Source organism: Lissotriton vulgaris, chromosome 8 (genome assembly GCF_964263255.1).
Source record: "Lissotriton vulgaris chromosome 8, aLisVul1.2, whole genome shotgun sequence".
Classification (NCBI taxonomy): Eukaryota; Metazoa; Chordata; class Amphibia; order Caudata; family Salamandridae; genus Lissotriton; species Lissotriton vulgaris.
The window spans coordinates 150,427,234-150,499,322 of NC_141696.1; positions in this window are offsets into that span (position 1 = coordinate 150,427,234).

Consider the following 72,089-nt stretch of genomic DNA (forward strand, 5'->3'; position numbering starts at 1 on the left):
AAGGTGGAACAATATCGAAGGCTGGAACAGCAGTGCAGAAATGATGAAATAAAAGGGGAAAAGATCATCAGGTTGTGCCCAAAAATCTCCAGAGACGCGCTCCAGGATCACAGGAACCTCAAGATCGTCGCCAAAATTGTTGTGATGGAAGGTAAGTAGTTTACTCAAGGCACAACCTGGCATCTGACCACCCCGACGAGACAGCAGCAACTTCAAGTCGTCGAGTGCCGTCAGCTTCACATTCTAGAAGGGAGAACCAACAGGACTTGGAAGCTCCACACAAGGTAAGAACTCAATGAAATATATATAAGCATTACATCAGCTTCCTTTGCAGGAACAGGGAATTTCCTCAAGCAGAGGATACAGTGATGAGAGCACCCGGATTATTCAGGGCTCCACAAGCAACAAAAGAGATGGGAGTACCTCTATGTTTGTTAGGTGGTCTTTGGTACCCATGGTCACAGAGGTAACGAAGGCAATGGTAAGAACAGGAAGCCTGAAATAACAATGTTTGTATTTATTTTTTGCAAGCATTGCATAAGCCATTAAAAGAATAAAAACAACAAAACTAATAATGCTGCCCTCTAAAAGTGGAATGCACAAGTATGAAGAACAAAAAGGTACAAATAAATGACCCATTGCAAAAATAAATGTCAAAACCCATTACATTGAAGCAGAAATAAAAACACTGATATGGATTACTTTTTAGACATAGGTGAAATGGAGCAGAAGGAAAAACGCCTCCCTCACAGGGAAAATAGCGAATTGTTGAATTGGGCTGTGCCGCTGGCCCATGTTTTATGCTGTGACTGGCAGAAGCAAAATGTGGATAACACTCGAACAAAGCCCATAACGAAGAGGGTTGACCTAAAGCCCCTGTGCACCTTTCTTTGCATTTTTATTACATATAGACAGGGCTGGCTTTAGCGCTGTGGCGCCCCGTCCACCAATCAGTTTCGGTTGCCCCTCCCCTCCATGACCTCCTCCTCCTGACTACCAATGGGCAAACGTGTCCTTCGTCTCTCCATAGCCCCTCTCTCACAACTCTGCAAATCAGCAGGGATACGCCAGAACAGATGCGACACGCGATTCCCTACCTACACCACCACGAATGCATCACATTCACAATGCGGTGAACCGTGGCGCATGGATAGGGCGATGCGTGTCGCATTCTGTGGCGTAAGGGCGGCGCATTGCTGGAGTCGTGTCACAAGCGCGACGTGGCTCCATCAATGCTAAGGGGCGCCCAATGCCTAACATGCTGCGTCACTTCTTACGCCTGCTTCAAGCAGGCACAGGATATTGACACAGCATGGACGTAAATGTGACACAGTGAAATCTTGTAGATTTCACTGCGTCACTTTTACGAGGCGTTCCTGCAACGGAACGCCCACCCTGCACCGGAACACCAACATGAAACGTAACGCAGGTTTCATGTGGCGCAGGGCTTTACAACATTACGCATCTCCCTAGATACGTCACGTTGTAAATAAGGTGCACCGTGGTGCATTGTTTACACTGCCGCTGGGTCACAGAAGTGACGCAATGGCAGTGTAAATGTGGCGCATGGGGCTTGTAAATCTGCCTCCTTGCCTTTCCCTTAGGTCCTTGGCAGCAACAAAAGACTGCAAAGAGTCTTATAACACCACATCAGTGATAATAGTGAGGTTACAACTAAAACGAATTTTACTTCACGAGGCTTTGCTGCCATCTGCTGGAAGTTATACTGAATATGTTGGATCTGCATTTCAGCAGCAATGTGTATGTAGCACAACTGTTTTGTCAATTGCGTGCTTTAATAAAGTAAAGAGATGGGAAGCCCGCTCAGTTCCTATTGGAGCTGCAAACATTAACCCCCTAAGTAAATGGAACATAGCAGATAAATATTTGCCTTTTTTTAATTTTTATACATTGAATGTGAATTACCGTGTATACTGTTCACAGTATAGCCTACACAACACGAGCATCATTACAGCAGAAGCAACAACGGAAATGCCAAATGCCACCTTGATTTTGAAAATAATTGCAAAATCAAACTTTATTATTTACACTATTTTGGTTAAGTTTAAGCACAAAATACATTCAAAGATATATATAAAAATATGAATGTCCTTTACCAGCAACCTCTGAAGCAAGAATATTGAAATGAAAATAAGGGGCTGAATATATTTCTATAAAAAAAAAGCAAATGTGTGTCTTTTGTATCTATGAAGGAATTAGAAATAATGGGGCATATTTACAAGCCCCTTGTGCCTTACCACATTTTATATGGGAAAAAGTGACGCACCGGCGGCGCAAGGGGCTTGTAAATAAGCCCCTGTATGTTTATGCTTTCGTAATTGAGCATCCCCCAGTGAGTTTAGAAATGTAGCAGCAAAGTATTGTGTAAAATTAACAAGGAACTCATGCTGCAGAATGTTATTACCATTGAGAGATACAGGGGAATGAAATTAAGGAAATCATACAACTTTGCTAAATTTAGAGTTGGGTGGTAAATGGATGATCCTTTAATTTCTGGAAGAAGTTCCAAATCCGGAGGGGAATCTACCGATAGAATTATCCCACTATATAGACAGAATAGTGGATGAAATCCCACCAGTGGATGTTATGTCTTCACCAAGACACCACAATGTTATTGTAATGGAAAAAAATCCCAACAGTGGACTCTCATCTACACTTGTCACTTCGTCTAGAAATCGTGCAATTTTCATTTGTCACTTAGGCTCTAAGGGGCATATCAACAAGGCACGGCGGTAGAATTATCGTTGCTTAAGCGTCTGTTTTCGGACAAAAAGCGGCGATAATTATATCCCCCTATCAGCATGGACACGCTAACGTGTGAATCCATGCCTTTGTGCCCATTTTGTTTGCACCTCGTATCGCTAATGAGATGCAAGGTAGGCGTTCCAGACTGAAATTCAGAGGGAATAATCGCTAACACAGCTTCTCCCTATTAACTAGGAAATCGCTAACCCATCTAGCGACATTAAAAGTAGCACTAACCGGGTATATATCGCCGGTTCCTTCCGCTTGCTAATTTCCCGACTTAGCTGGTGTTGCATGGGAGGTGGATCATAATGCTAAGTCCACTTCTCCCTATTTATAATGTTTTCCCTAACACTTTGTCATATCGCTGGTAATCCTGCGATATTTCCTACTTATCGCCGATATTGCCGGGATTTCTATCGCCTCAGCGATGCGCGTTGTAAATATTGCGCTGACCGGGCGATAGAATCCGGCGATAGGCGGTGGTAGAATTTTGCACGGTAAACGCGGCAAGCGATAATTATCGCTGACGCTTGCTGATATGCCCCTAAGTAACTGAGAAAACATATGCCATTGGTCCCATTTAGGGGCAACTATCAGGATTTCAACAACAGGGAGGGAAAGAGACAAAAGTGCAATGCTGTTTGATTCTGTCTGAGAAATACAAGCAATACAGGGAAGGACAAGAGGCTTTGCAGCAGCAAGTCAGCTGGTTCAGACAGACACAGAGGATCAAGCACAGACTGTTCCAGTTAAGGGCCAGTAGAGGGAGTTCTGCACCTCCAGGTTACTATAAAAAGGCTGCAAACTAGAAAGATAGCACCTGGCAACTTTCTGCTTATTATGTCTCGTGCTTTCACTCAGTTTGTCACTGGATTGTGTCCCTTCCACTTTTGTTGTTTTGTTCCCTTCCCCGATTTGTGTTTCCACTGGTCTTGTGGTCCTACCTTCTTTCCTCTCTTAGAATTCTGAACTCCATTATACTTGGCCGAATTTGTTCAGGTGTTATAGCTGCCTTGCCTGTCTGTCAGCGTCAAAATCCATGGTTGTTACATGGGAAAACCCACCTCAACACCCATGGAACTCCTCCCTGGCGAAGAGTAAGGCAAGGCAGCAACTTGCGCTGCTTTCTCTTACTCCATATCTGTGAGGCCATGCAAGGATGTACGTTGTTCCATCGCATGTTGTAACAACGCATACCTTTACCACGCAAGTCTTACAACGCAAGTCATTACAACGACTTGCTTTGTAGGGCATGTATTTAGGAATCTTATAATTTTATATTCCAACACCAGTCCCCGTAACAGTTGGGAAGATGTTGGAATATAAAATTGCAAGATTCCTTATCCCACAGCGCCATCCAGCGCAAGTCGTAGTAACGACATGCGTTGTAATAGCTGCGGGGTAAAGGCACTGCGGTGTAAAAACTGCGTCGTAAACGATGTTCCCCCATGCAAAGCAGTGCAGAGTGCCTTTCTGAGGATTCCTATATATATGAATCAGAGGCTTGCACCCCTGGAGCAATAAAAAAAAGTGACGCAGCCAGTGGCGCAAGCCTCTCATAAATAAGCCCCACATTGAATTCTATCTGTAGTTTAAATTAAGGGACTTTGGTTCAGCCTCCTTCAGCCATTGGCTTTTCTGCCTCAGGACCTTCACCTTTTGGTTTGAGACATTGTCAGTCACGTCTTGGGTGAGCCCACAGGATTATTTTAGTCTTATCTTCTTTGTATGATATACTTAGCCATGCCAGCAGGCGGTGTTGGATGTCTTGGTGCAGTAACACATCCCAATTTGAAGTGGTCATGTTGAGTGACAGGAATCATTACGTCAAAAAGCAATGCCTCCTCTCGAGAATTTTGATGGCTTGACTCTTGCATTATAATGGTTTACAGCAAGCAAGATGGAGGCTAGGTATGGCAGTGCTCTTGATATGCACTTCTGTACTTACAACTAAAAGCTGATACTCTGTGCAGGAGTCATGATGGCATAATATGGTAGAGAGAAATTGATTCCCAATAGTAGGCCATTAGAGTACAACACCTAGGTCCTGTTGGCTTTCATGAAGGTGTGATGATCATTAACATTATGGCAGGTGCTTGGAAGACTGTTCCACAGGTTGTTGTCATGTTTGTATAACGTGAGGTCACAACAACAAAAAAGTATCCATCCAAAATCTAAGGTAGCCTATGAATGTCTCACAAAATCTAATTGAAGCTAGAAGATTTGAAGAGTTCATCCTTTTAAAAGGATGAAAGGTGAGGTCACAATGTGTGCAGCATTGGAGAAGTCCATCTGTCTGCATTACAGCCCAGACACGTGGGTTTCCCAAATTGCCAATGACTGTTTATAGTATGCTATTTTTCAGCCTATTTCTATTTCCTTGTTAATTGTGTGAGATTGCCTGACTCCCTCACAATTATTATTCACTATACCATGTCCTTTAACTTCCTGCTCAATGACTTCTCTCCTCAAACCCTTCGTCAAGGTATATAAGACTCAGCAGTTAAGTAATTGCGTTCACAGAGCCCTTCAAGGTACTGGTGAGGACGTGGGTAGCGCATCCATAGTACTAGATAGGCTTTACCTCCATTTTTCAATGCATCGGCTGAATGGAAGGGGCTCAACTGTTTTTTTGAATACTTCTTCCCCCATACAAGAATTTCTTGTAATTGTTGCAAGGGTCAGGGCCTCCTTCTTTGGTGTCACCAAGGACAGTTTATGCACTGTCACTTACAAGGGGTTTAGAGCCCACCCATTGTTTATCATTGGTTGTCTTCATTGTCACTTTATTTCCGGCATGCGCTTTGGTCAACCCATGCCAGTTTCTCTTCCTCTTTGTCTGTTTGTCCTTTCCCCGGGAGCATTATTCATTTATTTATTTATGATTTGTAATGCGTATGGCTGCCTCAGCAACGAGGCACCCCAGAGCAACCAGAGACTCAAAAGAAAAGGCGAGGGTGTCCAGCCTAAATAACTGAACATCGGAGAGTGAGAACAGCCAGGTTTTTATAGTTTTATGAAATACTAAAAGATTAGGAATAGCTCTGATGTGCACTGGGAGCGAGTTCCAGAGTTTTGCAGCTAAAAAGCGGAAGGAACGGCCCCCTGCCCTCGCTCTCCAGACTCGAGGAGCACAGACAAGCGCAGGGTCGGCAGATCTCAATGCTCGCCCAGGCACATAAGGTGTCAACAAGCAAGAAAGCCCACCCGGGGCTTGATGCGTCAAGATCTTATGTGAGATACACAGCACCTTAAATTGAATGCGTTTCTCTATGGGTAGCCAATGAAGCTTAGGGAGCACATGTGCCACCAAGCAGGATCTAGGTAAGGCCACCAAAAGGTGTGCCGCCCCATTCTGGACCCTCTGCAAATGTTTGATACTGGCCCTATTAGCGCCTAAATACAGAGAGTTACCGTAGTCAAGCCTACAGAGAATGGATGCCTGAAGAATGGTTTGATGAACTCTAGGTGGAAAAAAAACAAGCAAGGGTCTCAACCCTCGCAAGAGCCCGAAACAGACAGCGGCCACAGCTTTAGTCTGTTTCTCAAATGTTAATCCGTTGTCAAACCACATGCCCAGGTTCTTCACAGCATCCCTAGGTGACGGGGCGGGTTTGAGACGGCCCGGCCACCACTGCTCAGACCAGAGCTCCCGGTCCTTGCCAAATAGCAAGATCTCAGATTTACTGGCATTTAACTGTAAACAGTTTGCCATCATCCAATCTGAGACAGCCAGCAGATCCTCCTTAAATTTCTCTAAGTTAACACAGAAATTTTTGGAGAAGGCAATTACCAACTGGGTGTTGTCGGCGTACGACACCAAGAACAGTTCCCTGCCTTTTTCCACCTCTGCCAGGGGTCTGATATATAGGTTAAAGTGGGCTTAAAATAGAGCCCTGTGGTACCCCCTGGCGCAGGGCACATTCCTGGGAGTGGAAAGGTGGCACTGAGACCTGGAACGTCCGATCCTCCAAAAAAGAGCGGATCCAGTCCAAGGCCCCATCCCTAATTCCAACTTCCCAGAAGCGTTCAAGGAGAGCTGCATGGGACACCGTATCAAAAGCAGCGCTTAGGTCCAACAGGACCAAGGCTGCTGAATCTCCCACATCCAACCTACTCCGAATGGATTCGGATACTACCAATAGCACTGATTCAGTACCATGCCGAGGTTGGAACCCATGCTGTGATGTATCGAAGATACTGTGCTGTTCAATAAATTTGGATAGCATAGAGTTCACATGCGCTTCTACCAACTTCGCCAAAAAAGGCAGCTGGGATATGGGGCGATAGTTGCCCGGATCTTCCGGATCAAGAGTGGATTTTTTTATTAAAGGAATAAGGCTCACGAGAGCAATCGATGAGTGGAGCTGACGGAAATAGGTTGATGGCAATGGTTAGCTGGAGAACCTGACTTGTTTTTATAGCATAGAACCTAGAATTCCAAAGGCGTCAACAGTGGGAATGATGATAAACAATTACCCTCCACAGTGTCCACCGCTCCATGCGCCACTACTTTCTCAACAGGATGGGACGCCTTAGGAAAACCACAATAAATCTGCTCAACTTTATTCAAGAAGTGCTGCGCCAATGCCTCACACTGGCGATTGGAGGCTATAGAAGAGGCTCTAGGAGCACCTGCACTCTTCATATTATCCTGCAGGGAGAAGATTGTCTTTGTGGGGATTGAGCTTGCCAGAATCTTATCAGCTACATACTCTGCCCGTGCTCTCCGGATGAGCTTATAATATTTCTTAATTGCCGCTCAATATTCTACTTTTGCAGCTGCCTCATAGGAGCTGCGCCAAACCCGTTCTAGCTGCTTACAGCCCTTCTTTGCCCGAGCTGGAATATAATTATCCAAGCCGGCCGTCAGCCATTCTTGGAAACACAGATCCGCCCCCACTATATCCAGGGGTAATTGAGGTCTGTGCTCAGCAAGTCAGGCAGATAGCGATTCACAGTCCAATTTATGCCAAGGCCTTTTAGGCGCTCGGGCAGGACGGGACGCAACCACTCTCCCCTGCAACTGCAGAGAAAATGTAATCAACGAGTGATTAGTCAAGACCTGTGGAATCGGTGGAACCATTTTTAAAAAACAAATGTTTGAAAAAATGGGATCTAGCAAATGTCCAGCGACATGTGTACCCTCATGGACATGTTGTGAAAGTTGAAAGGCCTCCAAGTCTGCTAAAAAACTGGCAATCTCAGCTTTCCCCCCATTCTCAAGATGAAGATTAAGATCCCCCAATATGGTGAAATTTGGTGAAATTTGACGCCTTACTGGCCAAATGCCCAACTTTACTTTAGATCTTCTCTAAACAGGCCAGAAGGCCCGGAGGGGCCTATAAACTAAAAGACCAGACATGGTAAAGTTACAACTAAGACCATTTTTTAAAGAGAACTTTCACAGCCCGCTATCTTCTCCTTGTTCAGACTAATAGAATAAACTTCCTTGGCCACCACTGTGATGCCGTCTCCTCTCCCTCCCTCTCTGATAATACTTTTTAACACATAGCCTTGCAAGTATTGCTTCCTTGTCCAGTGTCCTTCCACTGCTAGTGCTTTTAAAGCTAATTTTTTCTTTCGGTTGCAGCACTCTATAAGAGTGCATGTGTTTGCAGGCCATCTCCCAGTCCTGCTTTGTATTTTTGCTTTGCCCGTCCCTCCTGTCCCCTCATGTATTGTTGCTTGCCCTGTCCCTCCAGCCCCCATGTTGATGCTAGCCCCGTCGTTGCTTTCTGCCCCATAATTGCTTGCGCTGGTCCTCTCACACCCACTTGCGTTGCTGCTTGCTTCATCACTCTCACTCCTCCTGCGTTGTTTCTTGCCCTGCTCCTCACGCATTATTCCTCGCCATGTCCCTCCTGTCCCCTCCTTCATTGTTGCTCGCCCGCTCCTTCTGCCCCTTCCGCATTGTTGCTTGCCCAGTTCCTCTGCATTGTTGCTTGCCCCGTCCCTCCTGCCCACATGCACATTGTTGCTTGCTCTGTCCCTCCCACTCCCTGTTTGTTACTTGCCCCCTCCGGTGTTATTTCTTGCTGTGTCCCTCCTACCTCCTCCCAAGTTGTCCAGACACATTTTTTTTCTAACTTTCAGCCATGCTGCACAGCAGCCACTCTGCTGTCCAACATGACTAAAAGACTTTGACAAAGCCAATAGCTCTGGTGTAGGTGAGATCCATGGACTTGGTGTATGCTTTTGGATTTTATTTTGTTTCATAAACTATTGATAGCAGTCAGCTTGTATCCCTTTCTAATGGTGAGTGATTGACGGTTCTCCTTCACAAGTATTTTTAAATGTCTCCTGACTCTTATCTCTCTCTTAATGAGCCTTTCTTCCACACCCTCGACCGATGTGGCAGGCAAGGAAGATTCGATTGAAAAAGGAATGGTGGCAGTGGAATAATTGAACCCGCCAGCACCTCTGCTGTGTTTGCATTAAAGTCAGTGAATAATCCTCTCTTTTAAAGGCGTGCTCTATGTCTGCATACCGTGCCACCCACAGTATCACCTAATACAAAACAGAAATCTCCGTATGTATTAACACATTTCTAAACATAGACAGAGCACAGCACAAGGTAAGTAAACAGCCGATTGATCCCAACCAGCAAAGTTATTTTAATCCTAAATTCATGTAACAAATTCTGTTCAGCCAGTGATCTTCATTGATACAGCTACAGCCAGCCGACACGTGTTTCGTCGCCATTTGCGACTTTTTCAAGGCTTCTATGTAACGCAAGAACAAAAATCGAAAATCAACATTTAATTTGATGGATCAAAGCACGCAAAATATGGACAGAATAGTCCAGAGCTAGTAGTAGTAGTTCGAATATAGCCTGTAAATCATGTCCGTATATCAATTTTCTTTGTATTCCCAAACCAATGTTTAGAGAAATCAGTTCCTGAAAATGTTGTTTGCCGCAGTAACCTCCAAAAGCAAGTCTTTAAACGTGTAGTGTCCGATGAGATGCTTTCTCGAGTATATTTAATCGTCAAGCGGCATACAAACGTTATTGAGGTAGTCTAGTGGCAGGGCACCAATATCGTCAAGAATCAGTTTGGAAGTAATGTCCAGATTCAAAAATCGTGCAGTTCGGTCCCCACCAGCAGTCCATATAAGTGTGTATCAATGTTGTAAAACAACTGCCATGAAGATCACTGGCTGAACAGAATTTGTTACATGAATTTTGGATTAAAATAACTTTGCTGGTTGGGATCAATCGGCTGTTTACTTACCTTGTGCTGTGCTCTGTCTATGTTTAGAAAGGAAGATTCGATGGCTTTGATGCCAATCTCTCCAGTTCTTAACAGTATTGAATAATGATTCGGAATATGCAAGTACATTCCTGGGGTTCAGCTTCTAAGTGCAACAAACATTAAAACATATAAAACTGATATAAATGATAAGATCACATGAAAGCATAATGAGACAAAGAATAACATATAAGATTAACAGGAAATTATTATAGCAACTCTGAAATGCAAGTTAGAAAGGATTTCAAGCTGATGGATATATTGCAGTGAGAACTCTACATGTTGAGTAGGAGTTTTTGGCAGTTAAAGTGATCTTTCTATTCTTATGAACAGCTTTTAAAGATTCTGGGGCATATTTACAAAGAAAATGGCGAAGCGTGTCGTTAAGCCTAGAAGGCTAACGGCACTCTCCGTCACTTTAGAAACGCAGGGCTGCACCTTATTTACAAAAATATGGTGCAGATCTGTGTTTCTCCCTGCGCTGGTACTGAATTAGCTGCCTAGCGCCAACGCAGGCACCCTTGCACCATAGTGTAAGGGTGCCTATGTCGAGGGGAGTGATTGTTTATGTGCAGGAAGGTGTCCCTTCCTGCACATAAACAATGTTTATATGGTGTTTTGTAACTTAACGCAGCACACATAGAAGTTGCAAAACATAATTTTTGTTAGATGATTCTTTATGTGGAAGAAGGGACACCTTCCAGCACATAAACAATCAATGGCGTTTTTCTTTTTCCATGCGTGCTGCACAACGCAGCACACATGAAAACAGCAACCGAAAACCAGTAGCAAAACATCAACATTTTACTGACTGCTGAAAGGTAGGTGGTAAGGCATTCGCAAATAGCATGGTGAAACATTTGAGAATGGTGACAAAATCATTTTTTAAGACTACGCAGTAGTCCCATGGACCTTACAATTGGTTCTGTTTAAAGTATTTTAAAAATAGCTTGAAAACTTTTCATTTGTTTTTTAAACTACATTCCATTTTCCTTCAAGGGAAAAGAAAGTGGCAGATTTGTTTTTTTCAAGTTTGCCTCATTAACTCTTTCGCTGCGGCGGCTATTCCGCCGCAGCGCTAACGGTCGCGGGGGGCGCGTGGGTGAGCTCCGCGGGTGACAGAACCGTTCCGTCACGGCTCGCGGGTGAGCTTTGCTCATGACGGAACAGTTCCGTCACGGCCCCGCCCGCTCATTTAAACGCGCCGCGCAGGTGCATAATCAGCGCCGTGCAGGCGCGGCGACCGGGCTGTGACGGAACCGTTCCGTCATGAGCACAGCTCACGCGCGAGCCGTGACGGAACCGTTCCGTCAATAGCCTGGAAGGGGTTAAAAAGCAGTAGCAGACATGGTGGTCCCTGTGATGGCAGTAAATTGTAGTGGGTCATAATTTACTACCTACCTCATTTATATTCATGTAGTAGGTCAAACCGTAATCCACTACAATCCTATTTTTTGTGAACCTGCCTAATAGTACAAGGGTCGGTTCACCAAATCAAAATGGATACAGTAAAAGTAGGTGCACAATTCGCTACAACTTTCACCCACAATCATTGTACATCTGGGCTGCACGGAATCTCTACATAAGCCCAAATCATATTATAGTTTCTAGTGCAATCTTTTCACTCATAGATATATTTGTACGCAGTCATACACCAAGCCATATATCTACTCATCAACCGCAGGGGCTTTTATGGTGCTCCACCCTCAGGAAATATCAATGCGTGCTACCCACAAACCTAAAAGAGCTAATTATTTTGAGATATTATTGAAGTTTTATCATTCCAGATGCTTAATAGCATACATGTTGTCCTATTGCCTATGGGAACATATGCTACCTGGGACAACAGCCTCCATTCCTTTCCCAGAAGGGTCTTGGTCTAGGACATCAAAAGATAATATGTTGTAGGTCACCCATCTGCACACAGCTTTAATACAGAATGGTGCAGACCCTCTCAAACTTCACCAGTTGAACTCTCATGCAGTGACCTCCTTGCAGAATCATAATGTGAATCAATCAAAACCCAATCCTGATCGCCTCCTCTGTGGGATATTGCAGGACCTCCTTCCATTCAGTATCTTCCATTGCTTCCAGGACAGCGCCCACTACATTTTTAAGCCTAACGTAGGTATCAAGTGAGTTATTAATCATTGTCCTGCAATTTATTGTCTAGTGCCTCCATTAATACCCTATTCTCCATTTGGGAGTAATCTTGAATTAACGTATTTTGGGTGACAAGTTCCCACTTCATTACTGAGCTGTAAGTATCAAAATGCCTCATTGTCTTTCGGATCATAATTGCTCTGCTGTTGTACAAATAATTTATTCTCTAAGATACTTCTCTCAAAGATATTTTTTAAGGAAATGTTATGCTAACCATTATCCCATAGTAACAGATGGAAATCTTCATTAAGACTCTTAAAATCTCATCTGGCACCAAATATGACATACACTGAAGTAGATATAGGAATCTAGGTAGTGTTGCTGTTTTCTATAGGATCTGGAGACCCATAAGAAAAAGAGGCAACTTCCTCCAATTACACACATGTTGCCTGAACTCGACCAGTGCCCTTTACAACTTGAGCTAGAAACTCTGTCCTGTTCACTTTGAGATAAAGTGCAAAGTACTTAAAACCCTTTTCCTATGCCCATAAAGAGAATCAAATGACATTCTTGGGCACCAGGTAGTCAGGAGGAATAGTACATGCTTGCTCTAGCTCACCCTAAACCTACAGTATTTCCCAAACACCCTGAAGAAATAAAACTATCCATCTATTGTCCCCCCAACCTCGACACTATAGAGATTGTCAACAGCTTAAAAGGATATGGTTTCATCCCGTTCCCCAACCCATCAAAAAACTCAGATGAGGACATCACTCGTAGCCAAAAAGACTAGAGACTATAAGGTTCCTGGACAAAGAGCATGGGGGACAAAGGACACCCCTGTCTCGTACTCCTAGCAAGTCTGAAGGACAACTCACCATTAATATGCACTACAGCCATTGGTTCTGTATAAAGCAGTCTGATCCAAGATAGAAGTATCGCGCCCATGATTGGAAATATAGCAGGCCATCTGACTAAGTTGAGGACTTGGCTGTGTTTGCAGAATGTACCACAGTTGGCTCCAGAACCATCCTTGTGCATTTCCTACAGCCATATAGCTCTCTTGGGTTCAATCTCGTACTACTCTTTGTTATAAAGTCTGATTGGTTGGAGTGAGTTATGTCCTCCATAACCAAACACAACTCATTTGGAATCTCTGTATTCACATCCAGGAGTGAAACAGGACTACAAAGAGAGTAGAAAAGAATGGAAAAAATAAAATGATAATAATGTAATGTTATTATCATTTTATTTTGTCCTCCTGCTGCGGCAGCTTGCTTGAGGGTGCAGGGCAGTGCCGTAGAGCAGAGGAGGAGTGGTAAAACACTCCTAAGTGCGCAGTGACTGTTTGGCCGGTCCTCTCTGGCTACCCAAAACAGTCATGCACACTTTCCCTCTTCTCCATGCAGGCTGCATTACAGCCTGCGTGGAGAACATGCCCACCCCTCCAGCCTCTGGTTGAGCTCTGTGTCATGGCACTCAGACCAATCACAACGCTGCGTTATGATTGGCTTCAATGATCTTGGGAGGCCTGGTGCTTCCTGCTTCCTGTTTCTCCCAAAAAGCCAGGAAGAGGACGCAGAAGAGGCTACTCCTCTCCCAGCCCTACACCCTGCTCCACCCGCCCTACTGCTGGTTCGCGGTAGCAGTCGTATATGTTGGAAGTTGAAAATGTGACCTGAAAGTTGTGCCCAGATTTCTGGTAATGGTTGTATGATAAAATGTCATAAACAAAAACAATGTGACACAAGAACATTGTGTCAAAAATATTGTGAAAAAATAACAAGTTTATATACTTTATATGTAAACAATATTCTATTTTACTGTCAAAAAAGCTACATTTATCGAAATATTCATGTATATAGCATTACATGAAGTGTATTTAAAATATTAAACTACAAAATAATACCACAAGTAAAAATAATTCATTTTAATTATACATGAAAATAAAAATTTAAATTTAGATATACTTAAAAAAACAACAATCTTTAAACAGTTTCTTTTAATATTAGATTACAATATTTACAATAATTTACAAATTAAAATGATCATTCATGTAACAACATCATATATCAAACATAATAAATATAATACAGAATCAACATCTTGCCTTTTCAGTAAGACATTTAAAAATAATGTAAACAATAAATACAAAATAAAAATAATGTAAACCATGATAACAATCAAAAGCAAACAACACTGGGGAAAGTGTTGGACTTTGAAGAAGTCCGATTTACTATTGTAACTCCAGCATAAGAAAAAGTAGGGAAAGTATTGGACTTTGGAGGGGCTACATTTACTATTCTCACTTCAATGTAAACAAAAGCAGGGAAAGTGTTCAACTTTTGAGGGTTTAGATTTACTAATTCCTCTTCAACATACACAAAATCAAAAGTGCTGGACTTAGGTAGGGGTAAATGTAATGTTCACACTTTTACCCGAACAACATTAGAGAAAGTGTTGGACTTTGGAGGGGTTTCATCTACTAATCCCACTCTACAGTAAATGAAAGCAGGGATCGTTTGGACTTTGGCGGGATTAGATTTACTATTCATGGTCCAACATATGTAAAAGCAGTGAATGTATTGGAATTTGGAGGGGTATATTTGCTAATCCCATTTCAATCTAGGCAACAGCATGGAAAGTTTTGGACTTTGAAGGGGTTCGATTTACTATTCCCACTTCAATCTTAGCAGCTGTGAGGAAAGTGTTGTACTTTGGAAGGGTTAGATACAACATTCAAACTCCTAAACATTTTTTATAAGACATAAATATAAAAATATTTAAACATATTCAAAATAAATCATATACCCATTATAGTTCAATTAAATTAGATGTAATGAGAAAAAAAATGTCATTTTGCAAAATGAATGTAACAAGTACTTAATATAAATTGACCTCTCTCCCGACTACCCCCAAAAAATATTAACTTAATTATTGACCCCTTTACCGCGGCCGAAAGTCGGCCGCGGTGCAGCGGCTTTGAAGTATGGGCGGGCCTGCGTCGGCCAACGGACATGCGCAGCACTACGGATGTAGTGCTCGTGATGGCCGTTGATCATTAACAAACTAAAAGTTTATAAAAAACAACAAATACTACAAAAATCAATTAAATAATGTACAATAAATAATTTAATGTACATAAAAATTAGTTACAATATAATAATAATTTATATTTTAAATAACCTCCCACTCTAATCCCATACAAGGCCACAACCCACTACTACATATAAGAATACTACTCAAATGCAAAAAAATATTAGCCACACATTAAAAATGCAAATTATAGTGAAACAATAAAAAACAATTATCTAACTAACAATATCTGATAATAATATAACTCATATACATTAACATAATTAAAAAACATTTTAATACAATTACATTAAAGTAAACAATGCTATATACAAGAATATTTGAAAAGGAACATTACATAACAAAAAAAATTATATTCTCACCTTCTATAGTCTGTCCCACAATATTTTTGAGTTGACAATATTTTTCACACAATATTTGTACACCATGTTGTTTTTCCAGAATGTGTATTTGATTTCACCATGGTTGTTATGGGGATAGAGAAACAGGTCACTCAAGGGGCTAAAGAACACAGATACTGTAGAAGCAAAGGTTCAAAGGTTAACTCAAGCCTTTTTTTATTGAAGTTTAAATGTACACTTTGTTCTTTTTGATTGAGTTCCGTGCACTGCAGTCACACCAACTTGGGTAGTGAGTGCGAATGGGAGAGAAGTGAATAGTATAAGATTGGCGGAGGTAATGAAATATAAACAGAATCATTATGAGGAAAGATAACCTGTTTAAGAGAGGAGACTCTTGAGTGATGTTTGATGTATTTTCCTTTTCCGGTTCTTTTACTGCATAAAGGCTTGAGTCTGGTTGGAGGGTGTGTGATCCTTTGCATACTTCCTCCACTTGCTGTTCCGGATTCCTCGCTTCTGACAAAATTCCGTTATCGGATTCAGAGTTGTTGTTTTTCTTCAATCCTTTAAGGTCTTCACCCTGCAAGGTTTTTTTACACCTTTGGCTTTTTCCTCCTAAGAATGTGGCAGCTTCTTGAGGGCACTTGCCCTCAATGGTGGTAAAATTGTGGCTTCTGGAATCAGTCACTCAAACTGTACAGCACAAGACCTGGAAACAATTAGAGGTACGCGTCCAGAGCTGAAAAACTATGCAGGGAAACAATGTGTCTTGGCCATCTGATCCTAGGAAAGTGGCTAAGGTAATGGGATTGTGGTACTTGAGGATGGCAAGTGGCAGAATGTGAGGAAATTCACAAAGTGTCTGAGGACAGGTATCTTGCCCTTGAAAGCACATCCTTAATGCCTTGCCTGTTTGATGATCACTTTGGGAACACACCCATACTGCTCTTGGGGGATACGTAAGTATCTATCCTGTGGATTCATGGGTCCCTAGTCCTTATTTTCATCTGTCCTCTTCTCCATCGTTTATGCTCCTTGTGTGATTCTTGCTTACTGCTGTACTCCATGGGGCCATATTTATGAAAAAGTGGTGAAGCGCAGTAAGTCTCCTTGATCCTCTATATCACTGGAAAAGGGTAGCAATGCGTTGTATTTAAGGCAATACATCACATTCCTGTCCTTTCCCCATAGCTGGTGCACAATGGGCTGCAAAGCGCCAATGCGGGCACCCCTGCACCAGGGTGCCCGTGTTGCATGCAGGATTGTTTTTGTGCAGGACAGGGCCCCTTCCCTCACAAGAACAACCCTAAGAGGCTTTTTCCTCTTTCTATGTGTGTTGCAAAACACACATAGAAAGAGGAAAAACAAGGAAAGAAATATATTTCTCCTCATTATGCCTCTCTTGCAGAGGCGAATTTTTTTGGAGCATTCCCGGGCTTACAAGTTCTTGTAAACCTGGGACTGCGCCAAAATCCATGGATGTTGCGTGGGAACACCCACACATCACCCACGGAGACGCCTCACTGGCGCAGAGTAATGCAACACAGCGATTTGTGCTGTGTTGCATCACTCCATATTTGTGAAGCTATTCAAAGCCACGCTTCATAAATATGACTGAGAGATTTGCGTTGTGCATGTACCACGTTGCGTGGTGCAAGCATGACGCAAATCCCTCATAAATAGGCCCCTATATGTTCAAGTGAAAAACCCACATACTGTTCTCCTGGAGACCTTTTGAGCCGCTTCTATCAATATTCTTAAAAGTGAAGGTTGTGGCCTGGCCCACAGAGGGGTGGGGGATGCTATGTGCTCGTCTACTTGAACATGTTGCAATTGTGCTACTCGCCTTTCATGCAAATCCATTTGTGCCGGATACAAGTAAAATGTACCCTTTCATGGTGTGTATGTCCCCTGTGACATCAACGTGGCCGGCCATCTGTCCCTGTAATCGCTATTTAATTCAGAAGACCAACATCCATTCATCTTGATCCCCTGCTGGGACCTCTCTCTCAGAGAGTGCATAATTACTTCTCCTAACATCTAATTACAGGGTGCAAGGTGATTTATCGAGCTCGAATAAACATACCTAGAAAACAAAACTCCCATTTTCACACATTACCACAATTGTTTCCTGGTGCCTTCTATGGGCTGCATAAAGAAACTGTGTTGTGCAGGGCTTAATTTGGAATAAAAAGTAAATATGTAAGTGTTGGCCCAAGAGCCCGCCGTCGGCACTGTCGAATATCAGGGTGGCCGAAGGCCGAGGCTGCCTAGTCTTGATTCCACCTTATGCATCTCTTCTCCCACCCTACATTACCTGCCTGTAATGTTACTTTTGTAGGTACTTTTTCGTCCCCGCTTTCCTGCTTTGTTACCGTTTGCCTTTCTTTCACTTTGTCTCCTTTTTTATCCTGTTTCTGCCTTTCTCTTTCTAAAAGTCTGATAATGAAAAACATGTCGCAGGCTCCCAAAACTACCACAGCAGTGGCGGACTGGCCTATCGGCATTCTGGCAGTGCCTTACTGGCCTTGTCTGACAGGGCAGTGTGCAGCCTTGTTTTGTGGCTGTGTGTGGGCTGGGTTTGTTTTGTGGTGGCCTCGCTTTGTGGCTGTGTGTGGGCTGGGTTTGTGGTGTGGTGGGCAGGTTGTGTGGCTGTGTGTGGGCTGGGTTTGTGGTGTGGTGAGCAGGTTGTGTGATTGTGTGTGGGCTGGGTTTGTGGTGTGGTGGCCTCGTTTTGTGTCTGTGTGGACAGTTTTTTGCTATGTGGGCACGTTTTGTGGCTGTGTGTGGGCTGGTTTTGTGGTATGTGGGCACGTTTTGTGTCTGTTTGTGGGCCGGTTTTGTGGTGAGCCCGTTTTGTGGCTGTGTGTGGGCTGGGTTTGTGGTGTGGTGGTCTGGTTTTGAGGCTGTGTGTGGGCTGGTTTTGTGGTGTGGTGGGCTCGTTTTGTGGCTGTGTGGACTGGTTTTGTGATGTGGTGGCCTCGCTGTGTGGCTGTGTGGACTAGTTTTGTGCTATGTGGGCACTTTTTGTGGCTGTGTGTGGGCTGGTTTTGTGGTATGTGGGCACGTTTTGTGGCTGTGTGTGGGCTGGTTTTGCTGTGTGGTGGGCCGTTTTGTAGCTGTGTGTGGGATGTTGTTGTAAAAACCTTTAAATAAAGACTAGGCAGTAGAAACAGCCCTGTGAAGGTGTGGGCGCTGTTATTTCATCGCAAGCAGTGTGGATTGACCAATCACACTCTGTGGGTAGAAGGCTAGTGACATTTTAATTTTTTCATCTTTTTGATAGGAAAGGAACAGAGTTGAGCCAAGGCACACCTTGAACAAAAAAAAAAAATAATCCTAGAAAGTTTGTCAGCATCTGTTCTGTATTGACAATTCCATCATAAAAGACTTTAGCCCTCATAGGCTGCTCTCTGCAAGCACCTGGCACGTTGGAGGTGGCCAGATGGATAGTGTTGCAGGCACTTCCCGATTCACACTACTGGAAACGATGGCCCCAAGTAGCATTGCTACCCTATAGCTCTGCATACACTAGCGGCGAGACCCTGCAGCAGAGGTGAGGGCATCCTGGTGTTTCTCTCTGCGGGACTAGGTCCTGTGGCGGAGCTTGGGACCCAACAGGGCTGCACTGGCACGCGTTACCTGCTTCCGTACCTTGGCTGTATTGCTAATGGCACCTGGGTCCTCACCCTCCCTGACCTGGCCGGTGTATCCTCCACTAGACTCCTGTCTGGGGGGTACAGGAGGCGCTGGGGTCAGCTCAACTCCCAGACAACACAGGATAGGTGCATCTATACCCCACTCACACTGTCGCCTACCCCCAAAGCCAGTTTGCCAACGCTGGCATACGTTGCTCTCATGTTTGGGTGGGGATCTGTTATATCCCTGCTCCCAATCATATTCTATGTTTCCTGCTGATGTTTTTCATTGGTTTGTCGTTTTTTCCTGTACGTGCCTATTCTATTTTCTTTGGGGTGGAATAGGCCCTGCCGGCCTGGTGGGCGCTGGACTCTACCCACCCAGATGCTATCAAGATGTCTGAAACTAACATATTATCTTGGAATATCTGTGGGATGCACACTCCTTCTCTGAGCTACGCGGTGTACTCCTTTTTGTGCTGCAGGAGGACAAATACAGCATTCTTACAGAAATCCTACCTCCCCCAGGTAGAGGCCGTGCAGTTACAGAAGCGATGGAGGAGCAAAGTATACCTGTACTAACTACTACACCGACTCCCACAGTTTATTGGTGTTGTTAAAAGCTGGGGTTCCCTTTGTGGCGGAAAACACTGTTATCTATCTAGAGGGTTGCTATGTTTTTGTGGAGGGTGGACTGGAGGGCCAGCAGCTACTACCCAGAGCATTTTATGCTCCCAATTCTGAGCAGGCGGCGTACCTGGGGTTTTGTGAAGGTGGAGCGGCTCCCATGGCTTCTAGGCGGTGACTTGACCAGTGTACTTAACGTAGATTTAAACGGCTCCTTCACACCCCTTCTCTCTACTACTGCCACCTCAAATGCTCATACCTTAACTAGCTGGCTGCAGCACTGGGACCTATTAGACATCTGGTGCCTCGGTAATGCTACCACAAGCGTATATTCATTTTAATCTCATGTCCATGTCCTAAATGTCGGTATAGACTGATGTGTCGGTACATCTGATAAATCATGTACAGTATGTACGTTGACTACCTTGGCAGGACACACTCCGATCATAACCCACTGCATTTACGACTAAGCTGGGACAATGGCCCTCCCCCAGTCTGCAAGCATCAGCGCGGAAGGATACTCCTTTCAGGGCTTCCCTTCATTGTAGCATAACAGAATATTTCCATATAAACACTGACACTTCCCGGCTGATTGAGTGGGACACCTTCAAGGTGGCAATCAGAGAACACTGCCTGGGCAATACCCTGAACATGCGCCATCAGATTGACGGTGAGATCTCACGGGTTGAGAAGATGTTGCTCTGACTTGAGAAACAGGCACAGAATTCTGCGCGGGTCGGGAATGCCTGCGTCAGGCAAGGTGTGAAAATGTTGCGCTGATGGAGAGATTGCGATGCCTCAATTATGCGGCCCACACTGCAAAAACGCACTCTGAGGCAAAAAAACCAGGAGAGCTGCTAGCATGGTTGATCCGACTGGAAAGCTGCAGTGGCCCATACTGTCCATCTGTCCAGACACCGGGGTACTATGGCACACAAAGATACATACATGCCGCATTCATTTGCCATTAAGCTTCAATATACACATCAGCAACTGCTGTGATGACAGCAGAGATTGGGTCCTTTATAGCCAACATAGCCCTTCCCCAGGTGTCACTCGAACAGAGGGAGGAGTTCAACTACGACATTACGCTCTATAAGAGTAAGAAAGCCATACATGCGCTTGCCATAGGCAACACCTGATGGGCTTCTGCGCCACATCACTATCACCCAGGTTGAAAACACTTCATGATAAACCTGGGCAACAGCCTGTCTCTTACCCATGTTGCGTGACTCTTTGCTGATATTGTTGCCCAAGCTCAGTAGGGTACCTAATGGAGCTGGCATCTTACAAACCTCTAGCTCTCCTAAGCACCAACTATAAAACACTTTCAAAGATCCTGGCCAAGCGGCTAGCCTCTCTGGTCCCACAGCTGGTCCATCTGGTCCAGAATAGATTTCTGCCTGCCAGGAAAACCTCACAGAACCTGCAATTATTGTTTCGGTTACTGGAGTATGCCCCTATCTCATGGCCATGGTCGGGATGCCGCATGGTGCTCGTCCGAGAATAAGCCTTTGACTCAATAGAATGGACCTGCCTGTTCAAGGTACTTTCCAGATATAGCCTGGGGGTATGGGTTGTCTGTTTGATCAAACTCCTCTACATTAATCTGCCTGCCAGGTAAAAACAGCCCACTCATATCTGATCTGAAACTGATTCAGAGAGGCACCCGGCAGGAGTTTCCACTGTCCCCTCTGCTCTTTTCCCTAGCAATGGAGCTGCTGGCCCACATCTGCTGAGAACACAGCCAACAATGGAGTGTACTTTCAGTGACGGCCTCCACACAGTTTCGCTTTACACGGACCGCATGCTCCTATATCTTAAACGCATCCATGCAGTCCTGGCAATCACAGCGCAAATACTTAACAGGTTTACTGTGGTGTGAGTCTTAGAGTTAATTGGACTAAATCCTGCTTATTACCATTTCCTACTACTACACCAGACCCTACCCTTCAGTTCCATGGTCCCCCTTTAGAGTGGCAACCCATCACATTCCGGTTCCCGGGAATATGTATTTACCATACACCAACAGACCTTATGAACAGAAATTTTGTCCAAGAATTGACCTCCTTGTAGGTGCAGATGTAGTTCTGACAAACTCTGCCAATATCAGTGGCAGACTGATGACCATCACGAAAATGGTAATGCTGCCATGCCTAATGTACTATTTCACCAACTTGCCCCTGTACATCACCAAACATTTTCCAACATCCTGGAGCATTTAAAAAGAGACTTTATATGACATGCGTCACACCACAGGGTGGACCTCGCCAAGCTAGATCTTCCATCTGATCAGTGAAGACTAGGTATTGTCAAATTTCGAAAACTACTACCTGGCATCACAACTAAAATGGGTGGCCAGCTGGTTCGCGGGTTGCCAGCTGGAAGATATAGTGACTAACTCCACTCTGTGGGAGCTAGTTCTTGCACACATTTCAACTCTATCCAAAGCACTGCTGCCCCAATCTCTCCTAACGTGGGATTGCATGTCATTGCTTCTGCAGAAGTCTCTTCTACATGCGATTGTTAACACCTTACATCTTAGTGTTGCGGTTGCGTGGCAAGCCACGAGTAGGAGTGCGACTTCCCTGAGGGAGTTGGGTACCTGGCATGAGGTGGGACTCTAAAATGTAGAAGATTGGTATTGCGACGGTGTTCTCCCCTATAGAGGGACTTATTGTAGACAATGACCTCCATCCGGGACCATTTTTATTTTACTTCCACCTCATCTGATTGCTGGGAAAAGCTCGGAAGACTTACAACAGGAACCAATCATGCACCTCATAATCTAGCATCTGCATGTAATAGGAAGGTGCCATCACCTGACGTGATGGTTAGCCAGCTCCTTGTGCAGGCATGCTGAAGTTGCACTCACTGCGCTTCAACAACACTAGGACACAGACGTGTGCCGCCCTTGTACGGCTAGAGAGTGGCAATAGGTCTTGGCATACCCTGCCCTGATGTCTCGCAATGCTCACTTCAAATTACTACAATATTACATAATACACAGGGCCTACCTTACTCACCACAAACTCAAAGTATTACGTGTCATTGGTATTACTGGCTAAGTATTAAGTCTAATATAGAGCGATGCAACAGCCTCTCTGCGTTATACACCTGGGAGGTAAGCTTGTTGAGCCTGCCCTGGTGTCCCACAATGCCCACTTCAAATTAATACAATATTACATAATAGACAGGGCCTACCTTATCCACCAAAAAACTCAATCGATACTTCCGCCGCACAGATGTTGCCTGCCTCCGCTGTCATACGCCTGATACAGATTTCGTATATATCTTCTGGATGTGCCAATCACTTTCACAGTATTAGCTAAGTATTACGTCTCATTGGTATTACTGGCTAAGTATTACGTCTCATGTAAAGCGATGCAACAGCCTCTCTGCGTTATACACCTGGGAGGTAAGCTTGTTGGGACGCGGATCCAAGAAAAATGAAGCAGTGCCACGATTCACAGACATGGCCCTTATACTAGCCAAATTTCTGATCACCCGCAGTTGAAAGTCGTCTAGTCCCCCTACTCTGTCGACCTGGGGGCTCTCAATGAAGGCCTGGGCACAGCTGAAAGCATGGTCTTTTACAAAGAGGACACGAAAGTCTTGCGCAAATACCCCATCTCGGACAGCTGCGACAACGTCTTGGCGCAAACACAGATGACCACCCCTCTCTAGCTCACTTCACTCACCGTTCCCCAGCTAAATATCAGCTCAGGTGGGTACATGAAACACACAAGGAGTATCGCAGCTCATACTCGCGACTCCTCAAATACACTTACCCATGCTAAGATACCACATCTTTAGTCTTGGTAATGTGGTGGGTGTGGGCTTCTTATAGCAATTGTAGTTATAAACAGTTTTGGCTCTTGTTTTATATACCTCTCCTGTGCTCAGGCACCCGGTCCATGCATCTTAGTTATCAGCTGTTAGTAATGTTTATGTAAAACCTTCTCTGGTACCACTGTAGATGTACCTTGCTGTCATATGGTAAATTACTTGCTATGTTATGGATGTGCAGAAGACAATATAAAATGTTAAAGGTATTTAAAAATGTCAATAAAAAGATTTTTTTTAAAGTATTTAGCCATTATTTAGGATTCTGCCTGCCCGCTCGTGATCCGCTACCCAGGTTAGAGCTGGCCACCATATCGACAGGGAAGTTTCTCCCACTGAAATGTTGGCAACACGTTCAGTGAAATGGCAGTCATTTGTGCTGGCATGGCTTTGTAGCCTGGGCATTTATTTTCAGAAACAAATTACTCATGACATGGCTTGGTGGTACACTCTTGGTAAAAAAACACTTGAGGTCATATCCTAGAAGATGATAGGGCTTCCTAGCATACTGTGTGATCATTGTTTTCTTTTTTTAAATATTTTTGTAAATAAAGAACAATGCATCAAGTTGCTGGTTGCAAAAAGTTGTCGCAATTTGTAACCAGTATCTAATTTTGTGAACCAACATCTCAGAGCCCCTGCCATGAGACAAAATGGGGGAGCACCGCCACACCCCCCATCCAAGAGAAGAAGGGTTCGGCAGGGCAGAGAGACACGGGGCAGCCAGAGACTGGCTCCCCAACCTCAGAACACATTGGGGTGAGCAGGTGGGACCAGGCACCCCCAACTAAAAACATAAAGAAAAAAATTAAAATAAGCCACACTGCATGAGGCCGCACGGCAACAAAGGAATACGGTTGGAGCCATCTAATTAAAATTTCCCATCTCATGAGGGAGCATCTCATAATGCCCTGAAGGGCTGAGATTTGTCTAAAGCTTTTTGTGATGTGGTGCCCCAGGAAGGCAGGGTCACCACCAACGACCAAAAAAGAGGGTGTGTGTGTGTGTGTGTGTGTGGGGGGGGGGGGTGCAGCAGCTCTCCCCAAAGGAAATTCGAAAAAAGTAGTCATGTTAAATGGTCTAATACATTATGGCTCCCCCCCTGACTTTTTAGCCAATAGTTAAGCACTACACAGGCTGGAACTTTTGTTCTACAGCCTGGGAGTGTAGCAACCTCTATTGGTGGGTTCTATGGCTGCATGTTTTTGGCCTGAAGTGGTTAAAAGAAGGACACAGATACATGTAATGTTGTTTTATTATGTTTTAATGAAATGTGATGTTTATAATGCCTTAATGCTTTATTCAAATGAATTGCTGACGGTAATGATTTTTCATGAGTGTCTGCCAAGGCTTTATTATGTTAATTATAATGATTGCAGATGGTTCATCGTTACTGAGGACAGTGATTGAGTGATGCATTATGATATGTGGTACTTTGTCTAAAAATGTATTAGCATTGATAAAGCCAATAGCCCCCACCCCACCGATTTAAAGTAACACGCCCCCCAGATGGTTATTGTCTACATTGTAAAGGAGAGGGGGGTGCTTTTTGGGGTCATGAGCCTTTAGGGGTCAAATGTAAAGTCTTCAAAAATATTTCCACCTGTTACTTCCTGGTTTTAAGTAGTGTGGGTGTATCATAAATTAACTTTTCCCTTTCTAAAGAAAACACACAGACTGAACAATCATTTATTGAGTATTAATATTGCGCGCCAGAGAACAGTGATTACTAGCCCCCACACCACTTGCCTTGGACTGCTCTGCTTCACTACTGAAGAACCGGGTTTTAGAACCCAGCAGCGCCAGGCGCACGCCCAAAGTCTTCGAGTTCATCTGTCTTAGAATATAGAGAAACAGGATACTTCTTGGTGGCGTCAAAGATCAAATTTATTGGCTGCAACCAGGAACAGAAGTCCACGAAGTACAACACAGGTATATTCGTCGGAGACTGCTCAATTTTCGTATTGCGAGACATCGTCTTTTATGCTAAAAATCACATTCCTGACAAACACCCATTATTTACGAATTGTCCAATCAAAGGTAACATTGCAAAAGGTATCGCATGTTGACAAACCCACTTTTCAGTTGTCCAGCCCACCATCAATTACACGGGAAAACCCAACATTCTTGCGCGGACAGGCCGGACAAACCCATAATAAAGGACCACAACCCATATCATAAATAGACCATAAAAGAAGGAACAGAAACAGATGAGAAGCAAGATAAAGGGTGTGTGCGTGTGTAATTAACTCAACAATGTCCTGTTCTTTGATCCTAATCTCGATCAACTACCGGACAAGGAACTTGCTTAGCAAGGTTAGCTTCAGGCAACGGGGTCAGTTCGCTCAGGTCACCTAGGAGTCAGCTAAAGTGTTCGTGTACCAAAGACTCATTCGGCCGTAGTCATCGGCCTATGTGAGGGCAACCACAAAATGGCTGCCATACACAAAATGGAACCCGAGGGTTCAGAACAGAATCCATGAATGCATAGTGAATCCATCGGTCTAGTATGGCGAAATCACTCGTACATGCTGCACTCACTAGTTACGGTTCGCTACTATCAAACTCGTAACGAAACCATGACCTTTATGAAATGGGTTCAGAATTCACGGAACCTCAGACCCTCCTTTGCCCTTACATAGGCAATAACCTAAACTCACGTCAATCTGAATCCAGGTCTATATTCATCAGATCATCAAGATGCTGCTGGAGCATCATCCTATTACTCAGTACCTCTCTCGAGACAGGTCTCCTTACACACATAGTAGCACAAAGACCACATATATTAGGAGCACACTGTACACAAAGACAGAACAGGAAAAGAATCGCTAAAGCCATCCCAATGATCATCAGAATATTCCATCCCCAAGTGGATAACAATCCCTAAAACCATCCCATCAACGACCAATCTCCTTCGTCCACATTTACAGACTCAGAGATCTTATGTAACTTAGAAATGGCCTGGTACACTGTAGGAGCATTGTCTGGAATGAAAACGCAGCAGCTCGATTGGATCAATTTACATACCCCTCCTCTATCTGCAAGTATGACATCTAATGCAACACGATTCTGCAACGTCATAAGACGATCCGCTTGAAGCTCAGCAGTCACATTACTAAGGGCACCAGCAGTTTCATTTATGGTAGACTCAACCACTCTCGTCAATTGCCGTATGTTCCTACTATTAGCCACAGGTCCCCTAAAAGGTAGGAAACCCTTGAGAAAGTCTCCCACTTCTTGTCCTGTAGTATCTTCTTTACTGAAGACACCTCTAACAACTCTCGTTCTATGGTAATCTGCGGCTGCAGTATACGTAGGGGGCAACAGAAACGAAACATAACATGTTCCCGAAAAATCAGGGGGCAACCATGTATATGCTCTGTCATAGCAAACAAAATACGTACCCTTAGCTGCTAAAAATGGTGGGGAAGTCTGGGACGCAAAAACATACGTCTCAGTAAAACACTCTTCCCTAACTGAGCTCACGGGTTCTTGCCATTACATTGCAGACAAAAACGACCACGATGGGGTACGATCCAAATCGGGGAGGACCTTTTCCCTCACTGCTTTTCACTCAGACGAACACCATATCCAGTCACGTTCCATTCAATATAAGCTCGTGTCTCATCTCCAGGAATAGTCTCATAGGAAATAATTCCTCTAATCATATCTACTATTCCCTTCACAAGAGCACTATTACTCGGATTATCTTTCATAGAACGGAGGGGGTAAACTTCATGGGCATAAATAAACATCGTCCTTTATGCCCATACAGACCCATTATAGCTAAGTGGCAGGACCAAATAAGGGATACCTTTATCCATAGTATGAGGCATAAGCCCACACAGCCAACAATTAGTGGTGTTCACTACTAACTGATGCTGATGCAGAAGTTGCACAAAAGAATTATTAACAAACTCTGATCTTCTAATTGACTCATGTTCAGGCAAAGGATGAAAAGATTGCAAAGAAGTAGTAGGAAAAGACAAAGGTTGTGTGGTGGATGCAAACGTCACTTGGAAAGAGAAAACAACATATCCCACCAAAAACATCGTCATGCTAAGTAGCATTAAAAGACACGTCATCAAAAAACATTTTCTACTCATTAATTTACACAGTTTTCTCTTAAAGTTAATTTCTTCAACAACTCTCTCGATCTCAAAAAAACTCCATCCTCTAACCGTGCTGTTCGCGCCAGTTGATTCTCTTCTGCTCAGATGTACGTCTGAATGTCCCAGGGAACGCCCTAGAACAAACCAGAACCGTCAACCTTGTGTCTACCGGCTGTACACCCTAAGTCTTGATACCGCGACCCTACAGCTGAACCCGGATGGCGGTTCGAAAAAGAAAAATAGGTCAAAACAGCTTTTTGGATGAGAAAGCGTAGTTTCAAAAACAAAAAGGAATTATTTTATTTGTCCATCGACTCTTGGTCGCAAATTATAACGGCCTTTACCAGGCACTGTCTGATCTCAAAACAACAACTCAGGCTCAGTAGTGTCCAGTCTCAGAGAAGGAGGCACTGCTGCTTATAAAATATTGTCGTCCTCACGCTCAGAGCTTGTCCCAATCAAACGTGCATCACTAAATGGAACGAACTTTGGCACAGTCTCAGTCTCTGAATCGCCAACACCTTCCTGGACCCACTGGTCGTACGGCAGAGGCAAAGAAACCCTCTTACAATGTACGCTGTGGATCCAGTTCTTTTTGCCGTGAACTCTCACTGCGGTACGCGTCGCCAAAAGGACCTGAAATGGTCCAGTCCAGCGGGGCTGATTGTTCTTTGTCCGCTGAAAATTCCGCACCAGAATCCACAAGCCAGGATCAATGGTGTGTCCTGGATCTTCAGATGCTTGTGGCAATGTATCGTAAACCTGTTGGTGTAAGACACACAATTTAGCCGTCAAATCATACAAATAGTCAATCAGCACAGGATGTTCAATCTCGCTAAACTTTGTCGGCCTCGGCACTCCCCATATGTTTGCCGGGCGACCAAACACGATCTCATAGGGGCTAAGGCCCACTCGAGAATGCACTGTAGTTCTAGTTGACAAGAGTGCCAGTGGCAAGGCATCGGGCCATTGAAGACCAGAGCTTGCCTGAATCTTGGCTAACTTCAGCTTCAATGTGCCATTATAGCATTCGACTAAACCAGCTGATTGGGGGTGATTTGCAGCATGGAATTTTTGCCTGATGCCCAAACCTTCACACACTCTCTTCATGACTTGACCCACAAATTCACTTCCATTATCACTCCACACCATCCTTGGCAAACCATATCTGGGGAAAAATTCCTTGAGTAAGACTTTGGCTGTGGATAAGGCAGTATTATCTTTTAAGGTGTAAGCCTCTACCCATCTTGAAAAGGCACAGACAACCACAAGGACGTACTTTAAGTTGTTGCACCTCTCCATATGGATAAAATCCAATTGCAACACCTCGAACGGATACGTGGGAGGCACAAAGTGACCAGCTGGAGTTGGGGTTCCCTTGCCAGGATTATTCATCAAACAAACCATACAATTCTTGACCACATTCTCCGCACACTTAGGAATACCAGCATTCTGCCACACTGGGGCCAACAACTTACAAATCCCTTTCGCACTAATGTGAGCCATTCCATGCGCCATCGTAACCACTGCAAACACATACGCATCAGGTAACAACCATCGCTGATGTTCTGACAACTCAATCCAACAACCAGTTGAATCCAATTTTCCCGTACTCTCTCTCCATACACTCAATTCTTTCTCAGTAGCTTCAGCCTGAATTGACTTCACACTTTCTATTGTATCTTCACACATTCCTCTATCCGGAATCCATCTCGCTGGACCCGCAACATATGTCAGGATCTGACGGATGTGCCTGCCTGAAATGAAAGAACTACATCTCCCAGAATGCTAAGGGAGAGGGACGGGCCACAGAAAGCATAAAGAACCGTGGGAGTCAACAACAGATGCACGTGATTCGTCTTTCCGAGAGGCAGGTAGCGGACGCCCTGTCCCCGCGGAGTTGTGCGGAGTTGACGGAGCTCCTGCTCCCTGATTTATCTGTTCCCGTTGCTTGTTCCGTGGTTGTGGAACAAGACTTTGCTGCGTGGTTCGGCTGAACTACGATTCCTTCTCAGCAGGTACCGGCTGGGCTGCCATCTTCTGTTGCGGTGAGTGGTGTTGTCGAGTCTCGGCAGCACCGGCTGGTGCTGTCTTCCTTGAGTAGTGGTTGGCGAGACGCGTGAGACGCAGGATTGCCCCCTCCGCGTCCTGGCCAGCCTACTGGTTCCTGTGGGTGACGCGAGAGACGCCGGATTGCCCCCTCCGCGCTCCCACGCAAAGACCCCTTGACAGATAGCGGCTGGTTCTGTCCTTCTGGTGTGGTGTGTGTCGCGTGAGACGCTGGATTGCCCCCTCCGCGCTTGCACCAGGAAGCTCTCTTTTGTTTTTGCGGCAATACCGGCTGGTACTGCCATCCTTATGATTGTGGTGAGACGTGAGACGCAAGAGACGCAGGATTGCACCCTCAGCGTTCTCACAAACTCTACGACCTCCTGCTTGGCGCTCGGTTGAGTGCTCATTCCATTGCCTTTGGAGTTCTTCTCTGCTAGAGACAAGAGACGCTGGATTTGCCCCCTCTTGAAACTCTTATCTGCTCCTTGTGGTTGTTGTTGAGCTCTAGACTAACAGGGGTGCCTTTTGCTTTCTTTTGGATAATTCGTATCTTTGATCACCACGTTGGTGATTACCCAGGTGGGAGGATTTTGTTTTTCTTCTTTATTTTTTTAACTGAGGAATCAGCAGTTCCCGTTCTCATTGAGGTCGTTATTTCCCAACGTCCCTGAGTCCTTAGCAGGAGCTGAGACGGGAAGGGGTCACCTCCTGAAAGATATCAGGTACCGTTCAGTATCCATTCCATGCATTAGTTATCAATGTAAAAGAAGGAGTGTTTCTGATACGTGTCCTCTTTGTTTCATTACAGGACCTGATTCCCAGGGGTTGTTTAACCCCGACTTTTCCCTCGCCTGACTGCCTTCGCACTCTGTATGTGTATATACACCAGAGCGCAGGGACGTCTGGAGGTGGACCCCTTTAGAGCATCTCTCCGATCCCGAGGAGCTACAACCGTGACAACATACATTCGAATCGTCACATCTTTCGCCGTTTCTTTTGCAACTTCATCCGCAAACGCATTACCACGACCAACATCATTGGTAACCTTCTTATGTGCACTGCATTTCACAATCGCAACTTGCGTTGGCAACGTAAGTGACTCAAGAAGTTAATTCACCAACTGCCCATGCTGAATCTTCCTACCATGAGAAGTAAGGAATCCACGTTCCTTCCACAAACGCCCAAAACTATGGGCAACACCAAACGCATACTGACTATCGGTATACACAGTCACTCTCTTTCCTTTCGACAACACACACACTCTCGTTAGTGCAATCAACTCTGCTGCTTGAGCTGAGTTCTGTGGAATATGTGCAGCTTCAACAATCGTATGCAAAGTCGTAACCGCATATGCTGCAGTCGTATCACCATTTGGAAGCTTAAAGCATGAACCATCTACCCACAAGGTACCATCAGATTTCGCAAGAGGAGTATCTTTCAGATCAATTCTACCCTTTTTGTTTCTTCCTCTGTCCTAAGAAAGCAATCATGCTGTTCCTGAACATCCGTCTCTACAGAAATCGGCAACAATGTGGCTGGATTCAACGTGTTGCATCGCTTTATATGCACATGACTCGCCAAAAGTGTCAACTCATAACCTGAGAATCGAGCACTAGTCAAGTGCTGGGTCTTAGTCCTGTTTAATAAAGTATCCACTGCATGTGGAACCATCACAACCAACGTATTATCCATCACCAAACCAGCAGACTGCCGGATAGAAACAGCTGCTGCCGCTGTAGCTCTCAGACAACTCGTCAACGCTCTACATACCGGATCTAAAGTCGAGGAAAAATACGCACATGGACGCTGCTTATAGCCGAACTGTTGAGCCAAAACTGACAATGCACAATCCTCTCTCTCATGAACATAGAGTGTAAAAGGCTTACTGTAGTTGGGAGTACCCAACACAGGAGCCGAACACAATGCATTACGTAATTCAGAAAAACTTTTCTGACATTCGTCAGACCAAGGAAGAGGATTCCGAGTATCTTTAAGAGTAAGTGCTAACAGCGGTTTCGCAAGTAGGGAAAAGTTCGGAATCCACTGTCTACAGTACGAAGTAATACCCAAGAAAGCACGCACTTCTCTCTGAGTGGTTGGCACATTAATTTGTGCAATCGCTTGAATTCGTTCTGGGGTCAACCTTCTTCCCTCCTTCGACAAGAGATGACCTAAGACAAATGACGCAATAAAGAAAGAGTAGCTTCTTTACAAGTTTCCTAATTATCAGCAGCAACTAACAAATCGTCTACATACTGAATAAGAGTAGCAGTCAGGCAAGACAATCGTATGTTTTCAAAGCCTGACTATAGATGGAGGGACTTTCACAATAACCTTGAGGAGCGCGCTTAAACCGGAAACTTCGGCCTCCTAAAGAGAAGCCAAAAATATCTCTGCTCTCCTCGGCAATTGGGATACTGAAGAAAGCATTCGTCAGATCAATAACCGAAAACCAGGTAGCTGAAGCAGGAATCATAGTCAGCAAAGCAGTAATGTCCGGAACAACAGGAAACTGTGGCACAACAATTTTGTTCACTTCTCGAAGGTCGATCATAAACCTATACACAGGCGGCTGAGAAGAGTCAGTACGCTTCAGGACAGGCAAAACAGGACTGTTACACACATTACCTCTCGTTTCTTCAATCACACCTTTCTCAATCAAATCATAGATGATCGCTAAAAGTGCTCTTTCACCATCGCTAGAAATCCTATATTGGGGAATACGTGGCAATCTAGCATTCGCTTTCAGTGTCACAACATATGGTGAAATCTCCAAAAGACCCACGTCATTAGGACCAGTAGCCCAAAGAGTATCAGGGAGAGAACGCAATTCCGGTGGAAGCCGATCTTTAGACAAATACATCGGAGAGATCACTTTCTTACCCAACGTAAGCTGTACACCTGAAGGAGAACAATGCAATGTTGCATGCAACCTCTTCAACAAATCCAAACCCAACGAATTCTCGCCACAACCTGTCGTCAAAATGAGGGGTGCTTCCAATTCACAAGGCCCTATAGAAAGAGACAAGGGACTAGAAACTGGATTACGAACTGGGGCGCCAGAAAAACCTACCGAAACATTCGTTAAGCCAGACAAAGGTGCGCCAGGGAGTTTAGAGTGCATGATAGAACTCTTCGCAGCACCAGTATCCAACAGAAAAGGCTCTGACACACCTGATGTAATTACTTCAACATAAGTTCCACTCTGATCTACTGGAACTGAAACAACTCCCTCTCTTTGTCTATGGCTCTCCTAGCAATCATTACTGTCAACATTCTCACTCTCAAAATAGTAATCGTCAGCATAGTACTGAATCGATATACCAGACGCAATATTCTGCTGATCAAAGCAATTCATCGTATTCTGTGAAGGAAAGGATCGTGCATTCTGGGGGAACACACCACGTCCTCTACCTCTAGGAGCTTGCTGAACACCTCGACCTCTCACACCAGAAGCGCCATTCGTACGCTGTAACAGAACCGGACAACTACTCTTAAAGTGACCTTCTTCTCTACAATATGCACACTGATTAGGGCCTACAGGAACACGCTGCTGAAAAGACTCGGACCTTTGAGATCCTCTCTGAAACTGCTGAGGCTGCTGAAACTCACGCTGATTATAACGAGGCGGATACGCCTGTTGCAGAAGAACCTTTGTCTTTAAATCTTTAGTCTTTCTCTCTCCTTTCTCTTTCTCATCCTTATCCCTATTCTCATAATATTGTGCAGTATCCAATATCTGGGCCAACGAAGAAACCACCCATGAACTCTCTGAATCCTTCAACTTAGTACACAACTCGGGAAGCAAGTTATGAACAAACTTATCTACGAACAACCGTTGGCCATCTTCCGTACTCATGTCTTGACCACTATGATCTTTAAACGTCTCCTCAAACCTAGTGAAGAAATCAGACACACTTTCATCTTTCTTCTGCTTACATGCAGACAATTTATCCCAATTCACTCGCATAGCAGGCATCAACGTCTTCATATAATTAATAATCCTACCAGAGAGTTCTGCAACTAAAGCTTCAGGTTTAGCTCCACCACCCTGAAGACCATCTGCAGCAGTAATGTTAGCCCTTGTATCACCTAACTCTTGCGCATGATCCACATGACGAATCATTCCCCACAAGGGTTGAGGAACTACATTACCAAACAACATATCTATATCGGCTAAATTCATAATGCACGCATCAGCTGTCTGTGACAACTCTTTATAATACCCTGCAGGATTCTTTCGGGGATCAGGTAGAGTCTGCTTAAGAGCCAAAACTTCAGCTCGCTTCCACGGAACATGTACCCAAACACGCTGAAAATGAGCTTCTACAGCTGCAATATCATTGTTAACATCGGCCTGAACTGCCTCTTTCCATACCGGAGGAACCTCTATCATTGGGTACTGTAGCGCTTTTCTCCTAACAGAAGAATCAGGCTCAAACAACAACCGAGAAGGATGCTCACTCCTAAAGGCAAGCAACGTCGCAACTGCTTTCTCAACATCGGAACCCACTATCGTTCCTTTCGCAAATTCGGACTGTGCATTAAACAACTCCGATGGAATATGACCCAACTCACCATCTTCCCATTCTTCACGAAGAAAAGTACACATGATGTCGAAGACATACCTCTGTTTTGGTGCTTCCCGAAGACATCCATAACCGACTCTAAATCATATTGCGAAGAATTAGTAACCCATTTACGAGCCAAATGATCCAATACTGCCCGCTCTTCGGGACCAGGGAGCTGGCTACGCAACTGTTTACGTGCCGAAACAGAGGTCACAGTCAATGACCCAAAGAAAGGAGACAAAAGACCAGTATCAGTCATTCTCTATCAAACAGAAGGAGAAGCTGTCATAAGGACAGGAGGCAAAGCAGGCTGAGACAAAGCAAACGTAGGAGTAGTAACAGAAGAAGTAGCAAATACAGGAGAAAAAGTCGTAGGAATTTGAGGCGGAACTGTTAGCAACGTCGGCCGCCCTAGAGAAGGCTGCGCCAAAGGAGGAGGAACCAGCTGAAGATGAGTTGGCGGCTGTGCAACAACAGGAAGCTGAACAGCTGGAGGCTGCGGTGGTGCCGTAGCACTCTGCACATAAGGGGGTGGCGATCTCAACAAGTAAGACATCAAAGGATCCTTTTCAGGGTCCTTCGTTACACCTTGTAGGAGAGGTGACAAAGCTGTATAACATATATCGATGGCCATTTTATGTTGCCTATGCAACTCTTCACTCGCTTGTTCTTCTTCATTATCTTTAAACTGTACAGCAGCTTGCATTATCGATATACCCTTCTCTCTTTTATTTCTCTTCGCTTGTTTAATTTCTCTCTGTTTGGCTTCCTTACGCCAGAGGCGGAAAGAGTCAAACATCGCCGGCCGGACTTTCTTCTTAAATAGTTTAATTTCTAAATTATCTAAAATCTCTGTGTCATAGCTACCATGTTGGGGCCATTTTAGAACACCGTCTTTCCTAGTGTATCGGACCCACAGTTCATTATACATAATGGGGCTCACACCATGTTTAGAATAGAGCTCATAAGTCGGAGTTCCAACCGGAGGTTTCGGACACGAGTCCCCAATTGGGAATCCCTGTTACAACTACAGCAAAATATCTTTCCAAATTTGCTAAGACCAGGCATCTTCGCTCACTAATCTAGCTTCAAACTTCAAGGGATTACCAAACACGATAGTCTCGCAAATATACGAGTCCCTCGGCTTTGGCACTTGCAAGTTCCAAATCAAAGATCCTGAAGGAAACCAAAACTAAGGACTGGGAAATGTTCCACTTATACTTAACTGAAGTATTAATCATGTCACCAGAAGACCCGTCTATCGTCTCGCTCTACAAATCGTCACAAAGGGTCCAAGACAGGGCGACAGTCAGGGCAGCAGTCCTTCATAGCCGTCGGAAAGCGGGAAGCCTCGCAGCAAAAACCTTCGGACCACGAGGACATACAGGGGTCGATGAAGTGGTTGGCCTTCCTCCAGAATTTTCTCACGAAGCTCCTCACGATCTTCAGGCTTGGAGCGGTACCGCTGAAGTCGCCCCACGTTGGGTGTCAACTGAAGAACCGGGTTTTAGAACCCAACGGCGCCAGGGGCACGCCCAAAGTCTTCGAGTGCACCTGTCTTAGAATACAGAGACACGGGATACTTCTCGGTGGCGTCAAAGATCACATTTATTGGCTGCAACCAGGAACAGAAGTCCACGAAGTACAACACAGGTATATTTGTCGGAGACTGCTCAATTTTCGTATTGCGAGACATCGTCTTTTATGCTAAAAATAACATTCCTGACAAACACCCATTATTTACGAATTGACCAATCAAAGGTAACATTGCAAAAGGTATCGCATGTTGACAAACCCACTTTTCAGTAGTCCAGCCCACCATCAATTACACGGGAAAACCCAACATTCTTGCTCGGACAGGCCGGACAAACCCATAATAAAGGACCACAACCCATACATAAATAGACCATAAAAGAAGGAACAGAAACAGATGAGAAGCAAGATAAAGGGTGTGTGCATGTGTAATAAACTCAACAATGTCCTGTTCTTTGATCCTAATCTCGATCAACTACCGGACAAGGAACTGGCTTAGCAAGGTTAGCTTCAGGCAACGGGGTCAGTTTGCTCAGGTCACCTAGGAGTCAGCTAAAGTGTTCATGTACCAAAGACTCATTCAGCCGTAGTCATCGGCCTATGTGAGGGCAACCACAAAATGGCTGCCATACACAAAATGGAACCTGAGGGTTCAGAACAGAATCCATGAATACATAGTGAATCCATCGGTCTAGCATTGTGAAATCACTCATACATGCCGCACTCACTAGTTACGGTTCGCTACTATCAAACTCGTAACAAAACCATGACCTTTATGAAATGGGTTCAGAATTCACGGAACCTCACTACCCTTAGAGAGTGAAGCGCTACAATGGGGTGTTTAAATCCCAGTGAGGGGGTCATTGCGGACCCATTACTTGTGCAGGCATCACACGTAACGGTCTAATTCCTCAGATGTACTGTGAGGATTTTCATGGAAACATATGGCACCCCGGATTGGAAGTATATGTGTATCACAATTTGTGCAATTGGTGATTTGAGCTGCTTACAGATAGAGTCATGTTGTCAGTAATGAGATCAGGAACTAAGCTCCACCGCTTTTTTTTTACTGTTATGTAGTTCAGAGGAATAATTATCTGTAAAGTTAAAATAAACTCTTAAAATACGTGTAGGATTCATAAAATATGAATAAACCACTGAAGCAGATAATATGGTATTTAGTTAACAACCACAAACTTGGCTCCTGTAATATATGCCAGGGTTGAGAAAATTCCTTGCTAGTTGTAAGAGCAGCACGACAATCACATACTCCAGGTATAGGCATCGAAAAATCTATATAGCAATCCTATTCCAATATGTAGGAATGTATGTCTAATAGCAGCCTATAATTTCCAATTACAGCCTCATATTCCAATTACAGCCTCATATACCCAATTACAGCATTGGAAACCCAGACAAAGACACAGCCTTAATACAAAGGACCCACCTCACGAGACCATGCAAAACAATCATATTCAGAGCCCATACGTAGGCATAACCATCATATAACCCGGCCCATCTTTATGTATTTTGGTATAGATCAAATGCTAGACACAGAGGACCGACCACAGAGGAATGGGCAAAGGAAATGGATAAATGTATGATTGCCAAAAAGGAAGTCTTTAAATCCAGAGGCTGCCCCAGGAAGCGGGATAAAAAATGGGCCAAATGGAACATTTATAGGGGGAGATATGTATCTCTCCCACTGTGGAGATGGAGATGCGGGAACAACGAGGAAACAGTCATATCTAATCAGGACTATAGGTCTCATGATTGTATTAATTTGTACCTGAATTATACAGTAATGTATAATTTATACTCCTGTGCTAAGAACTGCAAGTGTGCAAAATGTTAAAGTTAATCAAATAATCTTTAAAGCAAAAAAATACTAGACACAGCCTTAAACTAGGGGGCACAGTAATTGCCTCCTATGGCTTGGTAGTGTATCAAATTGTCAACAACCTTTTCAATGTCAAGATGCAACCTTCAATAGCAAATAGCTGCCCATTACAGATTCAAATCAAGAGGCATTGTTTCAAAGTCTCACATGTTCAAGGACAGCCTCAAATATTCAAACAGCGGGTATATACTCATATATATGGATATATGCACAGGCTTGAATGGAAACGCAAAGACTTAAATCATCAGGCCCAGATGCAGAGGCACACACCTCAATTACCCAGGCACCACCATCATATACACAACACAACATGATGTGTCCAGGCACAACCATTACCTTGTAATGAATAGTAAGAGATGTGAAATGCATCATCATGCTGAAAGGAAAGGTCTGCCGCTCTTGCCTCGCAGCAGCAGTGAGTGAGAAGGTGCGGAGGGACAAATGCATCAGCAATAAAAAGCGATCGTTTTTACTTTTAAAAAAACGAATGTCTGACATAATATCGACAGACAGAATATCGAAATACAAAAATATAGGCACAAAAATATCGAAATAAAAAATATCGGAGTCATATCTTCATAAAGGTAAGTACAAAAATATCGAAAAATTAATATCGTAGTACAAAAATATCGAAATTAAAAATATCGTTTTTTTAAATGTATTAATAATAATGTAAAAATAATTTTAAAATACATATAATTTTACAAATATTAAATAAAAATATTAAAACAAAATTAAAACTAATACATATACATTTAAAATAAATAAAACACTTAATAATTTAATGTAATTTTATTTTTTTAAATTTCATTTAATTGATTTAATGTAAATTTATTTTATTTTTACCCTGTACGCCTGTACCCCAAAAACCCAAAACTGACCCTGAACCCTAAAAATATCCCTGTACCCCAAAAACCCAAAACTGACCCTGAACCCTAAAAATATCCCTGTACCCCAAAAACCCAAAACTGACCCTGTACCCTAAAAATACCCCTTTACCCAAAAACTGAAAACTGACCCTGAACCCAAAAAATACCCCTTTACCCAAGAACTGAAAACTGACCCTGAACCCTAAAAATACCCCTTTACCCAAAAACTGAAAACTGACCCTGAACCCTAAAAATACCCCTTTACCCAAAAACTGAAAACTGACCCTGAACCCTAAAAATACCCCTTTACCCAAAAACTGAAAACTGACCCTGAACCCTAAAAATACCCCTTTACCCAAAAACTGCAAACTGACCCTGAACCCTAAAAATACCCCTTTACCCAAGAACTGAAAACTGACCCTGAACCCTAAAAATACTCCTTTACCCAAAATTAATTAATATTATTTAATTACCAATTAATTATTATTTAACAATAACAATAAAGTAAATATATTAGCACATTAGCTGTAATTAATTTAATTTAATAATTAATATTATTTTTTCCCAATTAATTAATTAAGAATAACAAAAAATTATATATAAAAAAATTACTCTAATTAATGTAATTAACTAATTAATATTAATTAATTACCAACTAATTAATAATTAAAAATATGTACAAAATTATATTAATTAATTAACTAATTAATATAAATTAATTACCAATAATTATTAATTAAAATATTTACAAACATATATTAATTAATTAATTATTATTAAATTACTTCCCACGCTATTCCCCTATAAACCCATAACCCGCTACAGAACATATTTATCAATTAATCAATTAATTAAAATTAATTAAAAATTAATTCTCAATTAATTAATTAATTAATAATTCCTACTAATTAATAATTAATTTAACATAATTAAATTACTTCCCACCCTATTCCCCTATAAACCCACAACCCGCTACAGTACTAAAAGACAATATTTAATTAAATTACATTAAAAATAAATAATAAAACATAATAAATACAATATAATATACACTAAATTTATTTAAAAATTGATATTAGTACCATCGAAATTATTTATTTCGATATTATTGACATCGATATTTAAAACTTCGATATTACTGAAATCATACTAATATCGATATTAAGACTGTCGATATTACTTACCTTCTATATTTTGTCCCATCGATATTTAAACTTCGATATAATTGTATATCGAAATTCAAAACTCGATATTTTGTCTGTGTACCAAAAAAAACTTCATGCTCCCTTTAAGTATTTGTAGAAACGTCCCATGTGTATCAACAGTGACCTCGCCAATTCTGAGCCTTGCTATCTTTTCTCAAGCCTTGTGTATTTACATTTTAAATTACCTTCTTGTACTTCTTTTTATTTCGAGAGTTTTAGAGAGCGCGATTTGAATTGCCATCAAATGTATCTTTGCATCATTCCTATGGGATTGTAGGAACGCCCATTTGCAAAAAGTAGAAGCAGTGATACCGCTAATTAACTACCCAACCATTTATCATTTTGTGTCACAATTTCTATTGTGACTTATTCAAGGAAAAAAAAGGGATTAAATCAGGGATGTCAGCGAGGTTCAAAGGCGAGGGTTGTAACAGCCATTACATCTGATATATCTGTGTGTTGATACAACTTTATATCTTAACACGAGGAGCCCCATGATGTGAACATGGAAACAGATGCTGCTCCTCTGGACATTTTTGGTCCCTGCCGTTTTGTCCTCCTGCCTGAGTGTATGAGATTTATAATTGGCTTTCTCTTGAGATATCGATAAAGTCAAATGATCCAATTCACCGTTTTAATATGTCATCAATGCCCAAGATGGATAATGTTGCACTATGTGTTACTTTTTGATTTAATTTTATCATGTTGCACTGTTTTTTTATTCCTTCTAGAAGTACCTTCTCAAGCTTGAATCCCTCTATTAATTGATCTGGTCTATGTTCGCATGTCTTGCAAAGCGCTCTGATACCTTCGGGTCTAGTTAGCGCTATATGAAACTCTCAAATAAATAAACATTGTACAAAAGATAGCCATGCGCAATAGAAGAAATTGGAAACTCATTTCTATAAATTTCAGCCACGGATGATATACAATTTATATAGCTCCTGCTCATGATGAGGCTATATCTTTCCTCCTATTTAATCGACACCTGTCGTTGGATTACATAGATAGTACAGTTATCCACGAAACTTTAGCCCATCGTTTCCCCAGCACATAAACTAAACTCCAAGAAGTTTGCACCTTAATTTCCGACAGGTTCAAAGACATTTGCACTTGTAGGTCGCAGGAAATAATGGTACGACAGTACTTTGGAATTACAGTAGATGTATGCAATTTGGAATTGTCGTACAAAACTGCAAAACTACAACTTGTGTAACCTGTCCGGCTGGCCCGAGACAGATGAAAGGTGGAATTTGCACGTTTGATATTTCATCTGGCGAAACACAGGCTACACATCATCCCTTTCTGTGAATGCCAAATCAAATTGGGTATGTTTTGCTGCTTTATGCCTCAAATAGGCATCCTCATGCAGAGTAATTAACAGACATTCTCATGCTCATGCTCACAAATGCGGACTGGAGCCACACTTGGTCACATCGTGTTGGACCCGGCCTCGTAGCGTGGTCCTAGCTGATCGCCGCAGCTCCAGAACTACGGTTGGAACTGATTCCCTTCCACCCAGAACTGTACATAACACTCCTACCCCAGACCTGAGACGATCCCCCGAACGCGTGCCTGCACCCGTGCACGTGACCATCAGACTCCATGTTTGGCCACCCCGGCCGGCCAGCCGCCTTCTTTCCTTTCGGCAACCCCTGGCCGCTCCTGGCTACAGCTAAGCATGCGCGTCCGGCGCACCCGATCCGCCCGGGGGTGAACGACTCACCAAGTACCCGAAACCAAGACTTCCATCACACCTCCGGCCCCCTTCTGAGGAACTTGTTCCCCTCACACCTCTGAACTATCCCTGGGGGCTGGTTTCGATTGCACCTTGGGCCTCCTAGTGAGCTGGCTCCAGGCCTTGATGGGCGTCTGGGATTCCCTGGACGCATGGTCCAAAGCCTCAAAGAACCAACCGCCCAGACAATCTGGCGCCTGGCCCTCGGACCTCCGGCCCCTTGCCTCTGAGGGTCCGAACATCAAAGAACTCCGGTAGTATAAGACAGCCTGCCTTCCTTCAAGTCGGTAGTTGTATCTTGGACAAGAAAGCCCTGCTGATCTGATCGCGGCTGACCTTGAGGAGAACAGACTCTGACCCGCTGAGCCCTGCTGACGTCGTCACGGCTCACCCTCGAACCTACGGAACGGAACCATCCGAGGCCTGCTGACGCTGTCCCGGCTCCCTCTCAAAACACAAGACCTGAACCATCGGAGCCCTGCTGACACTGTTGCGGCTCCCTCTCGAGACACAAGACCTGAACCATCAGAGCCCTGCTGACGCTGTTGCGGCCCCCTCTCGAGACACAAGACCAGAACCACCGGAGCCCTGCTGACGCTGTCGCGGCTCCCTCTTGAAGCACAAGACCTGAACCACCGGAGCCCTGCTGACGCTGTCGCGTCTCCAACTGCCTACGAGTACGACGGAGTACTCCTGACCAAGCCCTGCTGACCCTGTCGCGGCTTGACGAACTCTCTGGTCCGGCTGGACCATCGACGCTACCCTCACGATCACCTGGAACCAGAAGTGAGTAGGACAGCAAGTCCCATCGCCAGCCCCCGTACTCCCCAGTTCGAGGATTGAGAACTGTGCGCAGGGTGCGTGGCGTGCCAGCTGGCATCCTAAGACTGTCCCGCTTCCCCGATCCCTCTTTACAAGACTTTCGCGATCCCTCGATCGCTGTGTATTGCTCCCTACTTTTACTCTTGATAAAGTATCTCTTGATAAAGAATCACGGTGTGGTGTCCGTTCATAAGTGTGGTGTGTCGACAGTGTGTACGATCAGTCCTCCCCGGCGAGGACTCCCCCTCAATAAGACTCGGCAGTAATTGTGGGAGAGGAGGTTCCAGGCGGTTAGGAGAGTCCTCTTGACCCCTGGGGTCACCGCCTTCCAACACATCGCCCACGATGTGGGTTCAGATCACATACAAGTAATATGTAAGAGCAAGCACGCTCCATATAATTGAGGATGTGCACCTTCTGATTACATATAGAAGCAGAAAACACGTTAATCCCATTATGTCCGGCTCAGTTGGTATTGATGGGCGCCTCCTCACCAGCAGCAGTACGTTTAGTGTGTTCGTTTGTTCACTGTTATTAGTTGTGATCAACGGATCAACATCTGTTATATGAAGTTGAACACAAAAGTTGAGTTATTTTTTTTAGTTATTTCCTTCTGTGGTAAACACTAATTTAGATTTTTGTTTTGAAGTATGATATATAGTTTTGAACATAAATGTATTTATTTATACATAAAAAAATATATATATATACATATTTATAAATGTTTAGAGTGTTGTTTAAATCTTTGTTGTTTATGGTAATATTTTTTTGATTGTATTAGTATGATTTAAGGTGTGTCATTTATTGGGTTGATTGGGAATAATTTTGTTGATGTAATTTATTACATTTAGAATGTGTATTACATGTTTTAGCTTTATTACCAGTAATTATTTATATCTATTAAGTGTTTTTTAATTATTTTTTTATAATAATGTACATTTTTGGCCAATAATACTGCAGACAAAATGGTGTGAATCGATACGTTTGACAAATGATATCTTAATTTAAAGGTAACAATATAATAACCAGCTTTGGAGAGATTGGAAAAGGCATGTCTCACCTGTGAACTCTCACCTGAAGATTACGTTTAGTGAAATGCAAATGACATGTAAACACCATGATACTTCATAATATTTTCCAGTCCATAGTAAACCAGACTGTGGGGCAAATAATCAAGCCCCTATCATCACATGAACGTCACTTTTAATGACGTTCCTATGACAATAGGGGCTTTGCCTTATTAACAAGGTGGCATTAAGCCTCTTAACGACCGACCCCATCAAAATGGGTTGGTCGGAAAGGAATCCGAACAGGCAATTCTGATGCGGTTGGAAGGGCTCCGACCGACGGTTGAAGCCATTCCCAACTGCATCAGAATCAGACCCTTAGTTTGAAAGGGGTGGGCAATGGGTGTTGCGGTGAGAGTTTGCCGCAACACCCAATATTTTTGATGCTGCCCCCTATTTACCAGGGTGGCGTAAATAGGAGGCAGCGCCAAAATTAAGACCACGGAAAGCCTGGTCTTAACATGGCGAAACAGAGAGAAATGTTTTATTTCTCCTTGTTTTTGCTGTTTCTATGTGTGCGGCATTGTGCATCACACATAATAACAGCAAAATACCATGAATGATTGTCACCAGCTTAATTTGGCGTCAGCGCTTGGGAAAACGTAGGGATGTGCCATAGTTTTAAAAATACAGCACATCCCTGTATTTTCGGAAGGGCGGAGCGCGGCATTAGTATTTTGTTCTTAACGCCACACTCCGCCATTCCCTTGTAAATATTCCCCTGTTTGTTATATTGTATTCGGATAGGTGGTAACTTCTAGTACAACTCTTCTCCTAATTTCGCTTGATATGAGGATGTTTGCTTATGTGGCATAACTGTCTAGCAACAACAATCCCTTCCCACACATCCTCTCAGAACCTCTGGGTGACTCATTGTGCAAATATTAAATGCTGTCTGTTTTCTGATGTGAGAAACAAAAAGTCATTCATAAGTTGGGAGATATTAATTGTGTCCTTCACTGGAGGCCAAGCAAAGCGTTGTGCTGCACCCAGGGGAGGGGGTAGCTGAGATGTCAGCAGATTTTACAAAGGAAGTGCCATGCTTTTGTTTTCATATGATTGGCAGTGGAGGGGCTCTGGGAAATAGCCCACCCCCCATGGAACTGTGCATTAGCATCAGGTCTTGGACTCCAGGTCAGAGAGGGCCTCAGATTAAGAGCTCTTGTTTTTTTGGCATTTGAGGAAGCTATTAATTTATGTTATGTATTTGTTATACACATGTCCTCAAAAGTAGGTGCAAGGTACAAAATACAACCACAGACTCATAATTGAAATAACCACTGTCGAATAAAATTGATTAAGGCACGTTTCCCAATAGAGATCTAAATACAAGAAAAGAATTAACAAATGTATACAATTGATAGCAAGTACTGTTTATGAACTAGAGTAAAATGGAATTGCTTTTATTAAAGAAGTAATGTTTTTCCTCTGTAGTACTGGTGATAGAAAACATACTCTAGAATTATCTAAACCTGGGAATATGTATACACTGTGAACCATATCCTGAAGTGGGCAACAACTTAAGGTACACGTTTTGTTATAATTCCCTATATGCCATGTCAAATCTTGAATTGGAAGTCGACCTGGTTGAAAAGTAATAATACATCTTCTAATATATTCTGTTGGGTGTGGTCTGAAGCTACTAGAGTAAAAGAAATGCCTAATAATGTGGCAATTATTACGCGTTTTGGTAGTAGCCACATAACTTTATGGTTTTCTTCAACTATGCATTTAAAGATGAAGGATATTTTGTGTTACAACTTCACATGCGTCTAATTTTATTGATTGAGTAAGCAGCCTGCAATTTGTCCTGAATAATTAAAAGGCATCACAGTTGTACTCTCTATTCCGTATAGGGTAGTAGTGGGTATTTTTTAAAAGTATTACATATGCCCACCCATAACAAACATATATTATGTAGTCAATTCAATTCAATTCAAATATCTTTATTTGATTGTAAGCATTACAATCATAAAAGTACAACTCATGAACAAACAGTTAAAAACAATCCGGGTAGTTCATTTCATGTAACATGTAAGAGACACAACATACAGTATTATGTAGTCAAATGCTAGTCTGTTTACATGGCTTTCTAATAACCCCCAGGGTAAGAGGAAAACAAAATTACCATACATTATCTGCTAAACTTGGATATAATTGAGGTCCACAATAAGCTAGAAAAATATCAAAGTGTATGAAATTCTTTAATTTAGGGACTCTGGTTTACTAGTAGTTTTCTTCATCGGGACAATCAACCACATAATTTACCTGTTGTAATTTTGTGTGCTCATGTCTGAGAAGAAGGTTTTGAAATATTACACAGAAGTAGGGATACTGCTTGACTTCATTAGGAATGAATCAGCTATAATCCATTTTCTGGGTGGTTTTGATTGGCATCTACTAAATATAATTATCTTTGTTTTTTGGAATTCATTTTTAACTTGTGGGAAGTCATAACATTTTGGTAGAGTATTCATTTTTGGATCGAGGTAAGACTTGCATTCAAGTACTGGCATGGAGGGGGGGCGTGGCTAGCCAGCCAAGATGGTGGTTGACTGAAGCCTGAGCTCCGGTGCTGCCTGGGGGTAAAATCCTGATATCTGCCGACTGGAGGGCCAACAACACCCGCTGTGGGACGGATACTGTTGCGGAGACCCCCTGGAGACCCCGACGTGAAGCCGGCCGAAATCACGAGCGGCGGAGTCCCCTGTTGACGTCCGGGCCTACTGAGGCCTACAACAAGGGGAGAAGCCGGGGAGTAAAGTGAAGGCTGGATCCGGAGTTGCCCAGGTGTCAGAAAATCGAGGCGCCTGGTCCCGAGCCTCACGGACGCCAAAACAATCGCGGACTGCTGGGCGGCTGCCGTCGTGTGGGGTGGTGAACCGCCACATTGATATCGGCGGTCGAGGCACGGGAGAAGGACGGCACTGGAAAGCTGGCCCTGGAAGTCAGAGAGAGTCCTGGATTATAACGTGCACGGGGCCGGCTGGGGATCGAGCCTGGCAGCACTTAAGAGGGCTCCCAGAGCGGGCTGAGGAGAGCAAGGCCCTTACAGTTTGTGCCTTAATGAGAGCGGTCCCTGCACCTACAGATGGACGTTGAGGAGGCTGGATTCCTTACCTGAGGGGGCTGCCTACTCCACCTCCCCCCGTATGTCCTCACCTCACTGGATTCCCTTCTCTCACTGCCCCTGACTGGCCCCAGAGACTGGCAAGGAAGGTCGTGTGGCAACTGCCGGGGTACATCGGTACAGGCCTCCCCCTGAACGGATATTGAACGGTGGGTGAGTCTGGGACAGGAAACTGCGGCTGGAGGGCCTGAGAAACGTGAGGTTGTGACGAGATACAGCGTTGGGGCCCCTATAACGACACGATGTCTGAGGCTGCGGAGGGCTGGTCAGACCCCGGCCGAACTGGCCATGGTCCGCAATTGGGCAAAGACGCAGGACAGCAGGGAGGACCTGGCGGGAGTGCGGCCTGCCCCGGCCACGGGGAATGGCGGGGCCTCATCCGGAATTGGTGGGTCGACCATTGCTGAGGGACAACAACCGGATAAACTGGACCTGATCTTGAAAGAAATCAGAGATTCCAGGACATCAATGGAGCGGCAACTTGGGACCCTCACTACCAACCTGTCGCTGCTGAGGGCTGACCTTGGCAAGCTGGCTGACAAGGTAAAAGACCCGGGACTGGCGATCACCGACCTCACTCCGACGGTACAGGACCACACGACGTCGATTCAGCGGCTGCAGCAGCAAGTAACGTCACTACTGGACCGCGCGGAAGATGCGGAAGGCTGCAATCGCCGCAACAATATTTGCGTTATTGGCCTTCCGGAGCGCTGTGAGGGGATACATGCGGCGGAATTCATGGAACAATGGTTCCGGGACAATATTGCTGCAGAAGGCTTATCAGCACACTTCTGTGTGGAAAGAGCACACCGCATCCCCACAGGGAGACCTAAACCTGGACGCCCACCTTGCCCCCTGATAGTACGACTACTGAATTACCGGGACCGGGATGCCCTCCTCCAAAAAGCGAGAGAGAAATCTCTCATACAATATGAGAACTGCCGCGTGTCTCTTTACCCGGATTACACCACCCTAGTGCAAAAGCAACGCTCGTCATATCAGGAGGTGAAAAAGAGACTTCAAAAGGCCAAACTCACATACGCGCTATTGTTCCCAGCCCGGTTGAAGATTGTGTAATAAAAAGACGCATTTCTTTGAGAGTCCAGCGGACGCAGAGGAGTGGCTGGACATAATGGACATTGATGACGGCCCTGAGACCACCTGGAACACGACCACTGACGGCACAGGAAAAGGTCCGGGTTTGACTGGAGGAGGCACCAACACCCTGGGACGGAGATCCGTGAATCGCGGCCCATCGAAGGAGACACAACGGGAAGAACAGCTAGACTCGGTCGACCTTGTGGGCAGTTTTCGGGAGGAGCAGGAGAAAATCAGCACGGACACGGAGGACAGCAGGATTCACTCCGACTCAGAACATAGTATGGCCTTGTTTCCCACAGTCACGCCGAGGGCTGCGGATGACCTGTTGGACAATTGAAAAACTGAGATGACTGGTCTGCACTGGGCGGACCGCTTGATGACATTCAGTATCCTTTTGATGATAAATAATCTCTACTTGTACCCTTGAGATGCTGGAGGAATCCGGGGGGGCTGGGAACTGTAATTACTTGTGTTTGGGGGGTGGGACTGCGAAGGGGACTCCCCTCTTAGTGGTGGAGGATTGGAGGTGCGGCCTTCCTGGTTAGTTTCCCCTCTATATGCCCTATATGCTCATATGCACCCTGCTACAGAAGGACCTCCAGATGGCAACGAAGGACAGCATCCTGGAATGATTGCCCCGGGGCAGGTACACGGTAGAGCTCACGGCACCCAACAGGGCAGTTAAGATGATGAGAGCAGCGCTAGGCCACCCCCCCCCCCCCCCCACTGGCGAATGCAAGTGTGTCTGGTTCATTATGTTTATAATTTTCATGTTCGGCTCAGCACCGTTACAATGCTGCGCCAAGTTAGTTCTGTTCCGGGAAGGGAATGCAGGGGTCTCCAGGTTGAAACTCACTGAATATAACCGACACTCAGGATTCAGTTAGAAGGTGACTATGGCTGAAAGATCGGGAACATATAAATTTGCCACCTGGAATGTGCGCGGGCTTGGTGCCATACAGAAAAGGCACCGAATCCACGCATTCTTACTTAGACAACACACACAGATTACATTTTTGCAGGAATCGCACCTAACGACAGCGGAGGCGCAGACACTGAGGAAACATTGGAGGGGTACTATATATTCCACAACCTATTCTGCCTTCTCCAGAGGGGCAACCATCTGGGTCCGACATGGGACACCCTTTGTAGAGGTAGAAAGGAGAGTAGATGATCAAGGGAGATACATAATGGTAAAGGGAACGCTAGATGGTACACTGTTAGTTATAGGCAGTATATACGCTCCGAACTTCGACCAAGAGACCTACCTGGGTAAGGTAAGCAGAGTGTTGTTAGACTGGACTGACATCCCATGGATACTGGGAGGAGACTGGAATATGATATTAGACGTAGATCTAGATAGGTCACACACCCCCCCTTCAATCGGCTGGGGTAACGAAACTGACAGAGGTGTTTGCGGCCTGGGCTGCGGGCTGGGGACTAGTGGATGCGTGGCGGGGGTTACACCCGACCCATAAGGAGTATTTGTACTATTCCCCTGTACATAACTTGCATACACGAATAGATAGGTTTCTGTGCTCCGGTTCCATAGTGGCGAAGACCGGTAGTATGGAATATTTAGCCAAAACTTTCTCTGACCATAGACCACTGACACTTGACCTCCTCTGGGGCAGAGTACCGTCTCCAGGACCTACCTGGAGACTTGACCCACTGCTCTTGGAGGACGGCCCTTTTCGGACGTCCCTGTCCGATACCCTAAACAGTTATTTTCTAGAAAATTGGGATTCTGCGACGTCCAACTTGGTGGTGTGGGACGCTATGAAGGTGGTAGCGAGGGGGGCCGCCATAGGACAACTGGTAGGAAATCCATAAGAGACTGTGTGAGGTCGAGAACCGACTGAAAACACTGGAAAGAGAGGCCGGTATGGGGCCGGTGTGGGTGTGAAATGGGGCATTTCACACCCACCTGCAAGCATTATACGCTCCCTTCCCCATGGAGGACCCGGAGCGAGTGGCGGAGTCCCTACGGGATTTACCTTTTTCGACCCTATCTGAGGATGCTCGGAAAGACGTTGATGGTCCCATAACACAGCAGGAAATTCGGGTCGCCATACGGTCCCTGAATCGAAACAAGATGCCAGGCATGGACGGGTTGCCAGTTGAGTTCTATCAGACCTACTCAGACATCCTAGTACCTGTCCTAGAAAAGATATATAAGGTGGCATTTGAGGAGGGTCGACTGCCCGTATCTACGATGCAAGCCCTAGTTATATCGATACCCAAGCCGGGGAGAGACACACTCGAACTGACTAACTACAGACCCCTGTCCATGCTCTCAACAGAATACAAGATCCTCAGTAGGGCCATAGCCTTGCGGATACAACCCCACCTTTCTGATTTGGTACACCCAGACCAGTGTGGTTTTCTACCGGGAAGGAGTACATCCCAAAATACGCATAGACTTCATGCCCTTATGGCTGCTACACCACAGGAACATCCCCGGGCGGGCTGTATAACGCTGGACCTGAAACAGGCGTTCGACTCCCTGTCGTGGACGTTCATGTTTGAAACGCTGCGCCGCTTTGGCTTCCCAGACCCTTTGTTGAAATGGGTGAGATTACTCTACGTGGACCCCTCGGCTCGTGCACGTACTGGCCGCTATATATCGGATAGCTACCCAATATACAGGGGCACCCGAAAGGGCTGTCCCCTGTCTCCGATTTTGTTTGTTTTAGCACTAGAGCCCTTAGCCATAACCCTTCGGACACATGGAGAACGGAGGGGTATATCAATAGGAGGAACATATCACCTCATATCTATATATGCGGACGACATCTTATTGTATCTTCGCGACCTGGAAGAGGATCCTACTGAAATGGCGGACGTGTTTCGCCGGTTTGAAGAAGTGTCCGGATTAGCCATCAATCCGGGAAAATCCAATGGTTTTTACTTTAGAGACCAGCCGCGCCCCCCCCCCCCCCCTCCTTCACTTTGGGGGATACCAAATCCCAGTGGCCCAGACTACTTTCAAATACCTGGGCATACAGGTATACAGAAAGCCGGAGGATCAGATTGAGGGTAATCTACGGAGAGCCATTGCTGGCCTGCGCAGCAGTGTGGGGTTCTGGACGTCCCTACCCCTATCCACTATGGGCAGAATCGCCATTTCCAAGATGGTCATGCTCCCCCGCATGCTATATTATTTAGTCAATCTGCCAGTCATTCTCCCGCAACAGATATTTTCCACGCTGAACACGATCTTGGTGACCCTCATCTGGGGCACGGGGCGTAGGTGTATCAGTCTATGGAAGTTGCAGCTGGGGACTAGATTAGGAGGCCTAGGAGTGCCTGATCTTAGAGGGTATTATTACGCCAGTCAACTCCAGTGAATTGCACGATGGGTAGCGGGAAGGAACCTCCACGAAATAGACTTCACGGCTGACTGGTTGGCGCGGGGAGAATTACACTATTTATTGCTGCCTAGGGGCCGAACGCCCCCCGGACTGCCACCCCCTTTTGAACACGGCCCTATTGTGCTGGAGGAAGGTGCTGGCATACACCTCAAATACAGCGCCCTTTGCGAAGTATCCCATCAACGCAGGGCAGACTTACGCAGTACAGGTTACGACCTTGGGCAGAGGCTGGTGTGGAGGATGTAGGTGCCTTCTTCGGGGACGATGTCCTGATGGATCACAAATTCTTCCTGCGGGTCCCGGGGCTCCCCAGAGACTGTACCTGCTGCACGTGGCAGTGTCCCATTACATAAGAAGCACCTGGGCCCCACAGAGGCTTCAACCCACGAGGCATGAACTGGTCCACTTGCTACACCACAAGGGAACGGGGGGCCAACTAGTGCGATGGCTATACCTGGGGATCGGGGAACACGCTGCAATCCCACTCAACACACTCAGAGACGCATGGACACAGGACACGGGAGAGGTGATGACAGATAAAGCTTGGTTGACGATACTCGAGCATCCCAGGAGGGTGTCGAGGAACGTCAATTTCAAATTCATGCAGGTCATGGTACTACATAGGGCGTATCTTACCCCACGAGACTACATAGAATGTTCCCCGACTCCCCACACTGCTGTCCACGCTGTAAAGCGGATGAAGCCTGCTTTCTGCATATGGTATGGGCGTGTCCACACCTGAGTAGTTATTGGGGAGGAATATGTCACTGCGCACCGTGACCTCCATTCCAGTCCCTGAGGATGCATTATATTGCCTGGTGGGATCCCGTAAAAGATCTAAAAAACAAAAGGCTATGCTGAAATTCCTGGATCTAGCCCTGTTATTAGCGATAAGGGTCCTTACGATGAGATGGAAATCTCCTAGAACGCCCAGGGTATCTATGTGGCAGTCCGAGATGCTGAAGTGGGGCAGGGTGGAGATTGCTGAGTTGAGACGGGAGGAGATTAGGGGGCAAAGGAAGTATCCTATAGCGCAGGATTGGGAGGTTATGTTGTTGGAACTGGAGGAGACGGAGATGGCAATTTCACAGACGGAGGGGGTGTGAATGATAGAATGGTACTGGGCCTGCTGACATGTGTGTTGTGGGCAACCATTGCCCGCTGACGCAGGGGTGTTGTTCCAGAGACACTAATTAGTGCTGTGCTGGCCGGACTCATTGTGATGGAGTGTCAAAGTATGGACTAAGTTTGATCAGGAGAGGTACGGAGACGGGGTGGGTGTTATGGGGAGGGGGGAGGATTGGGGATGTTGATCCTTTAGTTTGTTGATAATTAAACTCTTTGCAGAAACACTGAGCAATGTACCACTGAACGTGCAAGCGCGCACATAGAATTGGAGATAGGGGGAGGTTACGGTGTAAAGTACTCCTGTATTCCTTATCTGTGACAATTATACCATGTTGGACTTGTACATAACCGCATTGATAGGTTGGGAGGAAAATGTGGAAAAGACTGTACTATGGAATGTGAATGATGTGACAGCTTGGTGCCAATATTGTACAGTTGCGAATAAAGAGTTAAAAAAAAAAAGTACTGGCATGGAGTTCCATTATTAATTTTAGCGGGCCCTTGTGGATTTCCAATCAGAAAGCTTAACCCATAATATACTGAGGTCAATTTCATCAAATGTAGTTGTCAGTCAGTGAAGGCCCTAATGGCCTTCTGATTCTGCCTGATTTTCCATTCAACTACTATCTTCGGAGCTAATGTTTTCCCAATTGAGCTGCAACCGGCCTCAAACCACCTTGATGCAGCAGAGTTATTTGTCCTTCATTTACCCACTTTTGTAAATGTTGTAGGATGTGCGTTATAAAGATTTTCCCTGAGGTGACTAGGAATACCATACAACAATAACTGGAAGCCTGATTTCTCGATCCCTTTTTATTAATGGGGATGACCAAACTACTGTTCCAAGACATAGGAATGGGGAGGGAAGAGAAATAAGCTTCGAACAATTGTGATACATTTTCTTTGCCCTCTAAAGTAAAAGATTGATATACAGACAGCGGTAGCCCAGTGTGACTTAAGGCTATTGAATACTTTGATTTACATATTATCACTTAGGTGTTTTCTGGAGACACATGACAGGACCTAACTAATGTAACAACAATTTGGAAAATGTGAGTGGTGGAGATTGATTAATCCCGCACTGAATATGAACGTATAGAGAACGAGAACTAAGCCCAATATTGTGATCTGTATACTGTTGGGAAAATCGAAGTAATTCATGGGTGTCAACTGAAGTCGAGGAGCCAGGCAAATTAGAAGCTATTTTTTGACATCACACCTCTATTACCGGATAGATTTTCAAGTTGTGGGAGACATCAAGTCTTTTCCTGAAGAAGGTTGCTTTATCTTTAAATCCACCGAAACGCATCGCTGATTTGTTAAAACACTAAATCGATTCAGCCTTGGTTAAACAAGAGACTCTTTCACAGTGGTGGTTTGACCAGAGATTTCTTTGTTCGCTAAGTGGACCCAGATGACAAAAATTTATGTCTATGGTATTCTCCCATGGTACCAAGATGAATTTTTACTGTTGGTTTTTAGAATGATTTTTTTTTTTTTTTTTTTTTTGCTATGAGATGTTCAGTATAAACCATTTACAAAAGAAGACAAACAGTAAAACCATTTTGCAATATAGGGAATAAGAAATGCATTAAATGAAAAAGTAGTATCTTAATTTTGTCCTTTCATTTCTCCTTGAGTCCATTGTTGCATAGGTGCCCAAATTTCTCTCCCCATTTGTTTTTTTTCCATCCTTTTGTTGCATAAATCACAGATTAAAGATTGAATTTGGCCAGCAACTGAGATCTCCACATAGAAAAGGAAGGTGGGTCTACACTGATCCATTCTTGTGTAATACAAGCTCGAAATACAGACATCATAATAAAAATCAAGGACTGATGTTCTTTTCCTACAGTGTCAGTTGAGAGTCCAAATAATAGCAGTTCCGGCGTCAAACTTAATGTATAACCTAATATAATCTGTATAAATTTCTGGATTTCTGAAAGTAAAATTATGAGTTTGGGGCAAGAAAAAAACATATGAATAGTGTCTGCTCCAATCAAGGAATACCAGCTGTGGCACCCCATTTCATTACCTTAGCTGGAGTGTAGTACAGATCAAACAATATCATATAATGTTGTGTACGTGATCTACCAGTAAATAAAATAGAATCATCCAGCTCAATTGATTCTTCTAACAATACATTTTTACCCAATTTCACTACCCATTTTTGTTGAATCGTGGATAAATCATCCGGAAGAAAAGTCATAAGGATATCGTAAAAATAACCAATCTTCCTTTTTAATAACAGACTCTCAATCAGTGAGATCTTATGTAAATCTTATCGATCTTGGTATGATGTTGATTTAAAAAAACTATATATCTGCAAGTATTTGAAATAGTCAAATCTCGTAAGATTGAATCGAAATTTGCCTAGCATATGTAACGGTAAGTTTCAATTCTATTAAGGACACGGAGGCGAGGATTATGCTTTTCTTTCTTCGCATTTATTACAACCTTGAAAAACACAGCAGCCTTAGAAAAGCTCATAATGCAGAAAAAATGCTTAAAACCAACAATAAAGCATTTTAGCCATATAACTCAAGAAAAAAATGTCTCTGGGACTACAACTCCCATCATAACAATATAACAGTCCAAACGGAGTCCTTCCTCTATGTCCACAATCCATAGATAGGCAGTCCCTTCTCCATGTTCCTCCTCTTTCTTCGCTCAAATTACGCCGTCAGTTCATTGATCCTGCTTGGAACCATCATTTCCTAATGGAAGAAATAGAACTGCGTCAGCGCCGTAACGGGAATATTCAGGAATTTACAATCAAATCAACATGCAAGGCTCATAATCAACCATGAGGAGAAACTTTAAAACCTGGCTACTTACCGCCATACGGGGGGGGTGTCGATTGACGACATACCGGGTGGGATAATCCTCGCCTCCGTGTCCTTAATAGAATTGAAACTTACCGTTACAAATGCTAGGCAAATTTCGATTCTATGGCAGGACCGGAGGCTCAGATTATGCTAGTTCAAAGCTTACTTACCACCAAACTTGCAATATCCACCACCGGCTTAAAGTAAAACCTCTTAAAGGTGGAATCGGAGGACCAGTCCGCGGCCCGCATCAAATCCTCCAAACGAGCTCCTGCAGAGAAAGCCTTAGAGGCCATGGCCCCCCTGGCCGAATGAGCTCCGAAACGCTTAGTATCAATACCTGCCTCTTGCATGACCCAACGCACCCACCTGGCTATGGTGGGGGAAGAGACCGCATGGTGTGGCTTTCGCAAGGCAATCAACAATTGTCTCTCGCCCGGAGGGCGAATGTCCCAAGTCAATTCTTCATAAGCTTTCAAACACTGAACAACACATAGTTTCGGGACATCTACGAAGGCCGGATACGAAATCGTTCTAGAAGCCGACTTTGTGCGGCGACCAATTGTGAATGTGACACCATCTGGTGAAAACACGCGTGCTGATACATCTAGAGCCCGCACATCCGACACTCTCCGGCAGGACACTAAGCATAGAAGCATAGCCAGCTTCGCCGAGAGTTCCTTGACCGATAGATACCTGTTAGGTTGCCAGGACAGGAAAAGGTTCAGGACCAAATTGACGTCCCAAAGGACTGAGTACCGGGGTTCTGGTGGTAACGCCAAACGGACGCCCCGCAAAAGTCGGCACACAAAAGGGTGTACTCCGATCGGAGCACCGTCAACCGGGTGGTGCGCCGCAGATATAGCCGAACGCACAGCATTAATCGTGCGGTAAGCAAAGCCCCCCATGGCCAATTCCGTTAGATAGTTCAACACGGGAACGAGTCCCGCGACCAAGGGATCCAAACTCCGTCGAAGACACCAACGCACCCACTTAGACCAAGCGGATTTGTAGCGCTTCGACGTACTGGCAGCCCAGGCCTTGGATAACAGACCTTCAGCTGATCTCGAAAGGCCCGGGAGCGACCAACGTCTCCTGAAAGCCTCCATGCCATGAGGCGGAGAGAGTTCTGAACGATGAGAGGATGCGGATCTCGATCCGGATTGAGGAGCAGGTGAGGAAGCCGGGGGAGTAGGATTGGAGAATCCCAGGAAAGTTCCAGAAGAACTGGAAACCAGACTTGGTACCTCCAGAGCGGTGTCACCAACACCAGCTCCACTTCCTGCCGGCGAACCTGTGCCGCCGTACGCATCACCATCGAAAAAGGCGGAAACGCAAAGGGCTTCTCCTTGCTCCAGTCCTGGAGAAACGTGTCCGTGGCTTCTGCCAGCGGATCCGGCCTCCAACTGAAGAACCTCGGAAGTTGGTGATCCAAACGGGACGCAAACAGGTCCAGTGAGAAAGGACCCCACAGCCCGTTGAGCCAGCGAAAGACCTGGACATCCAACATCCACAGACTGGAATCCCGGAGGTACCTGGAGTGCCAGTCTGCGACCTGGTTGGCCTGACCCGGCAGGTACTCCGCCGTCACCGATACCTGGTGCCAGTGGCGGCTGGTGGATTTAGAAAGTGGTGGGGCGAAAAATGTTGTACCCCAATTTAAGAAGCGAGCGAGCGAAGCGAGCGAGCCCGAACTGGAAAAGGAGGGTGCGGGGGGGTTCTCCCCCCGCAAGAAAATTTTGAAAAAAATGTATTAAAATGGTGGGTTTTACACCACATATTTACTGCAAATTGTTGAAAAAAGGGGGATCCAAATATAGCATTTTGAAGCACAAGTGTGAAGAAAACATTAGATTCAAATAAAAAATGTGCCCAATCCTCAAACTGGCCTGCTTGCAAAATGACCCCCAAGCCAAGCACATACAACCAACGGAAACAGGCCCTCCAAGTGTTTCCTACCTGTAACACATCTCTGAACCAACTATGTTTTCATTGTATATAATAATGAAAATGCTGCAGTTTGTTCTTATTTATCTTATGCAACTTACCACCATTGACAAAGCCTATGGTCCTAGCTAGTTGTAGGTTTAATGTCACTCGTATTATATATCTGGAGGCAATGACAGAAGAAGCACAATACCAGTGGGGCAACACACCATGCGAAGTACAGATTTTTAGCTTAACAGTTTTAAGCCACGCTTATAATTACATTGGCTGCCCCGACAAGAGACCCCCCCCCCAGTTTGTTCATCCCACTTAAACCCCTGCACACAAACTTTGCTTACACTTTTCATGAAAGCCCTGGGAAACTGGGACGCACAGGTTACTCACATATAAATCAGAGAAAGAAACATAAACACCAAGCTCCCTGGAAGACACAGACTAACATGTGACCTCTGTCTTTGATTGCACAGCAAATGTGACAAGATAAGAACAAAATATAAAAGCTTGTTTACAGAAAGCAAGTATGTGGAAAAACACAGTATACAAGATTTTGGCAATGGAAGGGACAAACCCGACAGCCTAAAACAAAGCCAGCAAACAGAAAATTTGAGTTACAAACCACACAGCTAATGGTAAACAACGGGCGGATGCATTCCTGGATCAACTTTCTGAATGTCCCCAATGTCTTTAGCAAACCAGACAGCTATGCGGTTTGGTAGGCTGAGACGTAAAAAAGTAGTTATATGAATGTAAGCAGTGGAAGGATAGATGCCATCCAGTCAAAGCGATTGTAAAGAAGCTATTTTCCAGGGGAATTACAAACACGAGAGGAAGAAAAGACATCAATTAAGAAGCAAGCAACAAGCGATTAGACAGGCAACTAATGATTAGCAATGGGCTGGCACAAAGTCCACTGGAAGCTTTTGATATGGTTCCCAGAATGTCTTTTACGCACAGATAGCTAAAAGGCGGCTGTACGCAAGATCTAAAAATAACAGATGAAAGCCAATGCCTAGGTCCTTGCATTGGGAGAATGGGACTATTGGGCTACTAAGGGTTTGGCGGGCTGAAGGGAGAGGGTGCAAATGCATGCGTGTGAGCGAGTGCATAGCTGGAAAGATGAAAGCATGTGTGCATGGATGAAAAGATATATGTGTGAAAAGATGGATGCTTGCCGTTATCTCCCCATTTTGAAGGCAGAGAAAATAAAAGCTTCCCCAGCTCCATGAAACAGAGAAATCTGGGGATAGGTTGCATTGTCATGGCTATGCTGGGATCAGGGAAAGTCAAGAGTCAAGTCCCAGAACATTATGCCATTTTGTTTCTAGTTTAAGTCTGGTGCATTGAGGAAAGTATGGCCACAACACAATGGGGCCACTGACCGTGCACAGACACACATTGGTGAATGTATTAATGCACCAGTGTCGGTAATGCTGCGTCAATGGATGCCTTAGAGTGGGAGTGTACATGGATGGCTAAATAGTTATGGACACGTGCCTGGGTGTGACTGGATTGATAAAGGAAGGTGCAGATGTAGCGGCAGTCAAGAGCTGAATGCCTAGGTCTATTCATAGCCTTCTCTAAGTAACTGCTTCTAGAAGCCACAATTTTACAGCTGTAATGTGTGTTACAGAAGAATTTCTCCTGAAAAGTAGCATCAGAAAAAAAATCACAAAAGCACATACAAATTCCAGGTGCTGGCCAACTTTTTATGTTAAATGTACAGGCTTGTAAATGCTGAACTCAGTGGTAGAATGGGCTCTTTTTGCCTCTCACACTCCTCAGGGCATATTCAGTGGGAGAAACAGGAATCCTACTAGTGACAATGAATTTTAAGGCCTCTCACATTTTGATCATAACCCATGTGGTGACAAATTGAATAGGCTCTTGAAGACACATGGCCCCATACCCAGTATTGATTTAGTTGCAAAAGAAATCCTGAGTCATGTAACGTACCCAGGTAGAGGAAGGACGTCCTTAATTGATTTTATCACACTATCTAAGGCTTGGGCTAGAAAGGTGTGTACGTTTAAATTGTAAAGAGTTTTCTGAATGACCATAACCGACTTTTTTTAGGCCTTAAACTACGGCCGCCCTTGGTGTCTATGAATGGGATGGTTTGCCACATCGAATATATGAGAAATAGGGGTGTGCGCCATAAATGGAGGGATGACGAACCAAAGGTCTTCTTAGCCCAGCTTGTGGAGAATCAGAGGGAGCACTTTGAGCTTTGTCTCAGTGCTGAACCCGATCTGGGGTTGGTACTAGGGGCCTTTGCCAAAATTTGTAAGAAGCCAACTGAGAAATTAAACTTAACACTATTTAAGCAACACTATGCCAGAGGCACAATAAATGGTTTGATAACTCATGCTCACCAACTCATCTTAGCCTCAGACAAGCTCTAAAAAGCTTGCTGAGGGTTCTGCTAGAAATTAGAAACTGTAGGACGCTCTATAAAGAAGCCATTCGGTTAAGGAAAGAAGAGATCAGAAGGGAGGCTTAGGAGCAGCTTATTGTTGCCTGTGCAAGGAATTATGCATCTCAATTTTGGAAGGAAGTCAATGCACCTTTCTTTTCAAGTAGCTCCGCAATTAGCATAGATGGGACCATTCCTGAACATGTACGGGGACCATTCCTGAACATGTATGGGTCAAACACTTTACGAATTTCTATGAATCTAATAAACTGGAACCCATTAAGATTATCGCCATTGAGGATTCAATTGGCCTAGGAGGTGCAGAAGAGCTAACAATCTCCCTTGGGAACATAATCTCGGCTCTGAGTAGATGCCCAAGCAACAAAGCACTGGTACCAGATGGGTGCCTGTTGACCCTTTTAAGGATAGTTTGGCACTTTGGGCCCTAATACTGCTGAATATGCTTCGGAGTGCAAGCTGTGCTGATACCCCTAAACCATGGTCTAGGGCAACAATTGTCCCACACGGGGGACAGAAGTGATTTCCATTGCTATCATCCACTATCATTAAATGATTCCCCAGCCAAGTACTGGACAGAGAGTTTTGTTGGATCGACTTGAAAACTGGGCACATGAGAAGTGCAGTTTAATTATCTGCACAATATGGTTTCAGGCAGGGCCTAGGGACTGTAGATAAATGCTTGAATCTACATCTAGATATGAGTAAATGTGTGTCCTCCAAAGAGGGTTGTCTCTTACTGGCATTTATGGATTCATGCACAGCCTTTGATAATGTCACAAGGGGGAAGCTGTGGAATATGTTAATAAACAAAAGTGCCAATCCCAAAATGGTTCACCCTCTCTCCCAGCTGCATGTGGATATAAAAGGAAGTGTTGGGTTTTGGTCAAACAAGGAGAGTAAGCTACATATAAAGATCCAAAAAGGGGTCATGTGAGACTTTATGCTGGCTCCCTTCCTCTTTAGTTTTTATAACAATGACCTAGATGATTATTTGATTGAAACCTGGATGAACGCCTCCTCAGCCCCCGACATCGCTATAGCCATCCCGGACGGCTACAAGATCATCAGGAGGGACCGCATCAACCAGACCGGAGGAGGCATCGCCATCGTACACAAGAGCACCATTCGCATCTCGACTGACTCCAGCATCACATTCAGCGCGGCCGAATACCTCCACTTCCAGATCCACACCGACCCCAAGACAACCCTTTGAGGCACCCTCATCTACAGACCCCCGGGACCGCGTTCACAGTTCTGGGATGACATCACGGACTTCATCAGCCCACACGCCCTCCCCTCCACCGACTACATCCTCCTCGGGGACATCAACTTCCACCTGGAGAACAACAACAACCGCAACACCACCACCCTGCTGGACAACCTCGCCAACCTCGGACTCAAGCAGCTGGTCAACACCCCCACCCACTACGCCGGCCACACGCTCGATCCTATCTTCTCCTCCAGCAAGCACGTCTCCTTCAGTCACTCCACCGTACTCAACTGGACAGACCACAGCTGCGTCCATTTCAGCTTCGCTAAGAACACGGTCCACCACCACCCGAAGCAGGCTCCCCACAGGAGCTGGAGCAAGATCACCGCCGACCAGCTCGCCACCTCCCTCAGCCAGAACCCACCCGTCAGAACAACGGACCCTAACACAGCAGCCTGCAACCTCACGCAGTGGCTGACCACAAGTGCTGACGACCTCGCCCCACTGAAGGACCCACTCACCAGACCCAGAAGCAAGAAGGCTCCCTGGTTCACAGACGAACTCAAGGACTCCAAGAAGGCCTGCCGCACCCTCGAGAAGACCTGGCTCCTCAACAAGACCACCGACAACATGACCGCCCTCAAACTCGCCACCCGCAGACATCACCAGCTCATCCGCACCACAAAGAAGAAATCTCTGAAGGAACGACTGGACAAGAACGCCCATGACAGCAAGGAGCTCTTCAACATCGTCAAGGAATTCTCCAACCCCAGCACCGGCAACAACGACATAACCCCCTCACAGGACCTCTGCGACTCCCTCGCCTCGTACTTCCACCGCAAGATCTCCGACATCCACAACAGTTTCAGCGCTCAACCCCCGCACCCACCGGTCGAACCTACGCACCCAGCCGCCATCCTCCAGACATGGACCGAGGTGACCCTCTTAGACACGACAAGCATGATGAACACCATCCACTCCTGATCGCCGACCGACCTGTGCCCCCACCACATCTTCAACAAAGCGGCCCCCACCATCGCACCCCATCTCCGAGACATCATCAACGCCTCCTTCAACACAGCCACCTTTCCTGAGAGCTGGAAGCACGCCGAGCTCAGCGCACTACTGAAGAAACCAACAGCGGACCCGACCGACCTCAAGAACTTCCGCCCCATCTCGCTCCTCCCCTTCCCGGCCAAAGTCATCGAAAAGGTCGTCAACAAGCAACTGGCCGCCTTCCTCGAGACGAACGGATCCCTCGACCCATCGCAGTCCGGATTCAGAGCCAATCACAGCACCGAGACCGCCCTCATCGCAGCCACTGACGACATCCGAGCCCTGCTCGACAACGGTGAAACAGCGGCACTCATCCTCCTAGACCTCTCCGCTGCATTCGATACTGTTTGCCACCGCACCCTAGTCCAACGACTCAACGACACCGGCATCCAGGGGAAGGCCCTGGACTGGATCACCTCATTCCTCTCCGGAAGAACACAAACAGTACGCCTCCCGCCGTTCCGCTCAGAGGCCACCAAAGTCATCTGCGGTGTCCCGCAAGGATCTTCGCTCAGCCCCACTCTCTTCAACATCTACATGAAACCACTAGCTGCCATCGCCCGCAACCACAACCTGAACATCATTTTCTACGCCGATGACACCCAGCTGATCCTCTCCCTCACCAAAGACCCCGACACCCCCAAAGCGAACCTTCACGAAGGGATGAAAGACGTCGCCGAATGGATGAACAGCAGCCGCCTAAAGCTGAACACGGACAAGACAGAAGTCCTCATCCTGGGAACATCCCCCTCCGCATGGGACGACTCCTGGTGGCCCCCAGCCCTAGGCACCGCACCCAAGCCAACAGACCACGCACGCAACTTGGGCATCATCCTGGGCTCCTCCCTATCGATGACCAGGCAAGTCAACGCCGTCTCCTCATCTTGCTTCCACACACTCCGCATGCTCCACAAGATCTTCCAATGGATTCCCACCGAGACAAGGAAGACGGTCACCCAGGCCCTCATCACCAGCAGACTGGACTATGGAAACACCCTCTACGCCGGAACAACAGCCAAGCTGCAGAAGAGACTCCAGCGCATCCAGAATGCCTCCGCCCGACTCATCCTGGACGTCCCCCGACGCAGCCACATCTCAAGCCACCTGAGAGACCTACACTGGCTCCCTGTCAACAAGAGGATCACGTTCAGACTCCTCACCCACGCACACAAATCTCTCCACGACCTGGGCCCTAGGTACCTCAACGACCGCCTGACCTTCTACACGCCCACCCGCCAGCTGCGATCGGCGAACCTCGCCCTCGCCGTCGTGCCTCGCATCCAGAGAGCCACCGCTGGAGGAAGATCCTTCTCCTACCTAGCGGCTAAGACATGGAACTCCCTGCCCGCCCACCTGCGACTGACCCAGGACCACCTCGCCTTCAGGAAACAGCTCAAGACCTGGCTGTTCGAGCAGTAGCAGACCCCCCTCCCCACGCGCCTTGAGACCCTTCCGGGTGAGTAGTGCGCGCTATAAATGCCATGATTGATTGATTGCTGCAGCTTATCCGCCTATTATGGGGTGCCATCAGTACCCGTACTTGTGTATGACTGAGTGCTCATGGCAAGCACGGGGATGGGTCTCCGGAAGTTTATAGGTAGTTTGGAAGACTCCGGTCACTCTCCCATAGCGTTCCGCCAAAAATAGCGTATGAGGAATTAGGACTACTGTAACTGGGAAGACATTGTAAGGTAGGCACCTATTATGCTGTGGCTGTCAGTGTGGTCCAGGCCTGAAGTAGCATTGACACAAACAATGATTAATGATTGCCTAAATCTAGGAAGGGCCCACAAAATGAAATGGCTTATGTATGTAAAAGATGATTTGCAGGTAATTAACAGGATGGAACTGTTTGAAAATCCATTGTGTATTAATCAATTGGCCGAACCATTGGAAAAAGTGAACTTTTAAGATCAATAGCTGATATGAAACAGGATAGTGAATTAAGGAGAGAATGGTGGTGACATACCTCCCATTATGCGCAACTCCTGGTATTAAGCCATTCCTGCTAAAGGTGCAATGCCAGCAGAGATTTTACCTATTACGATTTAGGCTTGCCTTGGCCCAAATGTTGGCGTCCCATCCCTCTAATGTGTATTCTGTGAAAGACCTGATACCATGCCCATGCAAGTCAATAGTGCCCAGATCGCAACTGTATATTATCTTTATTTGTGAGTTGTATAAAGAACAGAGACCACAGCAAGGGAAACGTCATGTGAGGAATTGAAATATTAGGAAATGTAAAGAGGCACTCGAGTATTTGCAGCTCATCCGAACCGATGAGGTATGCACAACTCTTTATAGACTCATTGCCTCCATGGACAAAGCGTAGTTGGGAAATAGAGGATACCTAATGGAGGGTTCTTTAATCCATTGTCTCCCTCCTGACTAGCAGCCTGAAACACGGATATTGGTTTTATTTGCACCTTTTTTCTACTTACCCTGACAGCTTCGTAAGTATAATCTTGGCAAGACTTTTGGTAACACCCAGCAAACCTACAACAAATCCAATTCCCAACAACACAATACCAATTTATTTACGCTGTGGTGTATTAAAATGAAGAACCAAACTATGCACCAGTCTTAAAGAATCCTCTAAACAGGGATCAGAGGGCACCAGGGTCCATTGGTGCTGCAAGCTCATACCCGTGGCAGAAATCACAATGTACAACGAATGATAAAATAACTTCAAGTAGATTTTTCTTGTTATTTGCACAAGTAAAGCACCAAAATCACGGTGGAGGCACTAAGTTCTCCGTTGACTTATTTTTTCTTATCCAACATAGTGGAGGGGAAAAGGGCATTATACGACCTGGCCACCCTTCAGGTACAGCACTGAATAAACATGGGTCCTCCACTTGAGACAGTACAGTTTACAGTGAACACATAAAAAAATACTCCATGACTGCGCTGTGTGGTGCTTAATTTGAGCCAGCGTTTTTTGGGGCTCTGCACCTGCACTTAATTGTGTCAACACCAGTCGATGCTTGTGGCAAGGTCTGGCTAATTTAGAGATGACCACAACCACAGTCAATTATTAATTTAATATACATTACAAATTACTACTACCTGATGCTCACGCCATCTTAACAGCTTTAGGGGCCTAGAATAGTCTGAATTGTCACACTTGAAGGCGTGTGATGGTTAGGAGTTTTGTTACTATCATCGGCTGCACTTCATGGGGCAATGTGTGTTGCAAGCTGCAGTGGCCTCCTGAGAGGGCCCTGCCACTTGTGATGTTTACAAATTAAGCACTTGTGCTGTGTTGTGCAAGAGGTGTGAAGGTGCTGCATTAGATGTTACTACTCAGAGCAGGCGCTGAGACTCTGCGAACCGAACTGACCAGAGCAGCTGTCTGGCTGGCGTGAGATGAAGGTGCTGCAGTTATCTTTAGTACCATGCACTTCATTACGGTGCTCTGAAAATCTGACTCCCGAAGATAAATAACACTTTACTTACTTGTCCAGCACGAACTAGTGGTCGAAGGCACCTTGGCAGGAGGGCTCCTCGGCTAGCAGGGGCCACCCCTGGCCCTTGACGGCGGCCATCATCAGCAGGGCTCTCAGCAGCGGCCAGCAGCAGTCACCTCCCATCTCGGAGGAGAAGCAAGCCGGGATACCAGAGCAGTCCATGAAAGAGGAGGGAGGGCAGGGAAGGGAAAGTGAAGTTAAGTGAAGGCGTGCAGGGAAGAGGACTGAGGGCCCACGAAGGAAGACCGGCTCGCAACAAGAAAGAAGGATGAGGCGCCGAGGAGTCTGGGAGTCTCCAGATGTGCAGGGGTCAGGGTGGGCACTCGCTCATTACTTATCTCTAGTCTTAATCCCTCCTTCTCACCTTCCTTAATCCTTCCGCTTTATGAACGGTGCTATTTCCTCTGAGGCGCAAACACTCTGAAATCAGCCCGTGGCGATTAGAACAAATCCGGGGGTCCAGTCTGCCCAGAGACTAACCCTTTCTACCACAAGCACTGGATGCAGGTGGCTCTTACGAGGAAGGCTGCAGCTGCCTGTTGCCTTCCTTTTGCTGCACGAAGCCCTCCAAAGTCCCAGCTGCAGGAGCCCGCCATGTTTTTGAAAACCATGGAGCCTGACATTGTGACGCTGCTGGGTGGAGTTAGTGATCCTACCCCCCACACGTGATCAGAGAGGTGGGGGGTGTGACTTTCCTGATTCTTCACTCCCTGATTGACGTGAAGCCCTGGCACTGCAGGGCTTCACTGTAAGACGCCCGGGGCTAATTGTATTCCCGCGGCATCAGGGGGTGGAGACTGGAACACACGTCTATGTTTTTGCCGAGCTCATGACGTCACAGACCTCAGGGCTGTGCGATCGTGAGCCCGGCAAATACTGAAGACCTTGTCACTCAGCGCCAGCGTCACTCACTGCAGACTGCCTCATCCCAGAGTGAGTAGCAGGCGCTGAGAAAAAGAAACTAATGATGGGTGTTTAGTCTGTGTACATTGATCCACTGTTTAACATAAAACAGTGAATAAAACACGTTGCTTTTAGTTGACAGTGCCAAATAAAGTAAAGGGGGCGGAGCCCCGACGCCCTCAACGAGAAACCGCCACTGCCTGGTGCTCTAGACAGTAATCCCAGAACTGTTTCGCCAAATTCGCCAGTGCACGGGACCTCGCGCCCCCTAGGTGGTTCACATACCGCACCGCCGATACATTGTCCATTTTCAACAGGACGCACGACTTCACTGAGTCTCTGGTCCAGCAGCGTACCGCAAAGGAACCCGCCAGAAGCTCTAGACAGTTGATATGTAACTTCTGTTCCTCCAAGGACCAAGTGCCGCCTGTTGAAAAATCCCCACATCGCGCTCCCCAACCGACTCTGCTGGCATCGGATTCGATGACGAGGTCCGGGGAAGATCCGAAAATTGCCCGACCATTCCAGGCCTCCATGTGGGTAAGCCACCACAACATTTCCTCCTTGACCTCCTCCGATAGGGGAACCATCTGGTCGTAGGACACGCCCCTGCGTAGATGATAAGCTTTGAGACGTTGGAGAGCCCTGTAATGCAGAGGGCCCGGAAAGATGGCCTGAATCGATGACGATAGCAGGCCCACCACTCTGGCAACTTGACGTAACGATGTGTGGGACCTTGCAACTGTCTGACGCAAGACGTGCTTGATCTTGGACATCTTCCGAGCCGGAAGGCTCAGGGAAACGTCGACGGAGTCTATGACAAACCCCAAAAATTCTACTTTCTGAGAGGGTACGAGAACCGACTTGTCTCCATTGATGACAAAACCGAGTTCCTGGAGGAGGGCGACCGTCTGGTCCAGTTGAGAAAGCAGACTGTGTGGGCATTGCGCCATCAATAAAATGTCGTCTAGATAGACGATTAGGCGAATCCCCTGCGCTCGCAAAAATTCCACCACAGGGTGTAGCACTTTGGTGAAACACCACGGGGCTGAGGACAGACCGAACGGGAGGGCCGTGAATTCGAACACCTGTTCCCGCCAGAGAAACTGGAGGAAGCGACGATGAGGAGGGAAGATTGGAACCACAAGATAAGCATCCTTGAGATCCAACCGTACGAACCAATCCCGTGGAAGTAGAATATCTCGAAGGAGATGAATTCCCTCCATTTTGAAATGATGATAGACCAACCATCCGTTGAATTCTTTGAGGTTGATCACTGGACGACGGCCTCCGCCGGGTTTGTCCACTAGGAAAAGATTGCTGAGGAAGCCTGACGGGTGTCGAGTTGATTGACGAATGGCCCTTTTGCGGAGAAGCTCCGCGACCTCTTCGTCTATCAACTGGGCATCGGTCGCTGAAAAGGTTATAGGGCGCGGGGCGCACACCTGGAAAGGTTGATCGTAGAATTCGATATGAAAACCGCGGATAGTTTGCAATACCCAAGCATCCGCCGTAAGGTTTACCCACGCCCTGCGAAAGTCCGCTAGTCGGCCGCCAATCTGAACTTGCTCTGCGGGGATAACACTCACCGTGTGTGTTGGAAGCGTTGGAGTTCTTTCTGAAGCCTCGACCTCCGAAACGTTGCCCTCTTGTAGGGTAGAAAGAGTTGAAGTTGGCTGAGGTGTTGTACTGTCCTCGCCCGGAGCCTTGCCCTCTGTTGCCGGCATTTTGCCCGCCACGGCCGGTCCCGCGGCCCCTACCGCGACCGGCCCCTTGGGAGAAACGCTGATGGAATACGCGTTTAATACTGGACTGAGCTCTGTCCAGGGACGTAAAGGTAGCCACGAACTTCCCTAACTCTTTAATGAACGGTTCTCCGAAGAGACCACCTTGGGCAACCGCTCCTGCCTCTGAAGAGGCTAAGTCTCCTAACTTAGGGGCCAGCTTAATTAGGAAAGACCTCCGACGTTCGGTGGAGAGGGCGCAGTTGGCGTTGCCCAAGAAAACAATCACCCTCTGCGCCCAATTCGACAAAACGTCGGGGTCAATGGCGGAACCAGTAGCTTTAGCCTCCTCCGCCATGTCTAGGATCTTAGTAATGGGCCCTACTGCGTCGAGCATTTTGTCCTGACACGATCGCCAGGATCTGTCAATGCCCTTACGTGGGTCCTTCATAAACTTTGCTAGAAACGTTGCCATCTTTGCATCTAAATCCGGAGTCATGGCAACTTTTCCCTCCAAGGTGGGCCTAGGGCATTCCCCACGGAGGCATCCCCTGGCCTCCTGCTCCAGAGGCTTACGCAACCGACTAGCCACGAACTTTGCCACCTTGTCACCCGGGGCCCAGGCTGCGGAGCGCGGATGCATTATTTCATCCGGATCCAGCATACCTGAGCTGTCCTGCGGTAACTCAGTGGCCGAGCTCGAAGGTCGCCAGGAACGCACTGATTCCTCTTCACCGTCCGAATTCGGGGAGTCCCCCGGGGACGAAGGGGCAGTCTCAGTAGCTACCACCGAGGCGGGGGCCGCAGGCTGGTCAGGCGGGGACTCTGTCGCCTTAGCTAAAAAAGCGTCACGCAGACGCTCAAAGGCACCCTTGTCCACCCCCTGAGCACCCTACGACAACCCCCCCTTGCAGGGCTTCTTAGGAGCAGAGGGGCCCTCACCTGATGGACCTGGGAGGTTATAAGGGATTCCTGACTGCGCCTGAGCTAGTTTGGCGCACTCCTCCACTATGCGCGCCGAAAGACGCTCCTCCATAGGGGTCACCACTTCCGTGACACAGCGGTAGATAGAGCTGTCTACAGCTTGGTAAAACTCCTCATCTTGTAAATATGATTGGGAGTCACCCTCATAATAATCGTCCTCCATGCTGCCCAAAGGTAGCTTAAGGGATTGACACTCTACCCAATAGTCTGGGTATTATTTAGAATTAGGGCAGACCGGAGGACTGCAGCAGTTTTGGGTGCCAGGGACTGGCAAAATTAGGGCGCACTCACAACCCCCAGCGCGCAGACCCACCCCAGGGGGACCAGGTCGGCTGTCTCACTGCGCGCTGCCACACCACACAACACGAGTGCTGAAATCTGCCAGGTCGGCGTCAACGCGGCAGAACACCGCAATACAGACCCCTGCTGGGGCGTTCAAATATGGGGCAAAACGATACAGACCCGATAAACGGGCGTTTGGTGAGACAGGCTCGAGGGCTCGGCTCCGCGGCGGTTGGTCTCCTCAGCGCGGCTCCTCTGTGAGGAGAAACTCGCGCCGGAGACCAACGAGACGCGGCCGCGCCCCCTAGCGGGTGACTGCGCACCGCAACAACACACCGGGCACAGTCGCGAAGGAAGCGAAACGGCGCTTCCGCGACTCAAATGGGGCTCTGAAACAAAGAAATCACCAGAGACCCATAGCCCCAATAAACGTTAAGCAAAACAGTGCACAAAGTAGTATAAATACCCAACAATCACATTCTGAGAGCGGGAGAGAGAAAAAAACACTTAACTGGCTGCGGAAGCAGCGAAGAAAGAGGAGGAACATGGAGAAGGGACTGCCTATCTATGGATTGTGGACATAGAGGAAGGACTCCGTTTGGACTGTTATATTGTTATGATGGGAGTTGTAGTCCCAGAGACATTTTTTTCTTGAGTTATATGGCTAAAATGCTTTATTGTTGGTTTTAAGCATTTTTTCTGCATTATGAGCTTTTCTAAGGCTGCTGTGTTTTTCAAGGTTGTAATAAATGCGAAGAAAGAAAAGCATAATCTGAGCCTCCGGTCCTGCCATAGAATTTAGTTTGGAATTCATCAAATGAAAATATGCCATTCTCTGTCCATAAATCACCCAAATAAGTAATACCCTGGTTGCGTCATTTGTTCATAGTAGCATCCCTAAATATGGGGGGAAAACATTGTATTGAATTTAATGGAGTGTACCTCGATAATTTTGGAATCCCTACAAGTTTTCTAATTTTAGAATGACTTATTGTATTTTAGAATAATTTGTGTTGTGGCCTTTGAATTTACATATAGAACAGTTTTGCTTTTCAACATACCTATTGTAATGTTGATTGTACATAGAAAAAAAAGATATTTTAACCTGTTTTTTTTTAAATAAAAGTATGCACTGGAATAGATAACTTATCAGTATTTCTTGGTGATATTGGTTGAACTTGGGATGAATGTGTATGATGTAAAGTTAGGTCTTCACTGAACATATCCTAACAGAAATTGATTATTTTTTACTGGTTGTCAATTTGGTGCTCTGTCCCTTTGGTCAAGGGGGCCCCTCTCCTGTTCTTTGGAACTAAGAAGTGAGAACAACCAACAATCTTGGAGCTAATTAAGGGCAAGAGTTTATTATGCATTTTGGAATTTGTCTTTGTGTTAGAGATGTGCAAAGCTGTCATGGTCTGAATCCCTGAGTCTGTCTTGGGCATAAGGTAGTTTTGAAACCCGCACTTGACATTTTGCAAAATTTGCTGCCCAATAGGGCCCACATAAAGGAAACTCATTTTGTGTGGTTTGAACAAATCAATTTTAAATGTAATATGAAGCAAACTGTATTTAACAAATGCCCACTGTTCAGGGCTATTGCTTCATGCCTTCCTGAAATAGGTTTACAAATAAAAATTTACTCATCATAAGGAGAGTTAATTGCGGATATAATTCATGTGGGAAATATAAAGGCACAATGATAGCAGTAGACGGAGCGTATCTTGGTACAAAATTATTTTTTAATGTGTCAAGTCTTCTTTTCTTACCATTCTTCGCCTCATAATTACTTGCTATTCAGATTTTACCTTCATATCATTTTTTGCATTTCAAGCTCGCTACAAAGTGCTTTTTTGTGCTCCTTAGCCCCTGCTGACAATCTGGTGTGGTGGTGTGGCAATGGCAGGCCTGACAATAACAACCCCAACCGCCTGCAAAATTATCTGCCCACTCTCACCACCCTACCCGCAAAATTCAAATGCCCTAACAGCGCTTGCACCTCTTTATTCACAACCTTGTTCTTTGCCAACATGGCATCCAGCAGCTATAGCATTGTCAATTTTATTCCAGTGGAAGGCAAGCCTCCATCGCCACTGACTCAATTTCAATGCCCAAGAACGAGAGCACTGTACTAGGTCCAACTGCCTTCTCCTGGCCAAAGTCACCCGGAGGTCCCCCATGATGTCATGAAAACTGGCCAGCATCAGCTGTCGTTCCTCGGAACTGGGTTTCACACAAAAAATAAATCATCTAGATAGTGTGTCACATGCGTGTGCCCCGTGCACCAAGAAAACACCGATTGAAAGAAGGTACTGAAATGCACAAAGAGCACACATGAACACCCAAGCAGGAGCCCTTTATCCATTTACAATTGTCCCTCGAACTAAATGTCTAACAGCTGAAAGTCATCTGGGTGAACCAGGACTAGGCGGATAGCCGACTTGATGTCGCTCTTGGCCATGAGTGCCTCCTTTCTTAACTATTCTACTATGGACAACACTACACCCATTGAAGAGTATTTGACTGAAGTTTGGTCCTCTGGGATAAAATCATTAATGGCAGTGCTTTGGCCATGATAGGTTGCATAAGCCTGAATGTACCCATGTCTATTTTAGAAATCACTCCAATGGGAGACACAATTAATTGTACCATGGGCCAATCGTCTAATGGACCAGCCATCCTCCCTTCCTGTACTTCTTTCCACAGTTTGTCTCTTAGAACTTATTTGAAGGCGCTGGCTGCTTTGAGATTACTCGCCCACCTGACTGCTCTTGGGCCCTGCAACCCCAGTTGGAAACCCCTTGTGAATCCCTCCCTCAACAACCTGGCGTCCTCCATTTTATCATAGAGTGCTAGCCAGAAATTCAGATGATCTAACTTAATGGGTGTACAAGCTTTTTTCCCCAGCTACATGTGCTCCCTTGCCTCCCCTAAAACCGGGAGTTTGGCCAAACTGCTGACCACCTTTGGCCCCTG